Source organism: Solea solea, chromosome 13 (assembly GCF_958295425.1).
Source record: "Solea solea chromosome 13, fSolSol10.1, whole genome shotgun sequence".
Classification (NCBI taxonomy): domain Eukaryota; kingdom Metazoa; phylum Chordata; class Actinopteri; order Pleuronectiformes; family Soleidae; genus Solea; species Solea solea.
The window spans coordinates 14,019,507-14,080,454 of NC_081146.1; the positions used below are offsets into that span (position 1 = coordinate 14,019,507).

General features: G+C 40.0%; 3 protein-coding genes across 3 annotated transcripts in view; 1 reads left to right on the top strand and 2 right to left on the bottom strand.

The window, feature by feature from the left end:
- LOC131471612 (transcription factor E2F3-like) overlaps window positions 1-6,796 on the bottom strand; it is a 9,481-nt gene extending 2,685 nt beyond the window's left edge. The window contains exons 1-6 of the mRNA XM_058648245.1: window positions 6,257-6,796; window positions 3,831-3,951; window positions 2,670-2,800; window positions 2,472-2,560; window positions 1,118-1,280; window positions 1-99 (exon numbers count right to left, since the gene is read on the bottom strand). The exon at window positions 1-99 is cut by the window's left edge and continues 12 nt beyond it. Coding sequence (XP_058504228.1) covers window positions 1-99; window positions 1,118-1,280; window positions 2,472-2,560; window positions 2,670-2,800; window positions 3,831-3,951; window positions 6,257-6,538 — 885 coding nt within the window. The 5' untranslated portion in view covers window positions 6,539-6,796. The remainder of the gene's footprint in view (window positions 100-1,117; window positions 1,281-2,471; window positions 2,561-2,669; window positions 2,801-3,830; window positions 3,952-6,256) is intronic.
- A 2,233-nt stretch (window positions 6,797-9,029) lies between these two features.
- Window positions 9,030-23,641, top strand: mboat1 (membrane bound O-acyltransferase domain containing 1). Its single transcript, XM_058648584.1, has 13 exons — window positions 9,030-9,347; window positions 10,689-10,834; window positions 11,207-11,284; window positions 12,921-13,016; window positions 15,439-15,494; window positions 16,453-16,507; window positions 17,623-17,815; window positions 19,059-19,251; window positions 19,383-19,486; window positions 19,609-19,673; window positions 19,794-19,926; window positions 20,487-20,638; window positions 21,263-23,641. The coding sequence occupies exons 1-13, from the start codon at window positions 9,267-9,269 to the stop codon at window positions 21,444-21,446; spliced, it is 1,536 nt and encodes a 511-aa protein (XP_058504567.1). The 5' UTR covers window positions 9,030-9,266; the 3' UTR covers window positions 21,447-23,641.
- Window positions 23,642-25,521: 1,880 nt separating this feature from the next.
- Window positions 25,522-60,664, bottom strand: LOC131471724 (transmembrane protein 65-like). Its single transcript, XM_058648439.1, has 8 exons — window positions 60,522-60,664; window positions 59,846-60,175; window positions 44,083-44,127; window positions 41,539-41,606; window positions 40,654-40,708; window positions 33,876-33,918; window positions 28,906-29,011; window positions 25,522-27,124 (listed from the first exon to the last, which is right to left on the bottom strand). The coding sequence occupies exons 2-8, from the start codon at window positions 60,138-60,140 to the stop codon at window positions 26,975-26,977; spliced, it is 762 nt and encodes a 253-aa protein (XP_058504422.1). The 5' UTR covers window positions 60,141-60,175; window positions 60,522-60,664; the 3' UTR covers window positions 25,522-26,974.
- Between the last annotated feature and the right edge of the window lie 284 nt (window positions 60,665-60,948).

Here is a 60,948-nt window from a genome sequence, read left to right on the forward strand (position 1 = left end):
TGGTACTTCTAGTTTGGTGTCTGTGGGAGCTTTGACGACAATAACAGTCTGGTCTCGGAGGTTTCCCAGCTGTTTGATGTCTTGGTATGTCACATAGGCATATGTGAAGACGCAAGCGTTAAAGAAATCACACCACCATGTCAGCGCATGTTGATACTAAAGTGTAGGTAGCCATCCATTAACGCCCATACAGCAACAACATATTGGTTTAGTAAAACCGGAGGAGTTGGTTAGTATGTTGACACCACAATGTCTAAGAGATTTGTTTTATGTGGCATAGGAGTAGTGCTGGGTGGTAAGATATGCTTATGCATATATATATATTTTTTTTATGCATAAGCATGAACTAGTGCTCCAGTGAGAGAGAGGCACAGTTGAGGGAGTGTGTGCTTGTGGTCAAGTTAGAGGGAGTGGCGCAAAGTATGTGCATGTAACTGCATACATGATCGGTACTCTAACCCCAGGATGCCACTGCATGCCTCTCCATTGCATCGAGAGTGACACGCATCCACCTTACATGTGTCAGCTTCCACCGACTCCGTTTGCATTGCATATCGCCACTGTCGTCGTTCTGTCAGCCTGCTGCTCCTGTGCAGAGTGTTCCATTTTTGCCGGTAGTGGGAACACAACACTTCAATTCAGCAGAATTGAGCACAATCGCCTGGCCGTGCCGCACGTTGACAGAGCCGTGAACGGCGCCGGTGGGTATTGACAGAACAAGCGTAGACAGCAACAGCAGAACGGAGTGTTCGCGGGAGGCAACACCAATGCAGTGGAATCCTTGGGTAATAGGTCATTTATGCTAAGTTGGTGGAGTACAGTGCTCATTGCTGCAGTTACTACCACAAATACTTCTTTCTCCTTTTCACTGTGTTGTGCAGCAGTGAAAAGGCTCCCCCGTCAAACAGTGTTTTGCTTTGCTATGTTCTTTATTTCATATATAGGTCTTGTGGTATATGAAAAGCACTATCTAGGACTGACGACACAGGAGTAAGATGACATAAAAATTCAAAAACATGTTCTATAAAGACAGTTGGATAGCTGTCATGTTTGCAGTATCTAATGGTAATAAATTAATATAGTAGTTATAGTAATAGTGGTTAAAACAAACAAAAGGATATTTCTGGTTGCTTGGCAACTCGCTCATGTGTCTCACGTCCAGGCTGCACCTCTGAATAAGTTGTTCAAGCTTCTGCTCTTCTTCTACCAGTGCAGAAACCTCTGCCGTTAGCCTCTGTCTCTGGTTCAGTGCTCCTTCTACCTCCAACAAACTGCAGCCCCTATGAGAGAGAGAGGGGGAGAGAGAGAGAGAGAGAGAGAGAGAGAGTAAAAATGGGGCTTTCATCTCAGTTGTGCTTGGTTTGAAAAAAAAAAAACAAACAAACAAAAACATTTCGAGTGGACAACAAAACTGAAGGATGATGAAAATTGTGTCTGTGATAAACCAAGTCTCTCTCAGATAGTATCGAACATATGAAAATATAATTATATTTGCAGAGGACTGTGGCACAATCAGGTCTCTTCACACTTTAATGTGGAAACAGCTTGCATGCAGCCACTTGTCTCCATGTGCTGTAGAGGCCAAGGAAAACTCTGAACCCATTTACTGGCCAAAACTGTTACATGACACATAACGCAATAATTGAAGACAAACCTTAAGACTTTCAAAACACAACATTTTTGTGGCTTTGCTTTGGTGTTTCCCTTGTTTCTGTTATGTATATGGCACGTTCAATACCACCATTGAGTAAAGGGGAGACTGAGCTGCAGTGCTGCCATGACATAAATACAATCACAGAACATCTTGTTACCAATGTGCTGTCAGTTGCCTTTTTTCATACATTTGTGTTTGCTTTAATAGTTAAATTTAGATTTCCAGCAATGCTTTGCAGTGTAGGTTGCCTAATTTTAGCCACTTGTATATTACAAAAAAAAGAGTGTTAGTGAATGTGTTTGTGTGATGTGTGCTGTTATCATTGCCTTTCAATTGTTTGTTAAAGTAAGTTGTTTTCTGTCGCATTCACTAACTTTTCCTTGTGGGTACTTATGTTGCCCAGATACCCAACCAACTAAGTAAAGACTTGCTAAATCTGTGTTTTTCAAACATGTGTAGCTGAAAACCTTTGGAGGTGTACATACAGCATGCTCACCCTGTCTGTCACCTTTGTGAACAAAATAAAGACATTCTGCTTGTTGCATCTGCTCTGTAAAAAAGCAGTGGACAACCACAGAGTACTTTAATTAAAAGCCATGTTTTCATTCTTTTGTCACCATTAAAGTAAAAAAAAAAAATTGTAGCAGAAGCTGGCCATTGCCCACACAATCTTTACCACTGTCACTCTGACATATTTCTCTCACTTTTAGTAGTTGTTCGGGTGCAAACAACCACTAAACACCTAAAATTTTGTTAGGTATAACAAAATGTTCTCTTAAAAATATATAATCCAAGTATTGACTGAATGACAACTTACATCCACTGAATGTTGTTCTTCGACTTCTTCTTGATGAGATGAATGCCCTCTAGTACGTTTGTGATATCATATAGCCGTCTTTTCTGTACCTGAATCGAGAGAATACAGGTCTATAGTCTTAACTGCATATTTATCAAGCAATGGTCAACCATAAACGTACTGAATCATTTAATGCACTCAACAGACACATTCAAGTACCTGTAAGGTTTCAGCTGCAAGGTTGAGGTCTAAAACACCATCAGCAGACTGAGCAAGAAGGTCCACAAACTTCTTTGTTAACAGGCCAAGTGAGGTGTCATATCGCGTCTTTTCTGGTGGAGATTTGGGAGCTGGGGTAAAGAAAAGATAGCAGGAACAGAAAATTATTAAGGGTTGTACTAGATATTTACACTCAGCCACTGTATTAGGTATACATGTGTAACTGCTCATTAACAAAAATATCTAATTGGGTAGATGAGAGTAACTCTATTTATGCATGTAGACATGGTCAAGGCGACCTGTTAAAGTTCAAACAGAGCGAAGAAAGGGGATTTAAGTCACTATTACAGTGATCTACTGGGATATTCACAGACAACACATCTAAAGTTGTCAGAGAATGGTTCGAAAGAGAGAAAAATGTCCATTGAGCGGCAGTTTTCTGCCTTGTTGATACCAGAGGACAGATAAGAATGGCCAGACTGGTTCAACATAATAGAACGGCAACAATGACTCAAATGACCGTTTGTTACAATCAAGGTTAGCAGAAGAGCATCTCTGAAAACACACTGAATGCAAAAGCAGATGGTCACAGCAGAATACCTCACCAGGTGCTGTGTACCTAATAAAGTGAGTGTATATGTTTAGCAAGAATTTAAGACTCCAAAATTGAATGTAACAGCAATTCAAGTCAACCGGACCACAGAAAAAGAACAGTATATATTTAACAGATAGAATACAGTCCCTTTTAAGTAAATCCTAACTGTGTGAAGCTCATCATTCGACATTATGCTGTGACTGTGGCACAAAAATGTACATTCAACTGTGTGGTCATTTTGGAAAACAGGCTGGACAACATTTTATATGACACACATTGCAATGTTAGGGCAGTCAAACACTTCGGTGTTTTCTTTTTCCAGTCAGGAAATGGCAAAGACAAATGACTCAATCAGTCATAATCAGCTGGGTGTGTGTGACATACATGAAAAAGGGATAAAAGGCTCTAGTGCAGGTCAAGTAATGGAGAACAGTTAACCTATGGTTTTAATAATCACCAGGTGGGGGACATTTAAGTTCTCACCAGCATGTTGTACATTTCATGAATAATAAGGCAAATGTACTGAATGACTGTGAGAAGTCTCTTAATGGCTTTCTGCTTCTTACTTCTGGGTGTCTTTAGTCGGGCTCCATTTGTCGCTGTGGCTCCACCTCTGCCTCTTGGAGTTCTGACTGGTTCTGTCTGGTACTGGTGATCTGAATCATCGAGTGCCAATCGCCTTTTTGCCTAGAACGCCGTAAAGTTACAGTTAAAAGCAGACATTCTGTTTGATCTTACAGCATGCATTTAGTCACATTTAAAGACATTCCCCCGTCATGGTGAATAGCATAGTGACGCTTCATTAAATTGGGTCAGAAATATCGTAAGGGCATTATCCCTGAGACTCTATCACTTAATTTCTGATCAAGGCATGTTCACTCTATTTTCTGAAGTGATGAACACACATGTTTTTCATTAAAAGTGTCCATCTTATGCACAAGCATCATAAAACCAGTTTCTGATTTCTTCTTTTCAAGAATGACTGACCAAAACCAAACCACATAGCTTCTGAGTGAGTCACATCCATGAGTCTGATCACTCCTGCTGTGCAGTAATGTTGTAAAATACCAAACTGTTATGCAAGGATCCCGGCTTATTTTTTGCACCATAATTATACTTTATCACACCCACCAAATAAAAATCTCACAGCTCACAGGTCAAATGTGAGTTTATTGTCTGATGTTCATGTTGATTCTTTAGAGTTTCTAGTTTGTTTTTTACAAAGCCACGTGTTTATCACTTTCAACAGCGACACAAACCAGAATGTGCTAAACTTAAACTCAAGGTATTACTATCATTTAAAGCAATGTCTTTGCAGTCCTAGTGTTTTCATTACAAACCAAAAAAATAAGTACTTATGAACTCATTTGCCATTTCTCCAGTAAAAACCTGGACTCTTTATCCTGCCCATTAAATTGGCATTGTCTTCATGGCATAATGGACAATGTTCAGAGGGCAGGAACATCTTTTTTTCTGCAAGATATTTTCAGGAAGACTGTTTGCACTGTCAATTGTTAGTGATCGGATAGGACTGATGTGTCCAGACATAGCCATCTCCTCTATCCAACAACTTGTCTCGTCAAGGAGCTGAACTCTGCGATAGAAACTCACATTTATTACAATAATGTGCGAGTCAGTGGACAAACTTCAGTTTCTCCTCCATATTACTCTGTGGCATGAGGTTATATTATGCCACATCCATCCCTAGCTTTGACATGGTCATTTGAAGAATTAAAGAAATATGAATTTTACAATCATCTGAAAAAGGACTCTGTGAATGGTCTTTTAAACCAGGGAAACCTTAGGGTTTCCACATTTGCAAGCACCCACCCTTTATGTTAGTGTCTTTAAGAAGCTCAGTCCTCATATACTGCTGCATTTCCCTCTAAACATGTGGTGCAGACAATGTGTAATTACCTGAAATTATTTTGAACACACTTAAGCCCACCTTTAATACTTTCTTTTATGGTCTAGGCCTAGAGTAAGAAAATAATATGCCCTTTGACAGCCAAAATGTCAGCCATTTTAAAACAGCAAGCTGCTCCCCTCACCCCAGCCTGGTCATGGCTTCAGCCGACAGCAAAGAGCGTCTGGTTTAGTTCATGAAAGATGAACAGCCAGGAACGAACCAACACCCCGAATGCTGCTCAAACTATTTGGTGTGGTTTGTGCTGCATGTTGATAATACAGGAAACGAGCATCAGCACCCAAAGCAACAAACTCAAGTTTCACTTTACTTGGGTCATGAAAGTCACCATAACGTTACACTGTGTGGACAGCAGAGGGATATAAAGACATTAGTGCAGAATTAAGGTCAAGGGCGACAGCGAGTTATGTTGTCCTATAATGATCAACACTGCTGCGACTAGCATACACAGCTAACACATTTGTCAAGCTTCATCCAAGTTGGCTTGCATCTTCGGGGACGACTGTGAGGAATATGTATCGAGTCGTATTAAAGCTGGAGTAAACCTTTAAGCTGCACGACAAGCCCCTCCGTGTCTGTGCAAGTTTAGCCACTCGTGTGCTGCTTCAAAGCGTGAAAAAATAGCCAAGAGTCAGAGCCTGTCCAAAAAAAAAATCCCCCAACCCCCAAATTAAGACACCAACAGCAGCCACTAGGCCACCGCTAACGTTACTCATCTCTTACCAACACTTCCACCTGGCTGCCAGGGTTAAAGCACACTCAAAAGCACCATGAAGTTAGCCTAGCACGCTACTACATGACAGAGCCGTGTCCGCGTACATTCAAACTAACTTAAACTCGCCGTGTGCTTCCATAAAAGTCACCAAATCCACTTAAGCAAGCCACTTGGCCAACTTGGCTAGTTAGCCACCTCGCTACGGGTTGAGTGTTGGGGGAGAAGCTCTGGCTAACATAGCTAACGTTAGCTGCCCGAACAACAAGCTCGGCTAACATAGCAGGCTAACATTTTGTGGTGTTTATGGCTAGTTGTAGCATGTTTCCAAAACGAGCTGTGTAGGTTATTACCGGTGGTCTCCCCAGAGTGGGTCGTTGTCCAGTTCCGTTTGCTGCAGCTTGTTGTGGAGTTGTGTAAATGTTGTTTATCTGCGGCTCGGATAAACACACATTTGATGTCTGTGTAATGTTGCAAGGCGGAGAGGCGGTTATTATTTGGATATACGTAGCGTTGGATTGTCCGGGGTTTAAACGATCCGACAGGGTTGTTAATATGATATTATTGTCCAGAGGAGAGCCCCCAACCCCCGCTAAAATCACTTTGTCCGGAGCCGAGGAGATCCCTCTTCTCATCTTGCGTATTCAGGGTAACCCCTTTCTTGTCTCTGTACTTTCGAGCCCGTCTGGCTGCTAATCCGCCGCGACAGTTTCAAAAATAATCAGGCCAAAGTGAAGATGAAAGTCTGATTCATCGACTTTAGTCAAGTATTTTTCTTTAAAATGTTGCATTTAGGCAGATGCAACGGATTAAAAAGTAGCGCAACTCTCGTTTCAGCCGTCGAGAAATGGCTTCAGGAAACGGCCTGATGAATGAAGGGATACGGTTTGCGCGCTCAAGAGCCCTCCCGCGAAACTCGGATTTCCCGGGAAATTTTTAAACGGAATTTGCATGCCATACTTCATTGGCTGATCAGCGTCAGCACTCCGCCGATTTTGGTGCAGCATCGACCAATGGCAGCCCACGGCTCAGTGCGCCACGTGTTCATTGGCAGTTGTAAATATGTGACGTCACCGACACGCCTTTGTGCTATATTTGACAGAACGCTGAGTGGCGCAAGTGACCCACTGTACCAAACAAGAAATGATGACTAAAGCAACCAACAAACACACTCGTATTACTTTGCACACCCACTAAACCTTTATCTTTCCACTACATATTTTACTCATTTTACATATTGTATGTGTATGTGATCGACGTGGAGCTGAGGATTGCATAGACAATAAAACAAATATCAAAATAATTATAATAAATTTAATAATAACAATTAGATTCATCTCATCTCTCACTCCAAGTTAGTGTAATTTCATTATACCAGTGAGTGAAGTGTATGTGAGGAAGATGATTGTGAATGAGTCCATAGCTGACTTTGCTCTGCCTATTTCCACCAGTGTATTTTAACGTTGTCAATAATGGTGTTACTTTGAGAGCTTAATATTTTCTCAGGTGGTACTTGGTATAAAAAGTAACATATATGTTGTTTATATTCTGATGAGAAGCATTGAATCCTTTTTTTATTTATTGCAGACTATTGTGTGTGTTTGTTTGTTTGTTTTTGTTAAAGCAAATGTATTTGTTTTGTGCATCTTTGTTTTATGTTATTGCTTCTCATTTTCATGATAAATCACCTTTATTTTTGACCTCACATTAAACCTTATATTGACAACAAGCAAAGATAAAACTTGTCACACAGAAAAGGCAGCACAGCCATCAGAATCAGAATGCATTGGCTACTGAGATACTTTATGGATCCAAAAGGAGCAAGCAGTTTAAGTACAGCTGCTCCTGTTAGAAATACAAATATATATAGACAAACAAATGACAGTAAACAGGTATAAACAACAAGTGGAGCATGTATAATTTTTAAAAGATTAACCTTTTTAGTTCCATTAAACTCTGTGTTATTTACTTATTAATTTGGAAAACTCATCCTATGCGAGCTTTGCAAATTCATCAAAGCACAACAACACACTGTGTTTTCAAGGTGCCACTGAAAAAATGTACATCATTGATCTATCACAGCAAAAACTGAACAGTAAAGTCCCCTCAGACCTACAAGCCAGTGTACTAACTTGTAACTTGGGTATTATTAAGATCATATTATTCTTATTAAAGCAATATTGAAACCCGGCCGGTCCATGATGTGGTCTTTTACAGACTGACTTCAAAGTACAACCAATTCTGTAATCTGAATTACTTCATACTTCAAACACACCTAATACCATAGTACTGCACATGCCTGATCATCCTTTTACATTTTTTAATTCACAGATTGAAAAAAGTCATCTCTGTTGTAAGCAGCTTGGTCCTCTTATCATTTTATCATCTTTAAAAATGACTTTTCAGTTGCATAAACAAACATAATATCACTTGCTCCAGGCTCACTAACTTGACCAAACAGTTGGTCCTGTTTTCTTTCTCTGTTTAATAATAAATATATTTATTCATTAACACCTCATTTGTTTAAAAAGCCTCAGGCTGGTCCCCACCCAGGTCCCACCATGACTCCCTCGCCATTTATCAGTTAATCAAGCTGCAAAGACAGACTCCAGAACATCACCGGAAGTCATGTGCAGTAGCTTTTTTTTAATACAAAAAATAAAATAGAATTTTACGATATAACGATATCAGCTCTACATACTTGACATTAGACACATAGCGTTTCTACACACAATAGAACATTATATATATATATATTATAAATAATATTACATTCTTTATTTGATATAATTTACTATTATATAAATACATTGATTATTTTTGATGGTAAATTGTAATAGTATAAAATGAATTTATAGCATTATTATTAGTATTAGTATTATTGTTAGTAGTAGTATAAAATGTTGGTTGGATTTTGGTGTTTCACGATAGCTGACATTTATCTTTGTGTCCTACTCCGCCAAGCAAATACTTGCAATTCAATGCTAATTTACTCTCGGTTCGTTGTGAAGAACTAGTCAGACGTGCTTTTATTTTGGTGGAAAAAAATGACCGGAAACTATTTAAAGGCAGTTTATCATCTTTTCCGCCTCAGACTTGACGGATTCTAGGACAGAGGAAGGAAGGGAGGGCGAGGAGGGAGGAGAGGAGAGGAGAGTGTTGGGAGTACCATGCTCCGTCTGCCTGCCCGTGGACCGGTCTGACTTGTCACTGAGTCTCTCGGACTAACAATGTGTTTCAGTGGCAGAAAACTGTAAGTAGTTTTGAAAGAAAGAGAGAAAGAAGAAGGAGTGGAAGAAGAAGAGTGGGGAGACAACAGACGGGAACACAGCGGTGTCGCGCGACACTGTGGAGGTGCGCAGGATGGACGACAGTGCGTTTAAAACCACAGGATCTCAGTGGCTGCTGCCTGTCAGTGAATACCTGGGCTTTCCTCTCGATCAGGTAGGACGATTGACCAGCAGCACAGCCTGGACGTGTTAAGTGTTAGGTGTTAAGTATACAGTGGGCAGTTTTCTGAATGAACTGTGTGTTATTTGTAATAAAGTGTAGTGTCATCAGGTCACAGAGAGACATGCAGAGATTCCTCAGTGATCACATCACCCACACGGCAGATAACAATAACGATAGTACATTTTATTTATAGGCTACTCAAGGTCACCATACAAAGTATGAAGACAGTCACTACAACATGAACATGTCAAATAAATTACAAGAAACAACATAAAAAACCCACACCAAAATGTTAAATAAGATAATATAAACTATATGAAAGTGAATAATACTCCCATCTGAAGAGGCGAGTTTTGAAGATGGCAACTATCTCCAATTACTTATACTGATGATGAAACAGGAGACAAACTATAACATAACAATATAGAGCTGCAACTTTCCATTATTTTCATAATCAGTTGTTTTCTCAAATACTCGATTAGATTGTCAGCCATAAAATGCAGGAAAATGGTGTTTGGCCCCCCAAAAAACAAACTAAAATGTAATAGTTGCGGTTTATTTACTTTCACAGGCCACTTAGGTACACAGGACACCTAATAAAGTGTGAGGTGTTGCACAGGGTGTGGTCTCATGCTGCTGCTGCTGCTGCTGCTGTAGGCCATCTGCTTCAAAGTTTTAACTGCTGTGTGCTCAGAGCTATTTTAAAAGTTATTGTTGCTTTTCTACCATTTTGAACCAGTCTGGTCCTTCTCCAATGACTTCTGGCATTAACAAGGCATTTTCTCTCAGAGAGAAACTGCTGATTGTCTGTGAACACCAGAGATGGTTGTCCATGGAAATTCCTGTAGATCAGCAGTTTCTGAAATACTCTACTCAGTTATACTACAGTTAGACCAACGACCAAAGTTACCAAAAATATTGATACACTTAAATATTGGTATAGTTCACAGCATTATACTGTTTTGATTCTTAAAAGTGCATTCTTGACAATAAGCTTTCTGCCATTTTACTCTCTTCCCCTCCTTCCCTGAGATGACGAAAACTGTTTACTGTTGTGTGCGTGTATATTCACAGTATATATATAGTTATAGTATCTCAATATATGCCACTTTTCTTATATCAACACCCACGTTATGTGTATCATATTGCCAGGTTTATTTCGATACACAAACTTTTAAACAGGTGTACCTAAAAAGTGACAGAAAAAGTGCACATCCTCTTTGTTTTGTGTTTTCCGGCTGTTGCCACCTTCACAATGTGCCCAAACTCTTTTGTTTATTGACTGTTCTGAGCAGCTCCAAACCTCCATCCTTATCTTTATCTCTCACACAGGTCAATTTTTTGGCATGTCAGCTCTTTGCCCTGGCTGTTGCGTTCTGGTTTCGTCTCTACCTAAGTCCTCGCCATGCTAACCCCCTGGTCAGACATGCTGTGGCCACCTTACTCGGCATTGCCTTCCTCATCTTCTGCTTTGGATGGTATGGCCTGACACTGACCCACACAGTGCACCATTCATACACTCTCATACAATCACACTCCACCCATTCGTGTTTCCCTACATGGAGCCAGTATCATGACATTATTAGCAACATGGCTGAGTGGAAATATGTGACCCTCTCTCTCCTAGATTACCATGAGCAGGTCTCAATTATCGTTTGTCTGCCTTCCTGACCAATAGACAGATATCGAGTGTGCAGGGTCCAGCAATTATACAAAGAGGACAAAGAGGTTGTAGAAAGTAAGAGTGCACAGAGGAGAGATACACAGAGAACTGTGGCCATATTTTGACTGACAAGTGACGATATTGTTGAGACATAATATGTCCTCACAGTGTGTGTTCTTTTTTGCAGGTTCTCTGCTCACATTCTGATGGTGGTGGCTGTGAATTACCTGATCACTGTGAAAGCTGACATCAGCAGTGTGCACAGGTCAGTCTTTGTCTCTCGTCTTCGGGTAGAATCATGCATGTGGCAATGCTATGAAAAAAGAAATGTTGGGTTTATATAGTAGCAGAAAAATCTTTCTTCTGAGTTGATCCGCGTTATCTGCAATCTGCAATTTGAAGGCTCACATTTTGCTGTGTTCTGTTTTGAGTTCTGTTCATTGTAGTCATGCATTTTGTTTTATTTTCTTACACTAGCTCAGTGAACACTGAGTGGTAGACAAAGGACCGATTTTATTTATTTTCTGAAGGAGTATGTGTCAGCTAAATGCAGCAGTTAACTCTAAAAAAAACCCCATGCTGTTGTAAATGTTATGTGCCACTGTACCATTGGTGTACAGTCAGACTGACTGACTGAAATGCAGTCATTATTTATGGCTGCAAAGATTATTCGATTATTAATCAGTTACTTAAATGTGAATATTTTCTGGTTCCTTTGCTCCATTTAACAAAGAAATCATGAAAACTGAAAATTTGATGACATTTTATGAATTAAACAAGTGCTCGATTAATTGAGAAAAAAATCGACAGATGAATTGATTATGAGAATAATCGGAAATTGCAGCCCTACAATTTATTTTGGAAATATTACTGTACATAAAATTGTATAATTAAATTTTGGCTTTTGGCAAACAAAGTCCTGGTATACCACAGTCAATACGTTGACTCCATGTTTGTAGACAGAATGACAGAAGACTCATCATGATGACAGGTGCATGACTGATCTGCTACAGCAGCATCTCATTTTAGTGCGAGTGCTGCAATTCTACTTACCGTTGGCTTGAGGTAAAACTCGTCAGACAAGATCCACCCAGAGACTATTTACGTCATAGGTGGTTGTTTGGTGGCTCAGGCGCATAGCTCAGCCTGGATAATGGTATTGTTGGACACATGAAAAATGTGGTAAACATTCCCATTTAAATTTCTTGTGCTCGTGGTCTAATGATGAGAAGTAACATGAATTGTTTTGGTTAACTTTGACTTGCTGTGGTATTCAGGGACTACATGCAAAATAAACCCGGTATAATTCTGTACACAAGGAAGCCACACGCAGTGCCAGGATTGTTCCAGGTTATAAACCGCATTACATATTTACCACTGTAGCACAATGAATCAAGATAATCTCAGCATACACTGCAGTGACTGTCAGATTAGTAATCACTCCACTTTGTTGTAATGACATCAAAGAATCTGTAGCTCATGTTCTTAAACACTCCCTGTGTGTAGGAGGATATACAATAAGTTCTTTTTGATTCATGTGTTGTTTACATTTTAGAGAGCAGTCAGTACGTGGGTAGCAGTGCAGGGAAATACTAGCTTCTCGTTTAAGTCAGGATACAGTAAACACACCTTCAGCATATTTTTATTGTCATTCATTTAACTGTTAACCCATTTCAAATTTACAAAGGTACTGTATTGCATTTTTGGCAAAAGATATTTTTCTTTGGCAAATGTCTGCTCTACAGTATATTCTATAATACAATTATAACCATTAGCCAGAGATGTGACTTAAAGTGTCTTATGGCAAGTGACCAAGTGGTGGCAGCTAAGTAGGTGTTGTTATGCAGCAAATGTACATGTACTCTTGTCTGATTGAATTTGGTTCATGCTTCCATGTACAGGTACTCCATGGTGATCGCTATGGGCTATCTGACAGTGTGCCAAGTAAGCCGAGTCATCATATTCAACTATGGAATACTGTCCACCGACTTCTCTGGGTAAGGAAACACCTCAGCGTTCACTTTCTCGCCTCACCTCTTTCCTTCTCTCATCACCACGCCTTCCTGCTGACAAGATATTTATTAATCACTTCAGTTTTAGAGCAGTTATCAGCTAATGTGTCATACCTGGTTGTTGTCTGCTTACACAGTCCCCAGGGCCACAGCCTTGTGTAAATACACCTCACTGATTAAGAAAGCAGCTGTGTGAACGGTTCAAGGACATCGTCCAGCCAAGGTAGAGTTGAGGTACTCACTATTGGGAGAGTTTGTCTTTATTAAAATGCTACATTTCCTCTTTTGGACTTTCTCGATGCTCAAAAAGAAGAAGTCTTGAAGACTGTCCCTTGTGAAAAAGTTTTTTTGCAATTGGAATTCCACAGATACTTTCACATTGGTGTGATGCAATATTGGAACACCTCCCATATAATAGGTCAGGGCTTTCCACAAAAAAGAAACATCACCCGTGTTGCATTTGCTCGCTCCCGTGTTACGGCATTTTCTCTGCCCGCTCCTAGTTTGGATTGAATTTGCTGGCAGCCTCACTTACACTCCACATGACTTTGGTGATGAGCAGCCAGGCCTCTGACTCAGCCTTTGGTAGCATCGCTCATTGAATCAAAATCCAGCTGGTTCAAGCTTTCAGACAGGACAGATTAAAAGTCTCAGAGTTACAGAGATGTTCGTTTTTGATGATGCTTTAAATTCTTTTGAGGCAGTTTTTCCTGGCACAGCAGCAGCGTTGTGTTGCTTTCCCCGTAGAAAGGTGTCACACAGCCACTGTGGAACCTGACTGTTTGACTCAAAGCATTTCCATCAGCGTTTCTTTACTGAATTAGTGCAAGGCAGCCAAAGAGAAACTGAGCTGGGTCTAGGTCTTGTGCACTGCACCAACACTGTGGTTTCAACGGAAAAACAGAATCTGTAGGCTGCAGTGGTGCCCACATCAGCTGGCAACCTGAAAATGTTTCTCTAAAGCTCTCTGCCAGCTCTCACTAAGCTACCACTGGCAGCCACACAGCAGCCAGACCCTCACAGCCTCAATTTTCCATGTTGTGCGCACAATGCAGCCTCGCACACGCTGGTTTATGTGTGTGTGTGTGTTTGTGTGTGTGTGTGTGTGTGGGCATGTTTGTTGGGTTACATTTTTGGGACAGAGAGGTCTCTATCTGTGAATGAAACGTGTGGGGCTATAAAACTGTCTGGTCAGATTCGGAATTACTATGCAGGACCTTAATGCACAACACTATTACCTCACATGTTGCTATCTATACATGGTTAAACGAATGATTTAAGTTATATTCTTCTATACATATATACTTAAAGGTCCAGTGGCATTAATAATGCCAATTGTCTCTCATCGGATTGAAATTGCATAGCGCCTGACCACCTTAATACAGGACCAAGGACGGATTGTTATTCGATCTGTGAAACCACTTTCGGGGGGGGGGTCCGATGCGTCTTTGCTCCACCCACAACAACTGAGCAGAGCACAGCTAACGTGACAGCGGTGACAAAATTGCACAGTCTCCTCTGCTTTCGTCAGGTTTCCTTTTGTCAAAGACGACTTGTTTCCCTGCTTCAAAAAGCAACGAGGAGTCCATACAATTGCGTGACTTCATGTGTGGTAAACATTGTTGTTGTTGTTGTTGTTGATGATGTGGCAGTGCACAGAGGGGGAGGTGACCTAAGGGAGGGATGACTTTGATCAGATAGCAATTGGATCTTGATGTGGACGCCAGAGTTGCATTCTAATGCCAGGTATAAAGGCGTGTGTTATGACCGAGCCCCAAAACACTTGGCCTTCTAAAGCTAGGGAAATCAGTTTTATCTTAAAGTGATGAAACATGTATCCAAACTAGTAGTATATTCCATTTCTCCTAAATGTTACACAATGAGCCTTTAAAGGAAACTCAACAACAAGTGTTTGCAAATTTACTGTTACTTAATTTATTACACAATTTCCTCAGGGATTAATAAAGTATTCTGATTCTGATGATTCGGATTCACTCTCAAATAAACAGTTAGTTATTGGAAAATAAACCACAGTATTTGATGTATGAGATCATCTTTTTACCACAATTCTCTATAATATAAGCTTGAGGAGATGGAAATGTGGTCATCCTGGTTTGACAGTGTGATGGTGAATGCTGATATACTGTAACACTGCTGGAAAAGAATGATTCACAAGCAGAAATGAAGAGACTGATTAGTTTCACAATGATAGAGCAAATGACTCACTGTTTTGAATCGAATCAAGTTTTATGCAAGTTTGAATTTAAAATCCTTCACATTGATCTTAAGTAAAAAACATGACATGCTTTTTCTCACCTCTACTGAGTCCACTCAGCAGTGGAAATCAGTATTTTCTCTCAGTGATAATGATTTAATCATAATAACAAAAGTGCCCTTTTCTGCTCAGGCCTCTGATGATAGTAACTCAGAAGATCACCACACTGGCTTTCCAGCTCCATGATGGTAAGAGAGAGACGAGGACGCACACAAACACACACGTACACACTCAAATGGTCCGTAATGATAGAGGCAACAACCTTTCACAGTCACTCAACATGTAACTGAAGCACATTATTTTCTGTTTTAATAGGAAAAGCACAAAGATGTCGTCTAGGGCTGAACATTCAATCGCAATAAAATTGTCAAAGTGTCAAAATATAATTTGAGATGAATTATTGTCTTGATCGTGACACATCTTATTCTACAGACTGAAGAGAACATCTTTGTTTCTCATAGATCTGCACAAATATCACACAGTAATCATTCGAATGAAAATGAGATTAATGTTGTAAAAATTACCATTCCCTCTGATGTCGCGAATCATATAGCTATTGCAATTCCTGAAATGGTTCAGCCCTGGTGTTGTCCATCAGTGATACCCGTCCCATCTGCCATCATCACTGGGCGACAGTCACTGTTTTGATTCTGATCGTTCTGTTCGTACACTTACACATGTACAACATTGTGTCACTAAATGGTGTGGTATGTTATATTATAACACGGACAGTGACCAACATTTGGTGATGATTGTCGACTGTTAGTCTACTGACAACTTTGGTTACTTGATTTAGTTTTTTCCCGCCGGTTTCACATGACATGGAAGTCATGTAATCATATGCACAGATGACAAGTTCTCAATCATTTTCACGTTTAAAAATACGCTGGTAACCGCTGCCTGTTGATAAAATGCCCGAATTGCTGGTGAGAAAACAGCAAATGTGACTATTGTGCATAAAACAGTGGAACTTAAGCAGTGAATTGAAATCAAGCCTTTTTCCTACAATGATGCAACAAAATGTATTCTGTGAAAAAGGCATATTAGAGTCAATTAAATATTGTGTCAGATTAAGGTTTGATCAAAAGTGGGAAAACTAAATCTTCCAGGGCTTTTGATGCCTTGATGTCGTCCCTTGTTTTTCAGGTATTTCTAAGAAATCTGAGCAGCTCACCCCACAGCAGAAGCTCCATGCCATAAAGTAAGTTTTACCTCTGATGTGTGAAATATACATCAGAGGTGAGGCAGAGGACTGTGCTCTGTGAATACTGCTGGATAATGTCAAGGTGTTTGATGTGTGTGTTCTTTTGACATGAGCTGGTTTCTCTGTTTAAACCCAACCTTTTACACAGTTTACGCTGCAACATTAATGTATTATCTGGTCTTTGTGTCCCTGTCTAAGTCTGTGTGCACAGGAGGTTGTCTCTGAATTAACACCTTAAAAAATAAATCAGTCTTTCTTTTCCTTTAGCCACGAAGGACAATGACAAGAGGCAACCATGGTGAATAGCTTATTCATGTAAAAAAAAAAAAAAAAAGCATGTCGGCAACTTAGAAAAGAGGCATAATGATGCATGAAAATATAACATTTTTATGCATGTGAACCAATAAAAACACATTCATTGGTGTTCAGTGCATGTCATTTCAAAATATACACACATGATCTGGGCCAATAACCATTTAGATCATGTCTGTTACCGTACTTTTATTTTATTCCGACTTTACTTTGATTAAATCGATTCTTGTCGCTTTGCCTTCACCTGTGATGTACTGTAGATCCTGTTTTAAAGTTGCTGTTTCTTTATGAGGTCAAAGTTCCTCTATATCTTTTGAGGAACTGGTCTGTCATTTCTTTCTGAAACACTTACTTGTGTTATTTGTTGAAATCCTCTTCAAATTTGGATAGCCATCAATAACTCAAGTTGTCTGGGGGGGAAAAAAATAAAAAACCGCAGGTTACACTTCTTTCTTTTTCCTTCTTGATGGCTATCAGGAAGTGAAGAGGATTTCTATGAATGAGATGAAAAGTAACAGACTAAAGCTTTAAAGGCTCAGATTGTCTCTGTTTCTGTGAAACTGTTTACTTGTACTGTATGTACCTGTATTTGCCTTTTCCATCCAACATCAATACAGTTGTACCCATTTTTAACCGTCGATTTATTTAAAAATAAATGGCATGCTTTTCCGCCTCACTGCAACAAAAACATTCAGTTCTACTCTTGCAATTCCTACATCGCCTGGATGTTTTAAAATAGTGTTTCTAGTTTTGTTTTCAGTGATTTCTGACGTGATTATTTTCTCTTTTGTCCTATTTAGTGTCAGGCCATCTCTCATCGAGTACCTGAGCTACAATCTGAACTTCCTGAGTGTCCTGGTGGGGCCGTGCAGTAACTATAAGGATTACATTGATTTCATAGAGGGCAGACACACCAGCCAGAGGCTTAGGCAGCACGTGGGGATGTGTAATGGACAGAATGGCTATGACAAGACACCAGACCCATCACCTCTGGTCAGTTCATCAATACATTTGTTTGCCACATTCTGTACTTGTACATAATGACACAGCATAACCTAAGACTCTAAGGGTTCTCCATAAACGATCTATTGCGCATGGTTTTAAGTGTATGGCCCAAGTGCATTAGGCCATGTTCAATTTCAATTTTGCTGGGTACACGGGACATAATCTTGGCACAAATTGAGGTGCAAGGTGCAAAAGGGTTGTAGTTAATGTCGGAATTATTTGCAGGTGTTCATTTGTCCTTCCCTTTTAAAGTCAGCTGCACCTGTGCCTGGCGCAATGCTATTTACATGACGAATGCAGGAAACTGCAAGGAAGTGAGCGATTCTCTGCTGAGGTGATGGATCTGCACTCACCAGTGAGTCGGGCCGATTGGGCGGCGAGCATTGTGTGGCAGTGGTGCGCGAAAAAGAGGAGAGACAGGATGAAAGATAAAAAAAACAAAAAACGCAGAGCTGAAAATGCAGCGTTTAAAAAGAAAAATCCAGTGAACTTAAAATAAACGTGCCGATGTCAGGTTTGAAGTTAAGGACAAGCCAGAAGTGGATGGTGATGAGACAGAAGAGCAACCACATGCACCTGAGTGCGCTTGTTTTAGTGTCATATTCTCACCACACTTGACACAGAGTCAGATATAAGTCAATGCATTGTTCTCCTGTTGTCTAAAGGGGTCGCCAGTCGAGTGTTGAATTATTTTTGTGCTCCTCTTGAAGTGGTAATTATCCCTGGCCTTTCTTGTTTGGTCAAAGACGTATAGTAGAAGAGTGAATTACATGTCTTGTCTTGTGTTGTGTTGTGTTGACTTGCCTGAAGACACTGTCCTGTCCTTACACTTAATAATAAGAACAAGAAAAGCTTCCAGGTTTAAATAACATGGGACACAAGCCTTAAATTGACATAGACAAGAGTTTCAGTAATTTGTTTGAAGCCAAAAGGCACAAAACAGAGAAATAAGGAGAGACGTACAGTATTTGCTCTGAAATGCTTATAATGTGCATCATGCAGTTGACACTCTCTGTTTGATCTGCTCTGTTGTCTCAGTGGAACAACATAACATTAAGGCAATAAATGTATAAAATAAAAGAAGGGGAGTGACAGTAAATAGTCCTGCAGCTGTTTTCCACTCTTGTTTTTAAGTGTCGTTAGTTTGTTCTGTCGTGAACTTGCTCAGCTCTTCCCTCCTCACGTGTGTCTCCATCACTGCTCTGAAGTCATCCATTTGTTTTCTCCGCAGACAGCCGTCTGTCACAAGCTGCTGGTCTGCTGTGGCTGTATGCTGTTTTTCCTCACTGTGACTCGGTCCTTGCCGATCATGTACAACGTGGACCCCCACTTTGTCAGCCACGCCCCCTTCCTCACCAGGCTCGCCTATGCTTTCTTCTCCATACAAGCGGCGAGGCCCAAATTCTACTTTGCCTGGACACTTGGTGAGCACAGAGTCAAACTTAGTTATAGGGGAATTGTAGTTGGCCAGTGTCACTGTCCGCTGCTGATATTAAGACTTTATATTATAATCAGTATAAGCACATTGAGTAAGTGATTTTCTTTTTTTTACCAGCCGATGCTGTGAACAACGCTGCGGGTTATGGCTTCTCTGGGATGGATGAACATGGAAAACCATCGTGGGATCTCGTCTGTAACCTCAACATCTTTGGAATTGAGGTACAGCTCCACGTGATTAAAGCTGATCCACACCTCCAAAATCCATTGTTCATTACCGTTTATTTACTGTTATGTGATTATTGTTTTTTTTTTATTGATCAGTAAATGAAATTGTCTTTCAGACTGCAACAAGCTTTAAGACATTCATAGACAACTGGAATATTCGGACAGGAATTTGGCTCAAAATGTAAGTGCAGCAAATGTGAACACACGTCATGTCATGTTCAAGGTGAGAAAACATCTGTGTGGCTTTCCATATCACATATCACTCCTTTGACTATGTGTCTGTTTCCTCCCCTCCCCTCAGTGTGTGTTATGACCGAGCCCCCAAACACCGGTTGGCACTGACGTTTATACTGTCGGCCCTGTGGCATGGTGTTTATCCAGGGTATTATTTCACCTTCATCACTGCCATCCCCATCACCATAGCAGCACGTGCTGTGAGTACTTCACATCTTCTGAAAATGATATTTAAGAAAGTGTTCATTGAAAACTACAGTGCAGTCAGAGACAGGGATTCATTAGAATTAGGACGATGAGGAAAGGAATAAGTGCTAGGGTTACTTAGTGGTGTTAAAAGATTTTAGAGAGAAGGTGTTCTTGAAAGAGGTGGGTCTTCAAGAGTTGAAGATATGGAGAGAGTCCACCCCTCTGATAGCATTAGGGAGCCCATTCCACCATTTGGGAACCATAAATGAGAATGATCTAGACTGGGATTGCCTTGTGTGCAGGGAGGGCAGAGGGAGACAGTGTTCACTGGAGGAGGACTGTGGTCCAGAAAACTGGTCATCGAGCCAAGGTTTCTTGCAACCTTGGCAGGGCTTAAGGGAAGAAGAGGCTAAATTGTATTCCCGACCTTTCAATAACAATATGAACGATCTTGAACTCTTACTGTAATTGCAAACAACTACTTTTTGAGAATTGTTAAATGGTTCTAGAAACGTGTGAGCAGTTTGGTCTTGAATCAAAACTCATCCCTCTCTGTGTCTTTCCTCACTAGATACGAAGGTCTATTCGCCACTACTTCCTGGACTCCAGAGGCCTGAAGCTGTTTTATGACATCTTAACTTGGGCAGCCACGCAGCTGGCCATCTGCTACACGGTCATGCCTTTTCTACTTCTGGCAGTAGATTCCACATTGGTTTATTACAGGTACGTCCTCACCGACTTAGAGTACAGTATGTTCACATGCTTATTTTGTGTGGGACATTTTTATCAGTAATGTAGTTCCACACATTTGTGTAAAGTCAAAGGACATATCTCTGAAATCATCACACAAGTGAATAATCTACAATATTTCAGAATATATCTCAATATCTCTGGATTCCCAGTTTCTGTCCAAAATGCAAGAATATTTAGTCGATAATCTCAAAAATAAAACCATGTGATAAAATGGAACCACAGACACAAGGCTTTATTTTGAAAATTAAATTAATAAAAAAACTCAATTGATTAACATGATTATTGAAATGTGCTTGTTTGCAAAGACCAAGCCTTTAATAGATGCTCCTTTAGTCAACCACCTAATTGTGGAACCTTCCAGAACAACATCACTTGTATAAGAATTACTTTGTTAGTCTCTCAAACAAGAAAACACTAACAATGTTTTCTTTGTCCTTTTGGTAAAGCAGTTCAGCAAATATTACAGATTTTAGTTTTCCACATGATGTATCCTGCTTTACTTTGCAATGTCCAGGTCTATGCATGAGTTATAGTGCATTACTTGCAAGGTTTGCAAGGTTTCAAAAGTTACACTTTTCCTCCTCTTTCCCTCAGGTCCATGTACTTTCATATGCACATCATCAGCATTCTGTCTGTGATCGCCCTGCATCACAAGCACAAACCCAGAGACCCCACTGCCACCACTAAAGCACCTCCCTCCTCCTCCTCCTCCTCCTTGTCTTCATGCTCACACCAGTGCCAGCCTGTTCACTCCAACAACAATGACAAAGTAGACTGAACATCCCCTCCTCGCCGTCATGTACCATGGTTTTCTCTTGAAGACGAGTAAATATTCCTGAAGGACATTCAGCGTGACCTGAACTGAGAAACCAGTGTGTTATTTATTCTTGAAAGACAATGTAGGCTTTAAACCTTTGGTACTGGCAGTGTATTATGTGATCAGGCCGATTGCAAAGCTGAACATTAGCTGGAGCAACATTTCCGTGGTCACCGCCATCACCTCGAGAAAACCTGGCCTCACGCCACTTTTCCCCATCCACTGTCCCCTCCACGTCCATCTTAAAACACATCCTGCTTGCGCCCAACAACAATAGAACTGTCTAAAGAGAGAAAAGAGGGCCTGCTCTCCTCTCTGTCCTCTACCTGCACTGACCTGTTTACGAGTGTGATGTGAGCCAGCACACACACACACACACACACAAAAAACAAACTTGTGCATAAAAGCAGACACTAGGAAATTCAAATTTGCACATACTCTCCCTGAGGCACGCTCGCACTTAGTCACAGTCAGACCGCACACAAAGGACGTCCTTGTGAGGCCACAACAAAAGAGCATGCCATGGGGAGAGGGAGAGAAGTCTGTGCCCTCTGCACCCACTGTGCCTAGAAGAGTGTGTGAATGTGCGTGTGTGTGTGTGTTAGCATAAAAAAAAAAAAACGGACCGTGTCGGTATTCCTCCCACTGGGGAGAGATTCACTTGATATAACTATAGCAGCTCTCCGAGTTTTTTTTTCCAAGGCGAGATGACAGCTCCTCCTTGTGAGGAGACTTGATTGTTACAAATAAAGAACTTTGTTTTAGTTTCAAAAGACGAGCCTGTCCTTTAGCTACACCCCTCATCACAGTTTGCATCTCAAACGGGATGCGTTGAAGCAGTGCGGAATGTAATAGCGACACAGTTCTTTTGAACGGTGCCTGAAAACCTGCCATCATATCAGTGTGACTGAACCAAAAAAAAAAAAGCTGTGGTGAAACTGAGAGGAAAGGTGTGAGGAGGTAAACATTCCTTTAACATGTGACCTAGAATTGAAGTGTAAAAGTCAGATGTGGGGCGCGTTTGTTCTCTCGCTCTTTCCACAAAAGCACAGATTTAAAAGCTGTAGATTTACCGGAGATTAGCAGCAGCAGCAGGTCGATTTCACCTGCTCACTCTGACCTCTGCTGATTTAAGGAATGACGGTTAATCACGTGGGAGAGACTGAAACAGACATAACGCAGCTTTCTTCATTCCTGTTTAACTCCTTGGCAATATTTGAAATTCCCTTCTGGTGTTTTTAACTTTTGCACAATCAAAAAACTAAATAAAAAATGATTATATGATTATTAATGGTGCTATCTCCTCCAACACATAGGCTTGTTTATAATTGGCTTAGCTTCAGGACATGAATATTTGACGTTTTGTTCATGTTGCAGCGCCTGGGGATGAAACTGTCAGGTTGTCCCTTTAAACGCACGATACGAGCGGCCTAATGTGGACACAGGATGTAACTCATTATTTAATAGTGTTGTAGAGATGGAGATAGTTGGGGGATGATTTTAATCTGAACGCATCTTTGTGCTTTTGACAGCATAATCCTTTTTTAAACCTGTTTACATGTAAATAGATCTTAAATTCTGCGTCACATATGCAGTAAATCACACTTGTTAGAAGTGGTGACGCGAGGGCCGGCAGGGCTCTGCATTCAGTTAACGCTAATATTACTAAACCCCACAGAGGAAATACTCGAGAGTTGAGGTGGAGAAAAAGTAAAGTGGTGATTGTTAGTGTACTTTTTGTCATTTATAACTAGTTAGAATGACAAATAAGTTATTATGATATTTAACTAGTCTTTCTCCTGGAGTTATTAAAGTGTCAGAAGTGAAAGGTCCTGAGATATGAAGCTGTGTGTGTGTGTGTGTGTGTGTGTCTTTGCCCTCAACGTGAAATCACTTCAGGTATGTGAACATCGGGCACGCGTGTGTCGTCAGAGTGTGCAGCTATTTGAATGGTGTACTAGTGAAGGTGAAGATATTGTGAATGTGTTTTTGCTGACAGAATTATGTCTGAACAAATAATGTGAGCGTGAGATATTTTCTTATGTCCCCAACTGTTAATTTTTAGTATTATTTGTTTGTATGAAGGAGGAACGAGCAGAGAGCGGTATAGAAATAAAGCAAAGTGGCATTTACAAATAAAGCTTCAGTCAAACTAATGTCTCGAGAGTTTCGATTCATCAAAGTTGGCGTACAATAATAACAGCGAAGTATTATTGTGTATAGTTGGTGTATTCTGATTCAAACTGGAGTATTTTTGTCTGTCTGTTACATTTAAATCGCCGTCAGATGACGTCACACAGCTCCACTGGACTCGATGCTAATGTCGTCCGGCGACATTCCCGTGCTGCACACAGGAAGCGATTCATTTTATGGGATGGAGGGAAAGCAACATTGAGCCAGTAAAGCAAGGCAGTTTTGAAGTATGAATGTAAACACGCCCATGAAACATTTCAGAAGTGGATTCTACCGTTTTTAGCCTGTTGTCCCCGCCTGTCCCTCTGGGACTCACGACTGATATCAAAGCTCGACAGAACCCGTTCTCAATTCAATTCAATGAATCAGGGAAGGTACGATATCACTGTTCCGTGTCCGATATTGACACTGTGTCATAGATCTATAGAAATTAGTAAAACTCATTGTAAAGTAATTGAAAGTGTTGGTTTGTGCTGTTTGTTTTCATGTGCTACTATTTTTACTTCAGCTACATCAAGTCAAACCCTCTCTATGCAACGCTCCTCCCAAGTCGTTTAATCTCTGTTGGTATTCTAAGTTCCCCTTAGACAGTGAGTGTGAGTGTGTGTGTGTGTGTGTACCTGTGTTTTGATCCAACTCACACACAACTAATGACATCCAGGAGGAAGGAGGAGGACAACAAGCAAATGAGAGAATGAAATACACGTCGCCAAACATGAATAAAACAAAGAAGCAGAGAAGATCATGATCTGTGCTGAATCATTTACTGAATTATCCCATTTGGATGTTTGTTGTTCTTGTTTGTCTCTTTTTTTTGTATATAGTTTGTATCTTGTTTTTGTTTTCCTGTTTCTAATAAATAGTAAATAACTATAATTTGACATTATAGTTATTTACTACAGTCATTGACCTTTGAAACAGTCATTGACCTTTGAAACTTTGCATATGTAACACTGCAAAATTGACTGTGTAAACAGAAAGAAACTCTGTCGGTTCTGAATTAATGCTGGAGTCTGAGACCAAATACCATGTGTGTAAGTAAAATCCCTGCATAATTGAAAATATTCTATAACTTTTATGTTTAATCTTAAATTTGGAGGATTAGGCTACCGAGTAAGTCTATGTGCCACTCGACCAGACCAGTCCAAACCCCAGTGGTGTGTTGAATCCCCCTTTATAAATTATCCACAGCTCTGCCACGCCTAAAAATGAAACCTCCATTTCAAATCATTTTAACATCTATCTCCAAAGTTAAACCAGTTTATTTGATATCAGACATGGGCAGGCAAGCAAAGACCTTCAAATCTCACCTGCATCTATGGCAGTATAGCGATCCAGCCTTCTCATAGAAAACCATCAGCACTCATCATGCACCTGCAACAGAAGAGTTTTTAAACACAAAGACAAGGAAACATTAATAACATTTAAATGAATCAATTCAAAGCTTCCGCAGGTTTTTCTTTTTCATGCTTTTCTGCCAGAAACATAAAAACAAGGTCATGATGAGAGTAGGAAATAGGCTTAAATCACAGGGATAATATTATGTAGTAGTCACTGCGATTTTTGCTGATGAAACCTCCTTTATATAACTTTCTGTGTCTTCCACAAAGATAAAATCACTATTATTCTAAAAATGTGATCTTTTGCATGTTAAAAGCCAGTTTTTAATTGTTCTTGCAAAGTAAAACGATACTGATACAATAGTTTCTTTTATTAAGTCGTGCATGCAAGGAATTCAAGCAATGAAACTAAAACGTTCAATCAGTTCTTAATACATTCCCGTGTTTTTTTTTTAATGTTATTAAATAATAAAAACAATAGTATGAAGGGTAACTCTGCTGTGTAGGTTTCATGACTTTAATAGACTGTTACACACACAGCAATCAGTTGCAAGGTCCTTCATGTCAGAGCAAAAAACATAACAACAAACCATCTCAACATTGTTTCTTCAGGAAAAGCATACATGGTTATAAGTAAGATTAATAGAAGAAAAATAAATACTTTTTTATCTGAGAGGCTGTGCTTCGTCTTTGCATTTCAACTTCTAAACACAACCGTCATCATCGGCAGTCAACGAGTAACTTGTGCGCAGGAGATTTAAGAAAGAAATCAGGAGTTCAGGAGTTCTATCCTATACTATGTCTACAGTATGTGTGATGGTGGCAGCAGCAACAACAACAACAACCTGCTGTGTCCACCAGTGGAGGGCAGCAGAGCAGAGACAATGCAGATCCAGTTACACAGAAACGAGAAAGCAGTTGTGCGCATACTGAAATAAACAGTAAACAAAAAAAACAAAGATAAATTAGAAGCCTGGTGTTGTCAAGGTGTGTTTGAGTGTGGACGAGTTAGTGCAAATGGGACAGAGTTGTGCGTTTGTCATCTTCCTGCCACAGCTTCTCTTCCTGCTCAGCTCAAACCTGGAGTAAACCGCTCACTTCAGGACTTTGTCGCACTGCATCAACCACACGTGTGACAAAAATCTCATGCACTTCACCAAACACAAAACAAAACGAATTCCAGAGAAGCATCAGCCTCACTACTCGGACTTAGGACTGTGACATCATCAGGTGGGAGACGTACGTGTAAAACTGAATAGTTGCAGTACTTCGACTATACTTGATACTACAGTATATATGTACAGTGTATGTACTGTAGTGTGTAAATATGTGGTTCTTCTTTTTTTGTAATCCCCCTAATTTGGAAACTTGAATCAGCCTGTGATGTACAGTATAATGGCATCAGTGTCTCTCAGGTTTAGTCTTCTTTTATTATCCATTCATTTCTGATTTAACATAAAAAAACCTATATATTTAAATGTTTTATTTCCTTGCTGTGTTTTGGGATATTTTAGGCAGCCCTAGCTTTTTCTTCTTTTTTTTTTAACCTACATGGTGCCTAACCATCTCCAGTCATTTGTTCTATTTAACATACACATAGTAGAGGAGAGGAAGAGTTTCAGCCTGTGCCACTCAGTCAGGATGAGGTGAGGTTACGGTGCATTAGTTGACGTAGCAGCAGTCCAACAAATCAACCGTCTGGCGTCTCCTCCAGAGACGAACAGGTCGCTGTGCTTAAGTTAAAAATCTACACTCAAATAAAATCTCAAACCCTCTTCAGAATACCTCCAATAGTCTGATTCAGCCTTGTTAAGCAGAAGCACCCGGTGATTAGACTGTATGGGGCTCACTGAGATTTTCCATACACTCCAGTCCGCCAGGCGAGGCCAATAAGTCCCAGGTTAAAGCATTCGAATGGATTCCAAATAATATTTGTCCCCCACAAAGCTGACAGTCTCAGTTTTTGCTGCTCTCGGCAGGAGCAGGTGGCGACTCCATTTTCTCCTTCGCCTCCTTCTTGCCATCTTTTTTCTCATCGTCGTCCTTGAAGAAGAGAAGAGGGAACATGCCGAGGATGCAGCCGATGGCGACGCCGATGGCTTTGCCCTAAACACAGGAGAGTGAAAGCACCATTTATTTACACTCAATAATTCACTTACCTTAACTTAGAACCAACTTTCATCCCTCTGTAATTATGTTATAATGACTTTTGTTTTGTTCTTAGCGTTTAGTTAAACACACAGTAGGTCATTTCTGCCCCAGGAGTGTCTCAATCAAACAATAACAAAAGACCTATAGATCAATAAAGTCAAGAAGCACAATTCATGAGAACATTTCATACAAATGTGCGTTTGATTTCAGTCGTTATGATTACTTGGAATACTTCGCAAACTGAAGTGTAAATATCTGAACTCGTTTCACTCGAAGCTTTTTGTTCCGTCTTAAACGTTCGACAACAAGAATCCACTGATCGGTGCCTGTGATTTGAAATTGTTACTTATCTCCACAACGCCACTTTGTAACTGTCAAACTTGTTTGGAATTCCTAAATTATTTTCTATTTTAATTTATTGTATTGTTTGTAATCTGTCTTTTGAACTTGTATTTAGGGCCAGGTCGCCCCTTGTTAAAGAGATCTTTATCTCAATGGGACTTTGTCTGGATAAATAAAGGTTAAATAAAATAAGAAATAAAATGATTGGTGACAAATAAACATAATAATAATTAAAAAAAACACTGGCTAAATTCTTCACAAATATTTCCTTTGTCACTTTGAGTTTTAAGCCATAGAATTTATATCCGAGATGGGTGACATTATTCAAAAAAAGAGTGTGGGGAAATGTTTAGAATAATCTAAGTACACCACTCAACAAAATATTTAACATTTTAATGCAGAAATATTACTATATAATATATTTAAATATGCTCTACATTAAGCACAGCCCTGGGAAACATTATGACTGTTATACTTAATCTTTTCATGAAGCGCGTGGTCATTACTCTACATGTCCAAACACGGATGCATTGATTTTAAACTTTAACCGTGTAATTTGATTGTATATGTTTGCAGGTAAAACACGTTTTTCCTCACATGTCAGAGCCAGTGATGTGACCTTTCATGCTGGCAAATAAGAGCTAAATTAATTACACAGTCCGGCAGTCACAGCGAACGAAAATCATTCAGGTCTCATTTTCTGGCAGAGTGAGCGTGTGATTGAAAAGGACACATCACGTGTGAGACACTCGCGCGTTACTGGCAATAAAATGTACAACCGACAGATCCGGCTTAATGTTTACAAACGCACCAAAATCAATTATCCACTCTCATCGGGACGATGTCATTTGCAGTGTTGTACAAACTCACATATCTGTACTTTACTTTGTTATTTATATTTCTAGCAACTTGTACTTTTACTCCACTACATTTCCTCTAACCATCTCTGCTACTACCAAATAAAATCAGAAGAAGAAGAGTTGGTATTGATCTGTATTTATATAGAACTTTTCTAGACTGCTTTACACTATAGTTTTGCCATTCACCCATTACGACATGGGTGTCTTGCTCAAGGAGATATATAGACTAGCACAGCCAGGAATTGAACCCACAACCTCCCAGTTGAAAGAGAAGTCGTCCTACCACAGAGCTGAGTACATTTTATATCAGAAAATGACTTCTGATACTTAAGTGCAGTAAATGTCACATACTTTAAGACTTTTACTTAAGTAATATTATTAAAAAAAAGTGACTTCAACTTCAACCAAAGTCATTTTCTGGGAAGATACTTGTACTTTTACTCAAATATCCCTTTTAGGTACTTCATACAAGACTGTTGACAGTGAGCGCAGATTATCAGTCGAGTGTTTCTGGTGCTCTAGTGAGGAACCAACCGCATGAGAGCTGACTCTGGTCTGCCACATGTCAGCCTGCTTAGGGCTCAGGTCAGGAATCTGCATCCCCAGGCGAGACGCCAAGGCCTCCACATAACCAGCCAGCCTAAAGTGAGGGAGTGACAAGGAATAACAAAGAGAAGAATGTTTAAAAATCAGCTGCAAAAATGGAATCATCACTCTTGTTTTCAGTGAACCGCGACGCTGCTGCGAGATGAAACAGAAACGAAACAGAAACGAAATCAGCTGAACCGCTGATCCACCAGAGCAGAGAGATGTGGTAGAAATAAAGGGCCACAATGAAAACATGAATTCATTATAGACTCAGTATGGGAGTGAATGTATTCAGGCATGCACTCATTACATTATACAGAATACACCCACCAGCCAATTTGTTAGGCACACCTTAAACGTGTGTTAATGGAAATATGAAAATATCTAATCAGTCAATCACTTTTTCAGCTTTTCAGCCACAACCGTCTCTAGTGTTTGTGAAAAAGAGTAAATATCCAGTGAGCAGCAGAGAAAATGTCTTGTTGATGCCAGACGTCTGAGGAGAACGACCAGGCTTTACTGAAATGATATTGTAACTCAAATGACCACTCATGGAACGAAGGGATGCTGCAGAAGACGATTTCTTGAACCTTAAAACAGATGAGCTACAGCCGTTAAAGACCACACAGGGTGCAACTGGTGGTCAGTGAGTGTACACTGCTGTATCTCATGAGGTGTTCATCAACACACAGCATGTTGACACTGATTTGACTGATTTAGTCATTCTTCTTCACTGTGATTTTATGATATTTCCCTTCATTCCATTACATGTCACGGGGCATTAAACCACCCACGGAGTGACAGCTTCCCCACTGAGCGCAAAGTCGTCAGAGTTAACGACGGAAGTGATCAATAACGGCGACGGGCGAACAAATAAATCAGCAAACTAATGGTCCAATCTGTGGCGGCCATCTTTCATAAACCCAGCAGGGTGAAAGAGATGGTGTCAAAGTATTTTCTCCCCATTTCTTGATTCTTTTTCTCAGTGCAGACGACAGAAGAAACACAGAGTAATCGAGGACAGAGGTCTTCGCTGAGTAAAACTCTAACAGCTAAAACTAAGGGGAAAGTTTTGTCTTAGCTGGGAATTCTACTGTGGTTTCATTACTAGATGAGCTTCGGGTTGCTGTATAAAATCTGCCAGATACAATTTATCCTCTCTGCCTCATGGATATTAAACCAAAAAAATTGTTTTGCAATAAAACTTCTGGACACACGACGACAATCTGATTTTCCTTTTTGATAAAAAGTCAGAGAGGGTCAGAGCAAGGGTTTTTCTGCATGGAGTTTGCATGTTTTTCACGTGCGTGTGTGTGTGTGTGTGTGTTCTCCAGTTTCCTCCCACAGTCCAAAAACATGCAGAGGTTAATTGACTGGCGATCTGTCCACAGGGTCAACCCCGCCGTTCGTCCCGTGTCAACCGGGATTAGCACTGACAACCCTCATGTAGAGGATAAAGCGATAGATGATGAATGAATGAATGAATGAATGAATGAATGAATGAATAACAAGTCAGAAATTACATTTCATGCCACAGTTCAGAAAATCACATTGTGTCGGCAGCTAAATCGCCAAAACTGCTGAAATTATACACATTACAGCTTCTCCTCCATGTCAGTAGCAAATGTATTACTTTAATCTGTTTTAGCACTTTATAACTTTGCTATAAAACAAGGGTTATAGTTATGATATAAAAGTAATTTAGAACATAACACACACACACACACACACTGTGTATCTGAAGATTTTAAATGTGAACTATTAAAATACCACAGCTTCCTGCATAAATATGGACTGAAAATTCAGCAAAACTTAAATTGTTTTAGACAACACAGTGTCATTATACCATGTATTTCTGTCCAGATCACTGGCAAAGGAACTTAATAAACACACTGCATAATGCAATAAAAAGGCCACAAACAGCATTATGACCAAAATAACAACTGAGGTTTACTATCCATTGTTTCAGTCGGCTGAAACACTGAGTGTAAATATGGGGCTTCAGTGATGCAGCTCTGGTTCAGAACTGGATCCTCAGTTCACTGCACACCAAAATAAGCTGCAGCCTGACCTGTCACGTCAAGGGAGAGATTAGAAAACGAGTAGCGTATTTAAAAAAGAGAGAAGTGTGGGTGTGGGAGCGTGCACTGGAATTACAAATGTGGGTAAAACGGAAAAAAAAGCCCAAACATATTACTATTTGTTTGTGAATTTGGACAGTTCATGTTCACATGGATGGCAGCAAGAATGGTACATTGCTTATTTAGAAGCCAGAGATGCTCAGAGATACCAAAAGTATGCTTGTCCACATCACCCAGTGTGATCTTAACCCTTTAACACCGAGCGTATCTTTGCAATCTGCATTACTGTAATTAAGCAACGGTTTGTGCTATTGGAAAGATTCCAAAGGTTTCTGAAAGCTGAGAAGTTGCAGGTCAAAGCCAATGTGTAATTATCACAGTAATGTCACTCTCGCTGTTGCAGGAAGCCGACCAATCAAAAACTATTTTATGCAGTTCAAATTTCAAAATCTGGTGTTCATGTATAACTACAGTGTTTTTTCTGAATGAAATGTTTAGTTTTTCTTCATTTTACATGCAGTAAATTGTAAATATCTGCCAGATATTGAAGGTTATTCTGGAAAAAATTACAAAAACACTTAGTTAAAGGACATTTTCTGGGCCTTTTATGACTAAAATAAGTCCAGATGGACATTTTGAGGCTTAGGTGTTAAAGGGTTAAAGGTATAACACTGTGCTTAAGGGTTTTGACTTAAACAATAATTTAAGTTAGTTAATTATATATATATATGTATATATACATATATATGTGTATATATATACATATATATATATATATATATATGTATATATGTACAGAGAGAGCTGGCATCCGCTGCAGAACAAACCGACTCAAGAACAGTTACTTTCCGCTGGCCATCAGACTGCTAAATTCCAAATAACAATTTAGCAGTCCCCCCCCCCTTCCCGACACTATCTGTGCAATATTTAACTGTTTTTTTTCTTTTGATATTGCTGCTTACAGTTTTCATTCCTGTTCTCTTTTTGCACTATTTTTACTTATATTTATATACATAAAACACTTATTTATTTTTTTATTAATCATAGTTAGGCTGAAAAAGTTGGATACATGTATAGACATTTACAGTAAGATAAAAGACATTTCCCATCAAATACTCATAAGTGACAAAAATTCAATGCTATGTGTTGGTTTCTTATCTGCTGCCAAGCAACGAAATTTCGTTGCCAGTTTTCACTGCTGTGTATTCTGTGCAATGACAATAAAAGGAAGTCTACGTCTGTCTAAGTCTAAGTCTAAGTCTAAGTCTCTCTAAGGCAGAAGCAGGTTTTACTACGACAGTTTTGTGGCAGACAAACAGCCTTCACATCCACTGGTGTGAAATTGATCAAAATAAAAAAGCCTCTGCTGTCGGCTGTAATCGAGTGTTACCTTGACAAACTGGCCACATGGGCTCCACTTTCCAAATATGATGGAGTGGGAGACACGGACTCACACGCAGGAGCGGAGGTTTGAAAGCAACGGCGGAGAGCGTTTACAGAAGCCACGGGCAACTTAATATCATCCATCACACTGGAATTATGCTCTCTGTATTTAAAGGTGCAGTGTGTGAAATTTAGCAACATTTATTTATGCAAAGTTGCATGTTGCAGTTACATACATGTGATGTGATAAAAGAGGAGACACACAGGCACATGTTTGGCGGATCACCACTAGGAGGCGGTGACGTGGAGAATAGTTATGAATCAGCTGACTGAACCTTGAGAATGAATGAATGTCTCTCTGGCAACACTCTCTCTTGTATTGATCCAGTCTGGTCACACGGCGCACACAGCTGTGAAAACAGCTGGAAGCTAACAACCCTGGAGTCTCATTGCTTTGATTCATTTTCAGACTTTGTTTCTGTCAGTGGAAAAAATAAATATATAAAAAAAAAACAGCTTGAGGAGGAAACAGAAAAGAAAGAAGTCACCAAGTACTTTTATTACTCTAAAGGTTACTTCCATCCATTATTTGGATGCCACTTAACCTTTGAGGGGTGTGAGGGAAGCCAATTTAAAATCACGTTAAAGGTCACAACAGAGCATAATACTGGTGTAAGAGTCAGGATGATACAATGTGTGGGAGATGCCACAAAACCTTGAGTTTGCCTCAGAAAAATACCCGTAAATAACGTTGCACAAAATCCTCCCGTCTCACAGCAGCACAACAAAATCCAACATAAGCCCAGCGGGATAAAGTAAACGAGGAGCATATGAATTAAACTGAGCTGAAGTAATTGTTTTCATTTTAAATAAAGAAAGCCAACAGATCCAAATGAAATTTGACATGTTCTGTGGGCTTGACAACATGATGGTCATTTATTAATATAGTAACTAGATAAACACAGCTGTGATATTACGCAGTCAGCTCAGAAGGTGTGCTGCATAATCATCTCCTCATTTAATCATTCATGTTCAGAGTCTCTTGATTTAATCCAGCCGCACTGATACATTTAAACAGTGTGGCCTTTTGTTCTCGTAATAATAAATAATAAAGTCCTCTTATGCATCACAAAGCCTCAGCGTGTATTCCTCTGAGGCACAGATCTCCTTCCTGCTCAGGCTTAATGATAACAACAATAATAATAATGATTATTATTATTATTGTTATTGTTATTGTTATTATTATTATTATTTATTTTTTTTATTAACCGTCCATTTTGTAATGCTTTATCCTCCACATGAGGGTCGTGGGGGGTAGCTGTGCCAATATTATTAATTAAACAAAATGATTTCACTGGATTGTCTGAGATTCTAGCCTCGAAACTTCCCAGATAAGAGCTGCCCACATGTGAGGCATGTGTGTGTGTGTGTGTGTGTGTGTGAAATTCTTACCCCAGCCCTGCCAGATCAGACACGAGGTTGCCGAGGGCAGCAGCTGTGGAAAATGTGAGAGGAGAGAGAGCGGTATGAGTCAGAGGCGTGTGAGCAAAATGAGTTCAGAAATTGAGGTTTACATCAAGTACGGCCAAAAGGCACAAGACGCTCGAGACAAAAGACACAGAGAAACTATCACATCCAGCAGGTATTGTGGCATCCCAGTATCAATAAAAGTACAGTATGTTGCCCGAGGAGAAGCTGCTGAGACAGAGTGGGATAATATGTCCAGTGAAACTCGAGGAGAGAAATAAACTGGTTTGTCAAATGGGAGCGTTTTTTTTTCTGCATGAAGGCATTAGGACGAGAGATGTAATACCTGCCGGTAACCGGAGATAACGGGAGTGAGAGGCATAGCTACCTGGTTTAGTACAAGATGGAAGACGATACTGTAAATGAAAAGTTGTAGCGTAACACAAATGCACAAATGAGAAGTGTGTGAGTTTACACAAGTTCAAAAAGTGCAAATGCGAGGAGAAGTTACGTCGAGCTATAGTTGTAGCTCCTGCACTTGCACATGCAAGCTTTACTGGGGAATCAATGTCAGCATGTCGAGTGCCATGTTCAGTCTGTTCAGTCTTCACACGTTGTAATAATTCAGCTCCAAGTAGGTCAGACTTTGAGAAATTTGTCGACGAACACGTCTGCATGTATTTTAAAAGTCTGCTTTTAATCAGACTTTTTCTAGACGTATTCCACATGCAACTGTAAACACGGTGTCAAATAAATGTTACAACAATACATGCAGTATATTGCAAATCTCAGTATAAATAGGCACTGAATTATTGACCCTAAATACAGCGTATTATTATTAGCATTATTGATGATAACACAGCTGTTTTTGTTTGTTTTTACCAGTAAGAATATTATTTAGCCCCTAACTAAGCACAAAGATATATAATCCTTTGTAAATATGAAATTGACTCACTCCACCGGCTAAACATTTGCAGATGAATAAAACAAGCAGCAGCACATGACTACACTGAAGAGAAGAGGAAACTGAAATGACTAATGAAATATGGAGTCACTATACTTTAGAATGTTTTGTTCTCTGTGCAGAGTTAGGAAACTGCTGCTGTGTTAGACTAAAGTGCTGTGTGTGTGTGTGTGTGTGTGTGTGTGTGTGTGTGTGTGTGTGTGTGTGTGTGTGTGTGTGTGTGTGTGTGTGTGTGTGTGTGTTCCCTCTATTGTCCATGACCCTGACATCAGTGAATTGTTGCAGCAGCAGCAGCACACAAACCCTCAGTGGAGCTGAAACACAGCAGCAGCGCGTCTGAAGCAACAACCTCCATCCGAGGTGAATTCTTCAGCTCCTTTATGGGATCACTGAGCGTCTGTCTAACAACGAGGTTTGAAAACAACAAGTCATGAATCCAGACTGTGTGCAGTTTCCTCTCACAGGCTGTAATGAGGGTGTCTCCACAGACTCATGATCCTGACCTGACTGAGGAGACTCTGCTTAGTCTTGTTTGAATCTAATTAAAGATCGGAGGGACTGACGGACGCAGAGCAACAGGAGGGAAAGTGTTCAGTGTTTACTTGGTCAAACGGCTGGTGCCAAAACACACAGTTGTATAAAAATGTTGGCACTTGGGAGGTCATACCTGAGTGACGGTAATACGTCATGGCCTAAATGGTAAAAACAAAAAAAACAGTTTAACGCAGGGTTTGTTGGAGGGAAAATGTGTTTACTCTTTATTCAAATGACTCTGCATTTCTTGCGGGAAATCAGTGGTTTCATCAGCGAACACGATCATTCCTTCTTTGGCTGTAGTGCTGCAAATTACAATTACAGCATCAAGATATTCCAACAGGTTTTTTCTACAACTCGGGAGAGAGAACTATTTTTGACTTTATATCCTTTTTTCCCAGCAGGCAATCTGATGAGAGTTTTTCATTTTCCCCAACTATATAAACACACCTGAGCAAAAAGTACTCAGAATTTGTAAAATTTGGAAATATATCACCGTTCAAAGTTTGCTAGGCTCGTTTTTATGAACAAAAATAAAACAATTGTGTCTTTTTTCACTTTTAAATATGCTTTTCATTTTAAATGAATCATAAATTTGTCTCAACAACATATAAGAAAATTAAATATTGCATTTTGTAAAGCCTGGCCTGATGATGTGACCTATAAACACCAACCCCTGGTCCATATAAGGCATTGGTTAGCAATTGGTGAACCATGGGCCAAAACTGGCCCGCCTACATCAGCATCTGGCGCGGCAGATGATTTAACAAATCTGACCTTATTTAATTATTTGCTTATCTTCACAAAAAAGTGACATTTCATATTTGAGTTCTAGAGCTTTTATTCTGAAAAAATATGAACTTATTCAAATTGATTATGCTGCTCGAATTGACAGTTAAATTAAACTGGTTTGAAAAATAAAAATAAAAACACTGCTGTTGTCATGGACAGCCAGGTTTGGGGATTAAATGTCAAATAAGGATTATCATATGCAAGGCTCAAAGAAGAAGCAGTCATTCTTAAAATTGAGATGAATAAAAGTACATATCTCATATGCACTTGTCTTTGTAACAAGCCAGTGATTCAAATGGTCATTACTTTTAGTATAAAAGTTTCAGATGGTCTACATTAGGAAAAAAAACATGTATTTTCAGTGTGTGGGTGGGACTGAGATGACTGTCATGTTCTTAATATGATGATTTAGGGGCCAAACATTTAAACACATTCTTCTTTGGCTTTTTCTGGTTGATAATATAAATATATAAAAATACAGTAGATAGGGAGCGTTTTCAAAACATAAATCATCTCACACCCCAATTTGGCAGTCAGCACCAAAAAAGACCTCACATTTAAATGTGAGCCAACAAAAACAATCATTTGTCAATAAAGTTGGAAAGCTTTTGTGACAAATAGGATTCTTTATTTGAAATGCAGTGACTACCTCCAACTTGGCTGTTCTATGTGAACCACGTGGTGTGAATCACCAACTCAAATACTTGACTGCAAGCGCTGCACTGTAGAATTATATTCACATTTCATGGCATGTTTTTATTTTAACGAGACAGGGGCAATAGTTCAAGTTAGTTTATTTTTAAATACAGAGCCGATGCTGTAATTATAAAATATACCACTGTTATCGTGTCTCAGTATCAGAATACAAACCCCAGGGGCACAGAGCGAATGTTGATCCCATTAGGCTCAATTATATTGGTCAAGCTGGTTGAACATAATTACAGACCGTGTTAACTGTCAGCTTCTGACTCACTGCTGCTCACAGTGCTGTGTGTCAGATTCACTCACATCCACTGTGCCAGTGAGAGAACGTGTATCACCAGAGAGCTGTACACGCTGTGTCGAACTCTCATTTACGGTCAAGAGAGCAAATCGAAAGGGAGGGAAGCTCTTATCGAATCTTATTATTTTGAATGATTTGTTTTTGAAACACATGTGTATTTATCACCAGTGACTAACGATGGACAACTGGACCTTGAAAAACCTGAAATAACAAATGTGAGACACTGTGAGAACCTGCTTTTGACTGCAAAGCTCACTTATTTACCAGCTGTGATGCTCACACATTGAAAAACAGAACAAGTGCGTTTGCCCATTTTTCCAGAATAACTTTCAATATCTGGCAGTTATTTAACATTTACTGCATGTTAAAATACGTTTTTTTTTAACAATTTAAAATGAAGAAATAGACACTTTTATTTAAAAAAAAACAACTAAAAACACTAGATTTTGCGTGTTAAATTTGAATTGAACAGTATAAAACATATTTAAGATAACATTTGTTTCAGTCTCAATGTCCAAAAACAGGCCAAAAAAATTGAACCTATGTACAGGCGTTTTTTCCAACTCTCTCCTCTCTGGTGACTAAGACTCTGACTCGCCATCTTCCTGAAACAGCGCGAACAGGCTTTGACCTGCAACTTTTTCCGATGGCACAAACCGTCATGTAATTACGGTAATGCAGAGTGTGCTTGTGCAAACGTGTCGTCCGCGATACGCTCGGCGTTAAAGGGTTTCGATGACCGTGTGAAGGGACACTCACAGATTTACCTGCAGGAAGCAAATCAATGTATACTTTGCCTCTCTATATTGATATATTTGGCATATGAATAGCAACGTTGGGTGGGTGGGTGGTGGTGGTGGTGGTGGTGGTGGTAGAAGCTTGTGGGATTATTAGGAAGCGCGAGATAAATGAGATCAATACGTAATATACATGTAAAACATACTTGAACAACCTCTTCTCTGTCTTCTCACCATTTCTTTTTTCTTTTACTTCTTGTAATTAGACTTGACTTGGACACACGCATGCACATGCGATCTCTCACACACAGTATACAGTGAGCTTCCAGATCTGCTCACACATCGAACCAGCAAACCCCAGATGAGAAGGAAGGATGAGCAAAATCAACCTGAACGCATCTGCTAATGTTGCATGACAGGATTCACTTATTCATTTATTATTGCATATAAATGTGTGAACCTGAGAAGTTCTCTAAAGCCAGGTGGTTTTGCGTAAGTGGAGCCGTAACTTTTTAAATATATTCAATCCTACATGGAGTTTTTCCACGTCATTAGCTCTGTTTAAATGATGAAACTGGGACACGTTTGCCTCAGAGTGAAAAACGCTGTGATCGGTGGACGTGACTACAGATCTGACACCAGTGCTGCATCACTCTGGTCTGGGACTGATAACTGCAGCAGCCTGTTGATTTGCAGATCTGTGAATGTTCTCTGATGTAGCACGAATCAGTAACAGCACAACTTCTGCTGTGAGAAACCGAGGCTGTGCTTGAGGAAAGAACTCAATCTCCATCTGTTTTCTCTGTATATCAGTTTCTGTGCAGGCTCAGGGGTCATTTCAGTTTTATTTCATTTTTTATTTTTTACAAATCACTAAAGTGAAGGGGATTTTTCTTTTAACTGGTGCAGATCAAAAAATCTCACCCCACAGAGATCCGTCTGTCAATCTAGAAGAAGTCTATGTGAAGCGTGAACCTGATAAGGCTCATGGAAAATTAAACCAGGCCTGAAACTGTTTAAAAACCCCAATCTTTTCCAAAATCCCAAAAGTGAAAAACTAATTGGAGTCAGGATGAAGTCATAAGCATCTCTGATACACACCAAGAACCTCAAAGTGAAAAATCTCTACACTTTAAACCTCTTATATCAATTTCTCTTTGCTCTGCTCTCCACTAGTCCACTTACTCAGAATCATTTCAGGCTTCTATATTCTTTAGCAACACAATTAGAAAGAAGAACAGAACTCCGTGCTTCATTATATGGCTCAGACTAACATCAGTGAACTATTCTTTCATATTTGCTGTAATGGAACATAAAAAAAGCCCCAATATTGTCTCTTTATAATGAACTGAATATGAGACAGTGACAACATTAACATGCATAAATGGCTAGTATCACGTCCACTCACACTGCTGATGAACAATGTTATCATATTTATGAGACGATCGCTGTCTCGATCACGCTTCCTGCCTCATCGTCCTCTCAGTTTATAAGTGTCACAGCAGAGCTCACATTGTTAAGTTTATCGTAAAAGCCTCATAATGAGAGGCCGTGTCTGCTGCTGAAACTACACGACCATTATCGCTGTCATTAGGACGCGAGACACAACACAAGGCAGGCACAAGGTGTTTCTGAGCCGGCACCACGTCTGTGAGGTCACACACTTTATTAGCCAGCTTCTCAAACCTGGCTGTAACCTGAGAACAAAGCACGTGTGAGCACATATAGTGGAAAGACAAGGAAAAGAAAAGTCTGAGAAATCTCAGTATGTGGTAAGAGCCACAGCCTTGTGTTCACACCATCCTCAATAATATTGATATTAACACTTAATATTAGTTGAATGACCATCTGCCTCTTTTCTATTAGCGTCTGTTACAATTTCTGCTATTTTCTACATTTTACATTTCTGTGATTTATATGTTTTCACTGATTCATTTTTTTTTCTCTCCTCTGTGGCTCACATTTTCTTCCCCCTGTACAAGGTGTTCTCTAAGGATAGAGTCTGTACAGACTGTGAAAGCCCTTCAAGGTGAACTGTGTGTACAGTGTTGGGCTATATCATTAAACTTGACTTGACACTATATAACTCTCTCGATATAAGGTGATAATCTATTTCTCGTCTATTTAAGAAAAAAAAAAAAAAAACCCTCTCCCAGTAAAAATAACAATAAACACTAGATGTGTTTTGTTGTTGTCTAGACATTAGGCGTAGAATGAGGCGTAATTAAAATAACAAAACCACAGCCCAGAATATTTCCTCTCCTGTTACCACCCTGTCACTGCCGACAGGATTTGGCATTGCGTACTTCTCATTATGGTAACTCTTAAGACCAGTGTTTCCAAACCGTGGTCCTGCATGTTTTAGATGCTGCCCTGCTCCAACACACCTGATTCAAACGAAAGGCTCGTTATCACTCACTAATCAGCTGACCATTTGAATCAGGTGTGCTGGAGCAGGGCACCATCTTAAACATGGAGGACAGTGTTTCTGCCACTGACCATACAACCTCACACCTATATCTGGGTAGATATTATGTTATATGTGTCTCTGGTAGTGTCAACATAATTCAGCTGTTTTATTTTGTAGAGTCATTGTCACTGTTTCCACTCCACTTCCAGACAGGTAACAGCTTTACTTGGTCTGACTGACCTTCTGTGTACCAAGCTCCTGCATTTGTCTAGTGTCCAGTTTTTTAACAGTCACTCTATATTAAATTATATTAAACCTCTTACCTGCCATAGTTGAAATGCCAAGGACAACACCGATGGATAATTCGATCTGTGTGCCCTGGAAAATAACACACACAAACAAATAACAGAGGTTAAGAGAGGAACACTAACTTCACCATTCATGTGTCATCTGTGAATCCCGACGGTTCATGACGTTTCTTATCACTGTCACAACAGACAACTTCAAACTTCTCCTTAAATCTTAATTTATCTAAGATGTTTTTCTTTTCTTTGATATTTATTGCTCTTAATCGTGTTTATGTACATAATGTTGATTGTCTGACAAAACACAAGTTCCTAATTCAGAGTCTGCACTCCTCTTCATTTGATCTAAAAAGCAGGAATCTATTTGTGTGGCTGCCTTCTGTCTGGAGCAGCCTGAGATCTTCAGGGTGTGATATTGTCTCTCGCAGAATGGACAGCAGGGATAAAGCGGAGGTTACGGATGTAGCATACTTTAATACCGTCTTAATAAACACACAGTTTAAGTTAAAAAGTCCTCGTCTAAATATTCTTATTTAGTTTTGTTTCAGTGTACTTGCTTCAGACATATAAAGTTTTCGTGAAACGTATCCTCTTTTTGTTCAAGTCATCACTTCCTATTTGTCTTTCTACATCTATGCAGACCCATAAAACTGAATTGTGCTGTCTCAGATCACCCCGCTGTACGAATCCATTTTAAATTAAGATTATATCCCTCGTTTTCCTTCACGGAGCAATCGTCATCGTTTCATTATTTGTAGAACATCGCAGACTTAAAAAAAAAAACCTAATAATATTAAACAAATATCATTCTCTTTCATTTCTTTCCCCACAGTCTCACAAACATATTCTGTAAGTAGAGGAAGCCACAGTAGCTCAGTGAGCAGCAGGGAACCACACACTCACAGCAACAATCATGATGCAGTTGTCCAGGAATCCAAATCCAACGAAAGGGATGGCGTTGTGAAGCAAAACTGTAAAATGACAACAGAAAAGAGAAAAAGATAAGAGATAACAAGAGAAAAACAAACATTTAGACTATGCCGATCGTGTACAACTCCACATTCATAAATAAACAACCCATTTAGACATAATTAATCCTCTTAGAGCAGACCTCGATGAACAACAATGAAATGATTAATCAATTATTAATCATCTTCTTAAATGTGATTTTTTTTCTGGTTTCTGTGCTATTGTTACTGGTGACTATGTGTTATTTACTTATTCAATAGGTGCACCTAATTAATGCAAATATTTAATCAGCCAATCACATGGCAGCAAATCAATGCATTCAGCCATGTAGACCACAGCCAAGGTAGAAGACCATCACTGAACCCACAATATTTCAAACCTAGAGCAGATGGTTCACTGTGTACCTAATATATTGGCCATCACTTGATAACATCAGGCTGTGCTGTATATACATGAGGTCAGAGTGAACATGTGTTGACCATGCTTCACTTTTCAAAGGTCACCTTTAGTCTGAGGAAACTTTGGTTTATTCTAGTTCAAGTTAAATGAATCCCTGCTCAACACTTTAATACGACACCAGCATCATTTCTGGCTAGATATTGAAGAGGAGTCTTTACGTGCAGAGATAATTTGAATTAAAACTGGTTTAGAAGTCACAAATTCACAAACCAGGTCACTAACTTACATTTTGTTGTTGTTTCTTGTTCCACTGGTGCCATTTTAAATAAAACATCAAACAAAATCAACTTAAAGCTTCACTTTAAAACTTTAAAACTGTCCTGCAGCTTTTATAACGATTGATTTTCGCCGCATTCCTATTGACTGTGCTTAAAGTTTAATGACCCTGTTTACACATAAAAGCCTTCAAGGACCAAAACGTCTCCAGGAAAATTCAAAATGAACGCCTGTGGCTACATTAAATCTGATTAAATGACTAATTGAGAAGTTGTTTGTGGAGCATCTTTTCACGTTTATAGAGAGTGGAGTCCAAAAGCTGTTAAAGACCTCAAAGTAAAAGATATCATTTACAACACAGAGACACATTTGCAATTAGTTATATATACTATATACTTCTTTAACATGTCATTTTTGTCGTTTTATTCCACAGAAACATCGCTGAGATAAAAACCAGGCAACGTAAACACAACACAACTCCTTCCCTGTGTTGAGGAAAATCACGAGTGCCGTGTTTAACGCCGTTGCTCCGGGTTACTGAGGGTTCAAGTGTGACTCAGGTGTGTTCACTGACGAGGCAAAGCAGGAAAAACAGCATTGTAGTGTGAGAGTAAGAGCTCAGCATTAAGACCAGCAGAGATACAGCAGACGGACACACAAAGAGTGTGCGCTGTGAGGGGGAAAAATACAGAACGCTGAACACGTGAATGTTGTGTTTTTCCAGCTGAGATTCTAAACCTCTCAGCTGCAGCAGCAGCGTGAGGAGGAGGAGGAGGAGGAGGAGGAGGTTGGAAAATCTCAGTGATTTGAGGTCAGGTCAGTAACTGAGCACTGTAGAGTGAAGAATGCCTGCTACAGTATTATGTTGTGTTTATTTGTGTGTGCTTGCAAATTTACAGTAACATGATGATATGACTCAAATAAATTCCTCAAACACACAAGTGGACACTCTAATTAGAGATACACTATTGAAACGAGTACTAAACAAATCAGTAGGTCTGCTGATCATGAGGAATATGCATTTTACAGCTTGACACAAATACAGGCAGTACTATACTATACTATAGTACCTCCTGAACGTGGACGGGGTCAACATAGCACGAAACTGCTGTGAAGTAATTTTATACACGACACACACACAAACTAGTGACGAGCAAAGCAGTAGTTTTCAGTGTACTGAATTATTGCAGAATAATAATAAGTCAATTAAAAAGATTGAACTGAAATACAGCCAAACAGGTTGTGATCCGGCTCACAATCACCGGCTTTTAGCAGTGCTGTCGCTAAATACACCAGACTCCTTTGTTACATATTGAGATTTTAGACATTTCCTTTGCTAAATGTTGTTGATTAACACGTGTTCAGGATTTTTAAGTATTTTAACTGATCTATCTTCGGCATTGTTCGCTTTGATTCCTGTGCCGGACGTCGCGCTCATGACTCTTCCAGTGACGACACTCTCTGACCAATCAGTGGCCAGCAGGCTGTCGACGTCACATTTAATTTTCGGCTCCGCTCGCTTGGAACCTCACCAGAGCAGGTACTAAAAAAAGCATCAGGTACTATCAAAAAAATAAGTAGTAGAGTAGAGTTGAGCCGAGTCGTGCTCGAACTGTGTAATGGAAAGGCCCCATTAGGTTCATGTACAGCATGGTTTCTCCTTCCATTTCAGGTCCCCATGGAAACGCAGCATGTCACAGCCTGCTCAGAGAGCATCATCCATATTGTGTTCATCTTCACCATCCCATAAAAAAATAATAACAATCATAACACACAAAAACACAAGAAGGAGAACTTTCTTACCATATCTGATCTGAGCTGAAGACGGTGGTTCAATATGGAGCTGGCCTGAAAAGAAAAGCAGAAACAAAGATTTATAAAAAAATCTCCTTTTTTAAATAGGTTAAAGTGTCAGAGAGTAAAAATGGCAAAGCCTGTCAATCATGACATTTTGGGGGGAAAAAGGTAGGCCAAATCTGAGGCATGTGAGATAAGGGTGAACGTGTTAGCAGTGAGTCAGAGGACATGAACAGAAGTGAAAGAGGAAGACGACAAAGGAGCAGCCGCTTTGTTGCCATTTCCCCAAATCAACAAGGACATAATAATTCCACTGCCAATCAGGCCTCAGAGGAAGCCTGCTCACACACACATTATAATTATAATTGGAGTGTGTGTGTATAGGTGTGTGAGGGAGGAACAGACTCAACCTGTGACTAAAAACCCTTCTCTGGACTGTGATGAGCAATAATTACACAGTTTTCAGGTAAAACGGGAAGGAGACAAAATGATTGCCTTCACAGGTTCTGTGAAACTCAGCATTAAATTCAATATATAATGCATGTTCATTTCACATAATGAGCTCTGCAATTGTCAGGATGAGAGCAAACTGCTTTTCGAGAAATGATTTCAGTGCTCAGGGAGATTCCTTTCATCTTTGGCTTTGCCAAATTAGATTTTAACTTAATGCAAAGAAATTCAAGAGATTATTCACTCTATTGTCATTTTTCAAAATATCTCTGCAGTGGAATAAACACATCAAAATATAATACCTCTAAAAAAAAAATAAACACACCCGTGTTATTTAAATTTCCTAATAAACAAATAACAATCTGGTCTCATCATCATCATAAAATGCAAACAAACATACAAACAAAATATCAGCCTTCTTCCCTCCGTCCTCACTCGTCTCATTCTGACTTCCTCTTCCTCAGTGTCGCGTTACGAGCGTCGTATGACAGACTTCAGCTCACGTTGCTGACACACAAAACGACAGCTAATTGTTCGCCTCTGTAAACTGCTGACACGTTCATCAGAGCTCATGCTCACTCACTCACAGTCACACACTGATCTGCTGTTGTCTTCCTCTGCTGTTGTCTTCCTCTTCCTCTGTTGTCTCCCCCCCCCCCCCGTGAACAGTGAGAGAGCTCCTATCTCGTTTCACAAGTTCTAGAAAATCCTCTCAGCTACAAGACAAGAAGTTAACTGGCAGAGATGAGCAGAAAGAAGACCAATGACTTTGGCAATTAGGTACCAGAACACACTTCTTTGCATTAATCACTCTTTTGGGGGCTGCTTTCAGATTTAATTAGAGCCCTTCACTGATCCTATACTGTGCACAGAGAGTCAACTCTGTCAGAGTAACTGCTGCCTCAACAAGTAAACTTTGCTGACTGAAACTTCCCTCTAAACATTTCTATTAATTGGTTCATTTATAATTTGGGGTATGACATGGTCTTTATGTAGTGCATATTTGGCACAGCATCAGATACAGATACGCAGCATATTGTTCAGCCGCTCATTTCTGTTTCTACACTCAAAGAGACACCTTTGATTATATGTATTATATGAAACACAGAGACATAAATACAGTTTGTGAAGGTCAGTCACATCAGCCATTAACAGAGGGAAGGACGGCTGTCAAACTGTGAGTTCTGCATCCATACTACTATAGTTTCCTTTGTTCACTGTTTTCAGATAAAAACCTTCTGTTTCTTTATCATGTGACCCCTGAGGTACGCCGGACATGTACGTGCTGGTGTAAACGGGAAGCTGATCCGCTCTCTTTCAACTCTCAAAGGTCCGCTAGTCTACATGATGTGTGTCCGATGTGTCCTCGGTCAAGACACTTGACCCCATGATGCTCCTGACATCTGTGCCGGCAGCGTGTGAATGGGTATGAGAGATGAGTGATAGAAAATGTGCCGCACATAGATTTGCTGGATGAAAGTGTGAGTGAATGGGTGAATGTAGTGTAAAGCAGCTTTGAGTGGTCATCAAGACTAGAAAACCCTTTATATAAACGCAGACGTTTACCAATTACCATATTACTAGCTGTTGACGAGGTGAAACAAAAAGTTAGTGTTAATAGAGTATTAGTTTCTGCATCCCTCTCTTGTGTATGGAGATTGTCTCGCAGTGTCGTCAACAACTTTCAACAAAAAAGGAACTAAATTCAGCCTGAAAAGATGCTAGAGAGTCACTAGAACACGTCCTGTCCTCAGTGACTTCAGACACAGGGGTGAACGGGGAAAAAAAGGTGAGACTAAAATGAAGCCCCATAGTTTTGAAACAAAAACGGAGCCCGCAGCAAAAACAAAAACAGCATGCGCACCTGGAGCAGAACTTTTTCAGACAAAAATGAAGCCGTGTGGATGCAGCCTTACTCACACTGTAAATGGCCTCTAAATGTCATTATGTTGTGATCCATGTTTGTGTTGGTCATTTCTCATAATTAGGGAACGTGCATCGTAAAAACTAATTCCATTTGACCCCATTAGCATCATCTGAAACATTTGCATTGATGCGATAACTCAACATGTTGATGAGGCAAATAAATCACTCCAACCTGCCCCATTTTGATGTGAGGGAATCACTTTTTTGCCCATACCAGAGGCCACCTATGGTCACCTAAGTGGAATGAGGCCAAATGAGAAAAGCTGAGTCACTATCTCATCATGAAAGAAAAAAAAAAAATCCCATTAACAAGAAACATGTTTTTTCTCTCTCTCAATTTACTGTGCTTGAGTGAGGCCAATTTATTCCAGCTGTGATCGTTGACATGAAAGTCTGTTGCCCCCAAAAACTCGGCAAAGTATTGATTGCACATATTTATCAAAGCTGCTCCCTGGAAAAAAAAAAAAAATTCAATTCCAAGAGACAGAAGTGGTAAAAAACCAGGGCTGTGATAAGTAGTTTAGTATAAGCCTGGATAACCACCAAAGCTGCCGTGATTTATTCTTCTCTTATCATGACCACCTCCACCATCAAACACACATCAAGTATCTGACACCTGATAACGGCTGTGTAAACAAAACACCACATGCCACCATGTGGCAGTTTTATTGTTTTATTTTTGCATTTTGTCCTCATGTCTGTGTCCAGCACTTTGGCCAAATGTGTGGTGTGCGCTAATCATTGAACAAACAAAACAAAACAAAAGTCCGGAACCCGCAGAAAACAGTTGTACTGTTTAGTTGTACCTAAAAATGTGAGATAAATGTCACACTTGTACGACATGCCTTGAGAAATGTCTAATTCCAGGCTCTGTCTCTTGGCGCAGGTGAAGCCTGTGTTTTGTAAATGAAAGACAAGTCTGTGACGGAGCACAAGAGCCAAGTTCTCTCTCAGCAAAACGTGGCAAGTCAATGTGATTTTCTGCAAATTCAGGTCTTAGTGCTTTAGGAGCATGTTTTTCATTGTGGGACTGTGTGTGTGTGTGTGTGTGTAGTAGCGCACCGTTGTGCACATAATTGCCTCAGTTAGGGTGTGTATGTCTTGGGCTTTATCCAGCAAATGTAGACCCAGAAACATCCTTGTATTCCCCTCAGGATTCTATTGATTTTCAACACAGGGGTTTCTCAGTGCAGGGGAATGAGTGTGCAAGCATGCATTCATCTGAATCACTGTCACCATAGGTGCTATATTTAACTATGGCACTGTGTGTGTGTGTGTGTGTGTGTGTGTGTGTGTGTTGAGCACAAGATCAATAGAGTTCACACGAAGGAAAACAACATACGGTAGGAGCCATTCATCGTTTGTGCAGCACTTGTTTACAGTATGAGAAGGAAAATGTGGGCCAAGGCTGAAACAGTCATTAGTAAAAAAAAAAAGAAAAATGAAATGGGAACAGATACTGTATGTGGTTCACAACAGAAGTGTTGTCCTTGAGTGGATGAATACATTGTGTGGAATCATTTGCAAACGCCTCAGAGAGGAAGTAATGAAGAAAGAGATTGAAAGAGTCGATGTTAAGTTCTGGATTTGCATATATAAAGGTAAAATGCGGAAAAACCCTTGCATACATTTGTTTTCAAACGCACTACTTTCTCAGGAGTCCCTCGTGTGTTCACTCACTGCAGGATTCCTCCATGTCGGAACACAGCGTCACGTGCGCTCTCTCTCTTCAGAGAGAAAATAACGAGTGGCTCTCACAGTAAACGCAGTAATAAGCAGTCACTGTGAAAGGCTTCTTTTCCCTGAGAGTTTGGTGAACGCAATCTGGCAGGTCGACACCGGTCGCTTCCCCGTGTGCTAATTAAAGCAGCGATAGAGAGGCAGAAATGGAACTCAACCACAAAACCTTTGAAAATATCCCCACGATAAAACATAATACACAAGAGAGAAGAACATGAAAAGAGAGAAAGAGACTCATCTTGCGGCGTCTCACTACTGGCACTCAGTCAAACAAGGAAGAAAAAGGGGGACATATTTTTATATCCACTGCCTGAAACTCCAACACTCCTCAAGACTATCCGTTAAAAACACTATATTTATACGTACAAACTTTTACCCTACAAGCTAAAATGATGACTTTAAATGCACGTTTGAGTGTCAAATCCTGCCTTGTTCACAGTAAGAGTTAACCCTATTTGTCCCGGCAGTTATGTTTGAAGCTGGACTGAGTATAAATTATTCACAGTTGATCTAAATAGCATACGACCAATTACAAAGGTTACGTTTTTTTTGGATACATCTTCATTATACTGGCGATGGCGATGACGATACCACTTTATTGTGTGAGTCACTTCAAAGACATAATTCTCCAACTCTGGAACAAATATTGTTCTCCACAAAAGAGGAAATAAACGGCCCAAACATGACTCAGCGAAAATGCTTTTGCAGATGCCATAAATAAGATGCATCAGATTTTTAGACTTTTATCTGTCCATGATATCATATCCATGGATTTTGACCAGCATTGCACCGATCCTTAGAAATGACATTACAACATTTAAATAGTAACTGTTATTTACATTAAGTTCAAAGTTGTCAACCCGATCACCAGGATCATGTGTGCTCAGAAATGAGCTTTCTAATCTATAGTTCACATATCAACTTATAATAGTGTTTTAACTGCTTGTGGAGCTTTTGGATGAAATAGGGATAAGGTGCTTGGTTCGAGCTCAGAATAGATCAGGACTTTATTTCCCTCTTAGTTTCAACATCATCTCCATGAAAACACACTGGAACGTCCTCATCCTCTCCATATGTGGCCTTTCTGCCTGGTGGACATGGTGGACATGGTTAGTGACCTGACGTCTCATAATGTTACTCACTAATTCTGTGGTCCGGATGTTGGGGGCCTGCGGACTTAAAGGGACACTTGACGGAATACAGTCAATGTTGATGAAGTTTCTGTCTGTTTATATTAAATACAGTATGAGACACTGGAAAGATTGCATACCAATTGCACTCACACTAATATTCAGCCATGCTTTTTCTACAACATTCTGGTCAATGGTTACTCTTCCTCCTGTGAAAGCTGCTGCTATCAATAGTTTTATAACAACAGCAGATCAATTTATTGAGACACGTCTGTGTGTTTCTTGGCTGCTCCCCCGTCTCATCTTTCATCTCATTGTTTTGGGGCTTTTCTGTTTATGCGATCAGCAGTGAAATCATTGGCAGCCACAGCGACTGCGTAACAAGGTCAAGTCAAAGCCTCTGACCCAGGCACAGACCAAGGACACAAGCAGGCGGGTGATGTATTTATATATATGCTGTGATATATACTGAAAAGAAAAAGGAAAGTGGGAAGGTTTTGTCTTCTTATACTAGAAGAAAACAGACAAGAATCCGTCATCCTGACCTTATGATTAAACGCACAGACTCACAAAACAAACACCACGCTGAATATTAAACACATCCTCCTGTGCATAATAGCATCACCGAGGCTTCTGGGGTGCTTTTGTAATTCGATTCATGCTCTGATCCATCTGTCCATGTTCCATGAAGAGGACCAAACATATGCGGTGATTTTTCCTCCTCAGTTCATACATTTTCTAATTAGAACATTTTAATTGGTGGCGCCTGATTGCCAGACAGGGGAAAAAGGAATAATCACATTTTTTTTTTCCCCCATTAAATTTGGCCTTGAAATGTTTGCTGCAGACATGCTGACATGTCAGTCCCCTTCACGCTTGTGTTGAACAAATAGATAAAGTTACCCATCTGTCTACAATCAACAGTGAGCAAGTAAAAATGTTGTATTCATTCATTTATTTATTTATTTAATTAATATTAAAATAAAACTGAATCTATCATATCATGACTAAATCTGCCGACTGCCTGAATTCAGTTCACTTCTAAAAGCCTCTGTAGCAGCAGCTCCAGCTTTAGGTCTCCTTGGTTAAGTCTCTACAGACTTGCCTCGCCCTTTTCTTCCTGGCACGTCCTCTCAGACTCTGTCAGATTAAATGGGAGGCATCTGTGAAACTGTCGTCTTCACGTCTCCAGAGAGGTAGTTTTAGTCTGGGATTTGTCTGGGACACTGAAGGACAGTCAAGAGACTGGTTCCCAAACCACTCTAGTGTTGTCTTTAATGATCCCTCTCTGTCTTTGGCTGCATTCACCCTTCTATCAAAGCTGACCCTGTTGCGGCTGAGACGACCCCTAGAGTGTGACGCCGTCACCGGCAGTTCTCGCTTGTACGATGGTTTATTAACCAGATTAACTCGGCAGCACCTGGTGTTTGTGAGGAATCCTGTCTGGAAACGTTTACTCTCATTGTCCTTCAAATGCCGTTTGATAAAACCCAAACTGACTGTCATGCAACTTTTAATATAAATGGTTTGGTGAGCTGATGAGATATTCAGTAATGGTCCAACACTAGTCAAAATCACTGGATCAAATATAGAACAGTAAAATGTAAAATCCCATACATTCCAAACCCTAACATATCACAATAATGCTTCACTAAGCACAGACTAAATACATGTAAATAAAAAGCAGCATTTCTGAGCTGAGTCATGTTATGGGCGGTTAATTTCTTCTTTTTTTTATGGGAGCAGAATATTTGCTGCACAGTTAGAGGATTATGTTTTTTTTTTGTTATGGCTGGTTATTGCTGCATCGGCAATAGCGTGTTGTGAACAGATTAGTATTTAAAGTGATGTCAAATGAGTCTCTGCACTCAGAGAGGATATCAGAGGTTCTGTTAGAGTGACTGTACAGGAAGTTCTGCTGGTTCCAAACTTCTTTTCATTTTGAAATTCACTTATTAGGTCGATGTGTTCCTGGAAAACAGCTTCAAAATTGGTTTTCTACTCATGCCCTGATCTATGCTGTGCCACAGTTTTCTCTCAGAGGTTTACAAAAAGCTCCTTGGACTTCACGGTTTCATGGTTTTTGTCAACAAGCATGAAGTTTTTCCAGATTCAGCATCAGCAAGTGGGAGGGTGAAATAACTAAACTGCCAGTCGCAGTCCTTGGTCCAGTTAATCAAGCGAGTGTCCTATAAATCAAAAGGAAAAGCAGTAACTCTAATTCCACCTGTCTTCTGTCCAGCAGCAAGGACAGCAGATACCGAGTCCAGTCATTTAGGAGAGTGTCAAGGAAGACATTGTATAAACTTTGTATAAGTGCATAATTACTTTCAAATACTTTTGCCCTATGTCAGCTGGGATGGGCACCAGCATCCCTAAGTCCCTCATGGGGAGAATAAAGCGGTAGAAGATGAATGAATGAATGAATGAATGAATGAATGAATGAATGAATGAATGAATGAATGTTGTAAAGATGTTGTAGCCATGGACTAAGCTTTATAAAAGTACTTCTGTTATGGAGGTCAACATCTTGCACTGCTGTGTTTCTACAGAAGCCTGAAGGGACAAACAAGTCAGAGTGTGTTTTTCACATGATACATTGGACACTTATATGCAAACAAAGACATAGAAGACATGCTTTCTGGTACACAAACACCACCGTAGTTCCCTTAAATGCTTGGAGAAGTGAGAGGTGAAGGTCTGAGAGTAATAAGTTATTGATGACTGCAGCTCTGTTGCTGGTAGTAAACTGTATTTAGTAAATAAACATGGCGGCTTATTACAGTGTGTGTGTTTGAGATGAATGTTGTCTTGTTTTTACACACATTACCAGACATGTGTCGCATTGACAACAGAAAAAAAACACATGTGGGAATCACTGCTGAATGATCCCAGCGTCACTTCCTCTTGTGCTTCTGTTTTTGTATTTTAGTTTTGTAAACTCGTGTTTTTCTACCTATGTAGTATTGTGAGTCTTATAAATATAAATACAATAAATAAAAGAGAACTCTTCTTTTTTTGAACAAGTAACCCTTTTCAAATCAAAATCTGATAACTTTGAAAGCGCGCACTTGGCGTGTCACAAAGACTGCAATTGAATTTTTCTGGTTTTAATATCTTGTGTTTCCATCCTTGCAGCAGAATGTAGTTTATTCTGTGGTGGTGTCACGTGGTAATCACATTTGAAATCTATTATTTTGTGATTGAAATGTTCATTAAAAACGTTCAGCCTGTAGTTTACAGCGTGGAGGATGTTGTTGTTTGGGTAAAATATCTAATTGCGATTTTTCTGACAGATAATGTGACTGCGTTTTGATTTGCGATATAAATATTTCCGTACAGCTCCAGGCAGAAGTGAAGCTTTTGTTTACTGTGTAATGTCTTATTATTCGACACTTTTTAAACTGGCATCGAACAAATAAAAATAAAAATGAATTGAATAAATTGCAGCCGTTGCAATGTGATAATTGTTTCAAATTGTGATTTTTGGATCAATGAATAGTTCCAGGCAGGAAGTGGAAGATGATATTACAGAATGAGCTGTGCAGCTGGTCGCCAACATAATAAGGACACAGCATGAGCTGAGGCTGAATGACAAAATGAAAAGGTGGCTTCCTTTATCCGTTAGGAGGAGGATTATCAGCCGGTGTCAGGATACAGCCTTCGAGATAAAAGGCACAATGAAATATCGCCATCACTATGAAGCCAATAAATTGGACAGAGAAATATGTTAGGCTTCTCTTTGAAATCGACAAAACCCGGGGATAAAGCTTTAACCCTCTATTTATTACACCCACAGAAACCCCCACTGAATGCACCCACAGTCATGGTGCATTTAAGATGAAGAAGAATATTTAAACTTTTAAAAAACGGGGAAGGTGAACTCTCACTCTGCTGCACTTGAACATGAATGGTCTCTATTGTAATCTTGTGCTTCCCTTTTCTTGTTTTCTGATATCGTGGACGTCACTGAGTCACAGTGTAACTGGACACCGATGATCACAAAGGTCCAGAGGGAGCATCTCAGGTCATGTATTCATTTATCTGATGCACCTCTCCTTCTCTCCTTGTCTCCTCATCTCTCCCCCTCACTGTCCTCATTTCCTCTCATTTCTCCATTCTCTGTTGCTTTTTAAATCATGTTTTCAACAGGTTTAGATTTATATGCAAATGTGCTCCCAGGCAAACATGTATGAGAAACAGCTTTTTCTATTTCAAAAAAATAAAAGTGTGTATATATCCATACATATACATACACACACACACACACATACATATGTATATATATATACTGTACATATACATATACATATACATATACATATATATATATATATATATATATATATATCAGCGTCTGCCTCTGGTAGAACAAATTCTATTTCAAATGCATGTACAGAGTTTTCAACTATAACTGGAGTTGCCCTCATGTGGATTTAGAGTTTGGCTTGCGAATCATATGTTTATCAATGATTCAGTGGAAATGGTGTCATCTAATGTTTTGGAGATAAAAATAATTCTCCCGCACACTCGTTACTCATTGCTCCACTTTCCCTCAGTCCCTATTATAACATCATTAGAGTCTGCTCTCATTTCTGATCTCGTGTCTTTATTTGGTGCAAATCTCTCGGCCTGATTTGCTTCACTCTTGACTGTAGTGATGATAGACGATATAGGGTTTACTTTAAGTTTATTTCTCATCATGTTCAGATGTATTATGTAAGCCAACATTTTTCTCTAATTCTACTAAAGTTAAATTAAAACTACGCCCTAATTAGGCGTGGGAATCACAGGGTATCATACGATACGCTATACATGGTCCCCGATATCAATAATATCACGATACAACAATTCTGTCATAATCAACATATTGTAAGACAATCACAACATGGATGGAGCATCTGTCAAATCGATATTTTGACCCCCTATTCCTGAGAAGGTATAAAAGAGTGTGAGTTTGGTTTCAGCTCACTCTTCTCCAACTTCTCTTTTCTCCTGACTCCTCTCTGTGTCTCTAACCTCAGCTTTCCTCGCTGTCTTTGTACTCACTTTCATTAAACTTTACTTTATCACCTTTTACCTCTGCAAGAATTTATCCTTCAACCCAAATGGGCTTTGAACCACTGAAATGGACCTTCATCATCCAAGGGTCCATTTTCATCAACCTCTGGCACGAGAAAGTTGTGTTGTGTAAGCGTTGGACCTTCATCGCGGGAAATTGCTTCTTTCAAGCACCTTTTTCCTTTCGTCTGCACTCATCCAGTCCTTGAGCGATCTGCGCTTTTACCCTCTGCCCTTCAATAGCTGCGTCTAAAGAGGCAAACCTTTGCTGGAGAAATGGCCACAGAAACTGGAAAAGACAAGCTGGCAGCAGTGAACCAGACTCCACTGCATGTTCAAAAACAATTGCCCGAAGACAATGTATGAAAACATAAAGAAGCACCCACCAAACACTTCATAAGCGGATTCTACTGCTCAAAGCAAATGTGGACATTCGGTAGCACTTCACAATCGTATTTCATGATGATTCATTATGACTTCTCGTAAACGTGATTGTGTGTGTTATTGGAAGTGCGGGCTCCACTTACAGCAATCTCAGCGCTCCCTGAACAGCTGTCTGACTCTGTGCCTGCATGTTCAATCATAGCTGCTGCAGTTTCCCTCACCCCACTGGTCCAAAGTTGCCTTGATGCACCGGACGCTGCGTTAAAAATCACACATCAAGAGACTGCACCGCTTCTTTTCTTCATATCACGCTTCATATTCATAAATACAAGTGTCTGAAACAGCAAACATATTCGAATATACCTTTATTCAGTGAAATAATGGATGAATTCAGCTCAACAATTAGAGTTCGTGGCCAATGGCCACATATCTGATCTGATCAAGGACCGTGTGCTAAAGTGACCCAGATCTGATTAGAAACTCAGAATTCTCTGTCCACAAAGCCCTGAAAAAAAGTCTGATCTATTCGGATAGGAGTCATCTCAGTCTGCGAATGTGAAGGAAGCCTTTTTCACCAGTCTACAGGGCGTGTACATGAGAAATTGTATTAAAACATGCATCATGTGACCTGTATAAGGTGTTTACAGCTTGTTCATTATTAATGTTATAATGTTTAAATGTAAGAAGCATAAGACTTCACTGCCTCTGAGGTTGTTTCAGTACTCTACCTCTACAAATACACACAATATGCCCCTGACTGTGGCATGGGTGGAGTCTCCTGACTCTGAAAACTCACTGGAACAAATGCAAATACGACACACAAACAGCATGCATGTACTACGCTGCAGGAAACGGCCCAGCACCACTGTATGTCAAAGTGACTTCACTACAGTCACAGACACCCGGCTTCACTTTTCACTCAGCCTGCATATACCATGAAGAAAATAAGGGTCTGGCATATGGTGTCAGGCAGCATCTGGGTGGAAAACCATGATGGATGTTGATGAGTCTGTCAAAAAAATCAATCTCTCAGCAGCAAAGTGTCAACCAGCGCAGCAGCCACTGATTCAGCAGCTGCACCTGCAGTGGGTAAGAGAATCCCTGCAGGTTTTAATAGAACGAAGGTGAGGATGTCCGCAAGCTCCAGCCTGGCAGGAAAACAGCTGTGCTCTGTATTTAGTAAACAATCACTCTGTCCTTTGTGATAATTGCGGATTTAAATAAATACCAAGCTTTTATATAGGGCTTGCAGTATTTTGAGTGACTGTGAGTCACATGGAACTCTCAAGTCATTTTGCTTTTAAGATGTCAGTGGTTTGAACAACACGTCAAAGTTGTCAATAACATAGCATTGTTTATCTCTTTTGGAGAATAACTGTGTCAAACTTTATCTCCCGATTAAGTCTATATAGATGTGTCTGTGTGGCGTATATTTGTTTACATGGTGAGAAGTGAATCACCGAAGCAATCGTAAAGGTCACTGATCAATAATGTACAGCATCGATATGTCACACACAGCAGACAGCAGCGTGCTCCGCCCCCAGATAATATGACGCGGAGAGAATCTGCCCACAGCCTCACTGACACACTTTGTCTGTTGGTGAGAAAAAAAGCTTTCAAAACTACATTTAAAGAAGCTAAATCTTACACAACGTTTGACGTGTGGTCAAATGGGATCGATCTGTGCTTGTCCTTGAAACTTGTTATTCTGAGCCTCACACTACGAGTCTTAAATCTGCCAAGCACTCGAGGACTTTCAAATCTGACTTGATTGAAATGTTTAATGTTTTAACCCTGAGAGCACAGACTAGACGATCCAGTCAAGACGCAGGACCACACACAGGGAGGAGATTGTTGGAGGGATTTAGGATCTCTCTCTGAAACAGACATGGAGGCGGACTGTCTCTGTCGTCAGTTAATAGCTGTTGTGTGTTCAATGTTTGTGCTGAGAAACGCAACAAAAATGTACGGAACATCCATTTCCTGGGTGACTCTCTCATTGGTTATTGCAGGGTTCTGCTCACACCTCCAATCGCTCTAAAGTCGTTATTTAACACGGTTGAACATGTTTAAACATGTTTAACACTTAGGAATTGGAATCGTGATAATCTGTTCAAATCAGCCTAAAATTGGAAGACACCTACGATGTATTGGAAGGACGAGATTGTGACTGCAATCTGGCCAATTATCCTCTAATCTAGTGTGGGGCAGGCATTAAGAAACCCACATGTAAAATGGCAAATGCGGCCCCACTCTCGTTAAATATGCAGTGCTCTTGGCAATGTGTAATCTGGACGTCACCGCAAAGTGGGCCATGTCATACATGATAAATATGACCTGGATATCTTCAGAGTAAAGTGGGCCAACTTTGGTACAGGTGTAGCACAGTGGCTGACATGTGACGATGCAGCGGACAGCTTTTGGCCCAGATCTGACACACAGGTGCAGAACACCCACGAGCCGTCATTCCACGCAGTACCTATATGGGCCAAATGTGTGTGTGTGTGTGTGTGTGTGTGTGTGTGTGTGAGCCAGATCTGGTTCCACAAAATCTGTGACAGTGACCAACGATGTCTAGCAAAAGTGCAGCGATGAAGCAACAGTGGTTCATTTTTACTCACAAACTCACGGGCACAGAACAATCGACCTGTTATTCGCGTCAACATTTTCACTTAAATCAGCTAAATAACACATTTCCAATATGTATTTGATATTTATTAGTGTCTTTTGGGTCGCTAATTGTTAGCTAGTAAAAATACAATTTCCAATTTCCATTAAACATAGTGTCTGTGAAACGTAATTGTGAAAATCTATATTAAAGCATCCTCCACTATATTTTCCAGGAGGCGAGACAGGAGCTCAGAGCATACGAGTCTCAGAGAGCCTCATACGACGTACAGCCTTCATCATTACTCCCCTCCTCCTCCTCATTCTCCATCTCAGTATTGATCGTCTGGCTTTATTCTCTCTGCCCATGTGGGACATTCATCATATTCCTCCTCTTATACTCTACTCTCACTATTAGACAATCCTAATAATACCTCAGTGCTGCGCTCATACTGCAGACTGAAATCCTGCCACTACGACAGTCTGTGCATCTGAGTCGATTGAGTTAACTGCACTGCAGGTCGGTGAGTTTAAGGTCCAGTGTGTAGCATTTAAGAAATGTTATATATATTTGATTTAACCTTCATTTAACCAGGAGGTTATTAAAGATATAAATCTCGACACTATTTTACGATTGCTGTGAGTGGTTTCTGAGATTTGCTCCAACTTTCCAAATTGGAAATCCGACCAGAGGAGGTGTTCCAGTTCAAACCTCCGACTAGGACCTTGTAAATTCTGACTTAACTGGAATGCACCCTAATATACTAGCCATGAATCTGTTTAGTAAAATTGTCTAATTGCTTCACAATAATATTAATCATTTTGTTTTTGTAGCTTTAGAATAAGCCTTTTATAAGCACTTTAGGTAAGAGCCTTGCTTTTACAACCACTATCTTACACCGCAATATTTCTACAGCAGCCAAAATAAACAAACAAGGCAATGAATGTGTTTCACGCTGTGAAGACGAAGATGAAGAACAGTTCCATGTCATAAACCCAGCACAGAAACCAATAAGGAAATGGCAAAGACCCTGGGAGACAGCAGAGAGAGCTCCTGTGCTCCATGAGAGGTGAGCAGAGTCCTTCATTTGTCTCACCATCGGATGTGACTTCACTTGAGGAGATGATTCGATTTAATTGCGGCTCAGATTGAGAGGTTTATTGGTTTGGCTGTTTGTTGACTGGACACCTGAACTTGAATGTGAGAAAACAAAATCAGTGTTATTAGTGCAACGGACAAAGGTTTGTGGTCGTCCACTGACCGTGATGACTGTCTTACTGCTGTTACCAGCACACATTTACCAAACTCTAGCTCCAGAGTTGCAGTAATGGAAATTATCTATTATTGATCTCTGCTAATGCATGCTGTTCACCCTTACAGAGGTCAAAGGGCAGACTCAGATTCAGCACTTTGGCATTATAATGTAACAATGGCATCATGATTTGCATTATCTGCTTTATCCTTGGGAGGATGGAAATTAAACTGTGACCTGCAATGGCTCCTGACTCAAAGAGAGCTACTAGCTAACCTCATAATAGTGTTTATTGTTTGTTATGGTTGATCCTGCTCATGTTTTACTGTTTTATTAATCTTATCATTATATAGCTTTAGCTGCATTAGTGTTTTTATATTGTATCTGTTTTTATTTGTGAAGCACATTGTTACTTTGTTTTGAGACGTACTATATAAATAAGACAAATATTATTATTATTTAATTATATTGACAGAAATGAAGAGTGTCTTCTTTTTTTCTGTCTCTTTCACTGTACATTATGTGGACATGAAACCATGATATATCATGTCTTGTCAGTGCAGTGGAAAGCAAACAGTGATGTGGAGTTAAAATGAGAAGTGACTTTAAAGCTTTTAATGTATCTCATGTAAAGAAGAAATATTCAATTATTAATTATTTTCCACTGTAGGACTGGACAATGGTTCAATAAAAGCACATGTTGCGATATAACTTTTATACATGTATGTATATATATATATGTATATATATATATATATATGTACATATATATACATATATATGTATATATATACAGATGTGCACTAATATCTGGGGCTAAATGATTTGGGTAAAATGTTTGTAGAGTGTTATAGATCTGACACAAAATGGAGCATTGCCACATGAAATACTGTCAAAAGCATTGCAATAATACATGAATGAGAAGGCACTGTTTCTAATATTAATGTTGGCATGAAGCAGTGAAAATATAATGATTAAACTGCAGCCTCTGGGATTGGATTATTTTCTCCATTGTCTTAGAAAAATGGTTATGGTAATATCTGATTACGTAATAAATGGTTACGGTAATTGAGGGTTATTGTAATTGATAAATAAAAAGTAAATCAAATTCTGATGTATAAAATGGCATTTTCTATCAGAAATGTGTAGTTAAGTGCAGTTAAAATGTGAACATACTGTATGTGTGCAGTGTACAGTAAGACATCAATCATCACCTACCTTGAGCTATAGCTATGGACTCGAACCTGTGCAGCTCCCTCAGCAGACAGGTGCGCTCAGACGGGTGAAGGCTGTAAATAAACTCCTTGGCTCCTCGGGGAGAGTTGAGCGGCTCCACTGGTTCATTGACCGGGTGTGTGCCCAGGTTACACCGCTGCTGCTGCTGTACCAGCACGGTCAGCGGGGATGAGGATATGGCGGCAGCTCGGTGGCTGCTGACTCCGGCTCTGCTCAGCCCGCTGCCGGCTCTCAGGGCGAGGGCGGGCCGCAGGAATCTCCGCAGGCAGGGCAGCATCTCTGGGATGAAGGAGGAGCGACGCACCGGTGAACCTGATGGGGGAGAGAGAGCGAGAGAAAACAGAATCAGTCATGTTTCTATAGAATATAAAATGATGTTGGTGTGAGAAGAGCCCCACAGCCCGTGGACCCAAACCGCTGGACTCACACTAACAATCACACATTGATTTTAAACAAACAACAACAACAACGTCCGCCTTTAGCTGAACAATAAAGTATGGAGGGATGTGGACGTTTCCCTGAACATCCAACTGCAACTTATCGGTCGCAGCTCCGTCGATGCTCCGCTGTCCCGTGACATCCCACAGCACCAGCACCATCCACGGAGGGGACACAAAAACACTCACACACGGACACAAACACGCCGCTGCTCGCTTACCTGCTGTGGGGAAGTTGTGGACAAACACGTCAGAAACCAAACTGTCTCCTGTCTTTTGTGCTACATCCCATTTTTTCGAGCGTTAACCCAGAGACTGTGGCGATACTGACCTCAGTGTGACAGGACGGGAGGAGGAGGAGGAGGAGGAGGGACACGCAGCGTCCACGCACATACTCCACACTCACTCACACACCAATCGCAGCGCTGCTGTCCTCCCTGCGTAACCGTGACGTCACTGACAGACGCACGCAAGCCTCATTGAGCAGCAGAGACTGTGTGGACTGTCTTTACTCTGACTACAGTGAGTGGACAGGACTGTGGACATGGACGTGTCCTGTGAACACTCTTTATTATAATAAGAAAATAAATGATTAATGTTTCTGAATATTTATGTCAGGCAGCTGGAACCAGCTGTATGAAGCTTATT

What these genes read in the sequence shown, in the direction of transcription:
- LOC131471724 (XM_058648439.1), bottom strand. Translation starts at nt 60,140, where the DNA reads ATGCTGCCCTGCCTGCGGAGATTCCTGCGGCCCGCCCTCGCCCTGAGA. An exon ending in TTCAGCTCAGATCAGATATG is followed by an intron (nt 41,607 to 44,082) that starts GTAAGAAAGTTC and finishes GTCATTTTACAG; the next exon opens with TTTTGCTTCACAACGCCATC. An exon ending in CCAGAGTCAGCTCTCATGCG is followed by an intron (nt 27,125 to 28,905) that starts GTTGGTTCCTCA and finishes TCCTGTGTTTAG; the next exon opens with GGCAAAGCCATCGGCGTCGC.
- mboat1 (XM_058648584.1), top strand. Translation starts at nt 9,267, where the DNA reads ATGGACGACAGTGCGTTTAAAACCACAGGATCTCAGTGGCTGCTGCCT. An exon ending in CTGTCCACCGACTTCTCTGG is followed by an intron (nt 13,017 to 15,438) that starts GTAAGGAAACAC and finishes TTTTCTGCTCAG; the next exon opens with GCCTCTGATGATAGTAACTC. An exon ending in TCAACATCTTTGGAATTGAG is followed by an intron (nt 19,487 to 19,608) that starts GTACAGCTCCAC and finishes ATTGTCTTTCAG; the next exon opens with ACTGCAACAAGCTTTAAGAC.